Here is a 72,089-nt window from a genome sequence, read left to right on the forward strand (position 1 = left end):
AGGGAAAATGCTAAATGTCTGTGAAGAATCCTGCGCCAACAGATACCTTTTTTTAGCATTACCAACAACATTAATTGCTGTATAGCAAGAAGATGCGAGAGGAGTTATCTTGGAGAAACTAAGTGCTTTACTATTCACGCACAATCTACTAAGGAGAATTGAAAGTCACAGATACATTAACATCATCTGATACCCAAAACTAAAAATTCTATGGCAAATCCTAGTGCTGACAATCTGTAATAAAGCGCAGAGAAGATGCAAAATAAAAAATAAAAATTGACAAAAGGTTTTAAGTTCAATTACTCAAACCATTCAATTGAGTGGAAATTCATGTCAGGAAAAGAAAAACAAAAATCTGACAACTTTGAGGATTTTATTATCGCTCAACATTAACGGGAAACAAACACACCTGGATCTGTAGAAAAAGAGGAGCAAACCTGGATCTGAATGAATTTGGCGAAGGGGCTACAAAAGGCTCTGCTGAGAGAGAAGAGGAGGGAATCGATAGAGTCCAATGTAGACATCGTACCGTCTCTCTCTTCTCTATATCTACCTCCGTATGTCAAAATAAATAATGGCTCTAGATTTTAGGAGCAGCAGCAGCAGCTTCTGCTCTCTCGACCTGCCCTTGGTGACCTTGTACTCAGATCGCCATAGAAGGGCAAGAGCAAGAAGAGAGAGAAGACGGAAAGGAGAAGTGTGAGAGACCGCGTAATTTTATAATTCGAAGGCCCCAAAATTGATAATCCTCAGCAGCACTGCACCAGTGAAACTTCACAACAAAAAAAAAAAAAAAGTGGGAGAGACCGTTGGATTGGGATTTAGGGTTGTTATTTATAGGTTACACAGACCAGATGCAGACATTGTGAATTTTGATTTTGATTTTTGAATTTGGAGCCGTATGAGCTGCCGCCACGTGTGATGTGGGTCCTACCTCTGTGTGTTGGTAGTCATCAGCTCCCAAGTCCTACCTGGTGGTCCCAATCTGCCCTTTTTCTCTGTGGGTCCTACCTGGTGGTCCCAATCTTCCCTTCCTCTTTGTGGGGGGGCCTTATGACGTTCGTGTTAACCTAATTTGAGACTATTTTTAATTTTGAGGCACAAATCTTAATTTGTTGCCAATTTAATACCAAGAATGAATCAGTTTCAAATTTGAATATGTCTGTTTTTTTGACAAGGTCTTACCAAACAAATTTTATACGTGTACAATTGATAGAGGAGACTTGAGCTAGTTCCAGCGGGAAGAGAGGGGCTCCAATTCTCTCCCAAAACTTCTGTTAAATCATGAATTTTTTTTTAAATTACATATTAAAGTTTAGAAGTTAAGAATTAGTATTTAGAATTTAGGGTTTATTTTTTAATTTCGAGATTTTAGAGTATAGGATTTACAGTTTATAGTTTAGAATTTAATATTTACAATTTTTTTTCCTTCAAAATCTATTATATGATAACATTATGAACACCAAAATATTTAATCATACATTTTAATTCATGATTTAACATTGTTCTAATAGAGAATTGGAGACAAAAATCAGAGCAAGCATTGGAGCTCCCCTATCCCACAATTCAAGCAAGGAATACTCAAAGTGAGTCGTACTAACAATAATCATTCACACAGACAATCCTACCCACTGGACAATCCTCAATTACACCAAAATAAGATGTGCACTTTCAACTTTGGACCAAATGGTCTGCAGGTTTTGACAAGTAGTTGCTTTCAATTTCTTTACGATAAATGTTGGACTTAACCACATCCTGATCATAAAAGGGGGCCTAACCACGATGATGTTTAGAAAAGTTGGGTGTTCGGAATCTGACCACATGCACATCGCACATGGAGAACCCACCCAGCAACTTTTTCTCCCACATCGCTTGTCTCTCTCAAAATGGTTAACCACTTAATCCTAATTTTGTTTTTTTTTTTTTTTTTAAATCTAATTTTCCGAAAAACGTTCGCAGGTCGGTAGTTATTTTAGTTGTATGACTATTGACTAGTCATTAGCTTTCTTTTTATGATACACTGGATTGTTCTCCGTCTGTCTAGTTTGCTTTGCCATCCCACACAATGAATTCTACGCCTTCACAGGTTTTGTTGTTCCCATCGCTTCTCAATTAATGGTTAATTTTCGACAAAATGATATTTTTCATCCCTCAACTATTGGTTATGTTTCATTTTCGTCCCTAAGTTTTTTTTCTCCCCCAACTATGGAAAAGTATCCAGTTTGTCCCTCGAATAAATTCGGCGATTGAAAAATCCAACTTGGTATCCTATTGTCCGGCTTGCCATACAAGTATTTCCCGACCTCAATCTCACTTGAATAACGAAAATGGTACTTTACAATAGTTGAGGGATAAAAATGAGAGAGAAAAAAATTTGGATGAAAATGAAACTCACTCTATAATTAAGGGATGAAAAAGTATCTTTTTGTCGTTAATTTTCTCTCTCTCAAATACAGTATGAGCATACACTTCTTTGTGAAAATCCTATAATACCAATATGAAAAGGAGATGACCATCGATGATGACAATAATATTTGAAAAAACAAATGGCCACCCCACTTGTGTCCCCAACTACGAAAGTCCTCTACAAAGTTTGCAAAAGTAAACTACGTATCAGACTCGGTCTCCCCGTGTCCTACCAATCAATTTTAGGGTGGACTCGTCAAAATAGCATAAATATGTAATCTTCTTGGCATAAATATGTACACATAATCTATAAACCCAATAATAATTTCTCACCTGGTACATGTAAGATTTGATGCTAATTTTTTTAACTAAACTGCTCGAGATGCGAGATGCATGAAGAGGGGAAGTCCACAGAAAACATAACTACTAGTAGGTTGCGAAATCGCTAGAACTCCTATTTACTTTGAAAAACTAAAAAATGAAGCTAATATTTGAGAAACAAAGTCATTCCAAATTCTCTAATATTTCTTTTTCAATCGATAACAAAGATATTTCATTTAACCTTTCTTGTGATATAGTTGACCGCAATTAGTTTTTTTACAAATTTAAGTTTTGAAAAACTTCGTTCTACAGAAGCTACTATTACAGGTATCGTTAATAAAATTATATAAGTGATCCATGCATTCGGAAAAGAATCTAACTTTTTTATGAAATTTAATATTTTAATTGGAGTTTTTTTTTTCTTCCAAAATTTCTTTACATTTTTCATATCCAGATTCATATTTTCTTGTTGACATAATTAAAATAAAAAATTAACTAATACAAAAATAACAAATAATAGGGAAAATATAAATAAAAAAAATAATAGAATGGAACCAATAGAACCTAGTTGTTTTGAAGCACTCACAATGGTGACATTTTGCTTAGGCATTGATGTGTTTTGTTGGGCCATGAATGAATTACAAATTTTGTTGAGAATAATATAGGGGGCATGGACTTATGTCATATCCTGGTCTAATTTTACACTATTCATAGTATCTTATCGTGGTGGTTGAGGTGGAGTGAACCTCTGTGTTGGTGAATCGGTATTTGAAGAGAATAAAATTAAAGTGTGAATAAATATTTTAATAAATGGGGAATTTTAAAAGAAAATTTTTGGAGTAAAAATTACTTAAATCAGATTTAAATTTGATTTGTTATGAAATTTGAAGTAAATTGTAACAATTTAGTTGGGGGTGTTTTTGACAGGTGGGTGTTTTTGGTAAGTCAAAGTTGTTATAAAAGAAAACTTAAAATGAAAAAAAAAACCTTACGCAGTTTTTTTCTCTTTTTCCTTTTCTCTCCCGTATATCTATTTTTTACTATTCATTTGCTGAGTCCGACGACGGTGAGCGACACCACCGGTGCCAAAAGAAGCGTATTGACGAGACGAGTCTAACCCAACTAGAATCACGCTGATCGGAGTTGTCGTTTGGGAGATATCGGAGTTTGAAGTTCCGATTTACTCGGATTTCTTTTGGTCGATCCGGCCGATTCCGGCGACGGTTTGGTTTGTTTCAGGTACCTATGAGTTCATCTCATCGAGTTCTTTAATTTGATATAAGATTTGGCAGGTTTGGGTGGTCGGATCGCCGGCGATGGGGTTAAATGGGTTTCCGGCGAGTTGACTCGGCTGGGTACTATTTGACCCGATTTGACCCGGTCGGGTACTATTTGACCCGGTTCGGTACTATTTGACCCGGTTACTATTTGACTGTTGTCTTTGACTCGGTTACTATTTATACGTTGACTTTGACCAGTAATATTTGGCCGTTGACCATAGTTGACCGACCGTATTTTTACAGTATTTACATATATCGTGTTTTTCGGTGTAGACGGTGGTCACGGTTGAGATTCGGAGCGGGTTAACTTTTGGAGTTAGGGGTTGTATGGGACGCGTGCTTGGTTTTAGCACTCTGATTTCCAGGTAGGGGTTTCCATACTCTTGCATGTGACTTTAGAGTTCCGGTTTTACGGACTCTGGTGATATTATGGTTTTGTTGGTTTCCGGGGGTGGAAATACGACCTGTTTGTATGTTGATTTATATTCTCAGTTATATATATAACTGTTGGTATGTTTTCTGAGAGTGAGGTGATTGGAAGTGTTGGATGTGGATGTGGATGTGGATGTGGATGTGGATTGTGGGCCCATATAGGCGCCCAAATGATCAGATATGGATTTCTGATGGATGATATATATACATATACAGACCGGATATATACCGGTGGACCGTCTGAGATGGGGTGCATCACAGGGGACGCCCTCTGGTGTAGGCTATGCTATCGGGATACCCGATCCTCATCCAGTTTCGGTGTGGACCTGGACTGGGAGACACCCTACGGGGATTAGGGTGGGTCCAGGGGTGTGATGGATTATTGGAGATTGATGTCGTGGTTATAGTGTTGGATAGCCTTATCGGCTACCATTTCACTTGATTGGATTGGTGTATGGATTTCTGGAGACCAGTGTGGGTGATTCCAGTGTTGCTTAGCCTTATCGGCTATTGTGCTATTTGGTTGACTTACTGATGGATGTATATTTCCTGTATTGCATACTATGCATTTCATTTCTGGATTTATCATTATTATTTATGGATATTGGCGTTTCCTCTCTACGCCCTACTGAGCTTTGTGGCTCACCCCTCTTCTTTATCCCCCTTCAGGTGAGTTGGATGTAGGTGATGGCGGTCAGCAGCGGGATGCGTGAGCTGGTGTGTAGCATTGGGCTGACTCTTTAGTGGGTGTGGGAACTTTTGTATTGTATTTGTATATATACTATACAGTTTGGTATCGGGTAGATATGTTTTATTATTCCGCTATTGTATATGTATACAGGTGGATGTACCTTGTGGATAGTATGGTAGTTCTTATTATTATTATTATTATGTCTGTTGGGTTTAGTTGTAGATTTGGGATCTGGTTCGGGGGATGGGGTATCCCCTGCCGGTCACGTGCCTGTGGTATAGGTATACTTCGGTATATCTTAGGAGAGAGGGGCGTGACAGTTTGGTATCGGAGCTGTAGGTTTAGAAACTTACAGTGGTTAGGTTACCTAGGTTATTTTGTTGGCTACACATCATGCGTTTCCCGGCTGACCTGGTGAGTTTTTATTTTTGGTGTTTCCTGCTTTAGATTTATGTATACATGTGTTATATTTTCCAGATATGGTTGACACACGTAGTACTCGGGTGCGAGGATATGGACGGGGTAGAGGAGAACATGAGGCGGATGAGCCTCAGGGGGTAGATGAGGTGGGTATGCCTGAGGTGGCTCCATTAGAGCGGGGGCGAGGACGGAGAGGTAGGGGTGCGAGACGCGGTAGGAGCGGAAGACGTGGGAGAGGTGGGGGCAGGCGGCGAGTGTCTATAGACCCAGTAGATGATATTAGAGAGGATCAGGAGGGATATTTAGCACCACAGGGGGTAGAGGCTGTCGTTACTACTTTACGACAGGAGGTTCGGGATGTTACTGAGTTGGTACGAGCTCTTGGGCAAACTGTTACAGGACTTGTGACACAGATGACTGCTCCAGTTCCAGCTGCATTACAGGCTCCTGTTGAGGTTCCAGAGCAGGTCCTGACTTTGGGTGAGTTATAGGAGGGTACAGGACAGATTGTGGAGGCACAGGTAGCTCCTTTGGCGATTGATACGTCGATCAAAGAGCTAGCCGAGTTACGGAAGACGAATCCTCCGGTATATAGGGGAGTGATAGATCCAGTGGCAGCAGAGGAGTGGGTTCGCCAGTTACGCAGGAAGATGACTTCCTTACGGATTCCTGAGGAGAGGAGGGCTTTATTAGCTGCTGAGTTTCTGGAGGGGGAGGCTTTTACATGGTGGGAGGTGATGACAGTTAGTCGGGGCAGAGAGGGCATGCCCTGGGCAGAGTTTGAGACTGCTTTTCTGGCACAGTATGTACCACAGACAGTGCGTGTTGCTAAAGCTAAAGAGTTTCTTGAGTTGATTCAGTCTCCGGACATGACAGTGACACAGTATCAGGCTCGTTTTGAGGAGTTAGGGCGATATGGGGAGGAGTATATTTGTACAGAGGAAAAGAAGATATTGAGATTTAGGAGAGGGTTGTCACCAAAGATTTCACCTCATTTGGCGGCTCAGACTATCACCACCTATCGTGAGTGTATTGATAAGGCACTCGGAGTGGAGAGGACTTTAGTGGAGATTAAGGATTACTGGGAGATTCATAAAAGGAAGCTTGAGAGTTCTACATCTGCTACTGGCGAGAGTAGTCAGCACAGACAGAGGACTGATACTCGGGGGCAGCAGCAGAGTCAGGGACAGGGTTCTCAGAGTTGGAGGCAGGGTTACCGAGGACCCAGGCAGGAACAGCAGGGTTCTAGACAGGTTCAGCAGGGGCAGAGACAGGGTCAGCAGAGGCGGAGATTGGATCAGCATGGTCAGGCTCCGAGACGGGATCAGCAGCTCCAGCATTGTTATGCTTGTGGTCAGGTGGGCCATATGATTCGGGATTGTCCTAATCTGTTATGTTTCCAGTGTGGATTGCCAGGACATATGAGGAGAGATTGTCCACAGGGTAGAGGATTTGCACCGCCAGTACCTGGAGGTCAGAGAGCTCCAGCTCCAGCACCAGTTCCGATACAGAGGGGTCCTGCAGGACGGGGTAGGCCACTAGTTCAGCAGCAGCAGCGGCGGCGGCGGCAGGTTCAGAGAGGTGGAGTGTATGCACTTAGGCCTGATGTGGTTCCAGCAGAGCGAGATCACTTGGGAGGTAGGTTTCTCTTATTCAGTTCTTGGGCACGTGTTTTGTTTGACACTGGTGCTACTCATTCATTTATTTCTGCATCATTTGCTGAGACATTGGGTTTGGAGATTATGGGAGTGGCGAGAAGATTTATAGTTGATTCACCACTAGGACCAGGTACCGTGATTAGTGGTGTCTGTAGGGACTGTGTATTTAGTTTCTCAAACCATGAGTTTAGAGCAGATCTGTTTGTGATGCCATTTACTGATTTTGATGTTATTCTTGGATTGGATTGGTTGACTGAGTATGAGGCGGTTATAGAGTGTGCTGAGAGGAGGATTACACTGACCACACCTACGGGGAGGGTTAGATTTCGTGGAACGAGATTGCTTCCGTGTCCACATTTTCTAGATAATCCTCAGTACACCGATTGTGTTATAGCGGGTTTGATTACTTCAGCGTCTAGGGAGGATTCTTCGAACCCTATACCGGTTGTGGAGCATTATATGGATGTTTTTCCTGATGATTTACCGGGGTTGCCACCGCAGAGGGAGATTGATTTTGTCATTGAGTTGTACCCGGGTACAGATTCGATTTTTATACCACCGTATAGGATGGCACCAGCAGAGCTGAAGGAGTTGGACACTCAGTTGACAGATTTACAGAAGTTGGGATTTATCAGACCGAGCACTTCACCTTGGGGAGCACCTGTTTTGTTTGTGAAAAAGAAGGATGGTACGATGCGTATGTGTGTGGACTACCGGCAACTGAACAGGGTGACAGTAAAGAACAAATATCCATTGCCGAGGATTAATGATTTGTTTGATCAGTTGAGAGGTAGTCATTATTACTCCAAGATTGATCTCAGATCGGGGTACCATCAGTTGAGGATTAGAGAGGAGGATATTCCAAAGACAGCATTTCGCACACGGTTTGGCCATTATGTGTACTTGGTTATGCCATTTGGGTTAACCAATGCACCTGCAGCGTTTATGGATTTGATGCACAGGGTGTTTAGACCGTATCTGGATCAGTTTGTGATTGTGTTCATTGATGATATATTGGTTTATTCAGCCACTGAAGAGGATCACATTAGACACTTGGAGATTGTGTTGCAGACGCTCAGAGAGCATAGATTGTATGCCAAGCTGAGTAAATGTGAATTTTGGGTGACTCAGGTGAGATTTTTAGGGCATGTGATTTCTCAGGAGGGTATAACGGTGGATCCAGCGAAAGTAGAGGCAGTGGTGGCATGGAGGAGACCGAAGAATGTAGGAGAGATTCGCAGTTTCCTGGGATTAGCAGGTTACTATCGACGTTTTATTGAGGGATTCTCGCGGATTGCAGCACCGATGACACAGTTGACTCGAAAGGATACTCCATTTGTGTGGACAGATGTGTGTGAGCAGGCTTTCCAAGAGTTGAAGACTCGACTCACTTCACCTCCAGTGTTGGTGATACCCGACAGGGGTATTGGTTATCAGGTATATTGTGATGCTTCAGGAGTTGGTGGGTTGTGTGTTGATGCAGCAGGAGAGAGTGGTTGAGTATGCTTCACGTTTGTTGAAGCCGCACGAGAGGAATTATCCCGTGCATGATTTGGAGTTGGCTGTGGTAGTGTTCGCACTTAAGCAGTGGAGATATTATCTTTATGGAGAGAGGTTTGAGGTATTTTCGGATCATAGGAGTCTCCGGTACTTGTTTACACAGAGAGATTTAAACCAAAGACAGCGTAGATGGATGGAGTATCTTGAGGACTTTGATTTTACTTTACAGTATCATCCGGGCAAGGCCAATGTGGTGGCTGACGCCTTGAGTAGGAGATTGATTGCAGCTCGATTGGCTATTCAGGAGTTTGGGTTAGTGGATACACTTAGTCAGTATCGACTAGATGTGGATGAGCGTAGAGATATACTGAGTTTACGGAGTTTGATTGCTCGTCCAACCCTAGTACAGAGGGTGTTGGATGCACAGTTGGGGGATGCATTATTTGATGACATTGAGGATATGGAGGGATGGGTTAGAGGCACTGATGGTGGAGTCAGATTCAGGGGCAGATTAGTGTTCCAGAGGATACTGAGTTACGCGAGGAGATACTTCAGGAGGCACATTACTCACGATTTGCGATGCATCCTGGTGCTACTAAGATGTATCGAGATTTACGGAGGCAGTATTTGTGGAGTGGCATGAAGAGAGATGTGGCACAAACTGTGACTCGATGTCTTACCTGTCAGCAGGTAAAGGCAGAGCATCGACGACCTGCTGGATTATTGCAACCGCTTCCATTACCTGAATGGAAGTGGGAGCATATCACTATGGATTTTGTGATGGGTTTACCTATGACTCCGCGGAGACATGATGCGGTTTGGGTTGTTGTGGATCGGTTGACAAAGACAGCTCATTTTATGCCCATTTGTCAGACAGATTCGATTGAGTCGTTGACGAGATTATATGTACGAGAGATAGTCTGATTGCATGGGGTACCGTTGAGTATTGTATCTGATCGGGATCCCAGATTTACTTCACGGTTTTGGGGCAGTTTTCAGGATACTCTGGGGACGAAACTGAACTTCGGTACAGCTTTTCATCCGCAGACTGATGGACAGAGTGAGCGGACTATTCAGATTCTAGAGGATATGCTTCGGGCTTGTGCGATAGACTTTCGAGGAGATTGGGAGACTCATATTCCTTTAGTGGAGTTTGTGTACAATAATAGCTATCAGAGTAGTATTCAGATGGCACCGTTTGAGGCATTATATGGGAGACCTTGTAGATCACCGTTGTGTTGGTCAGAGGTTGGAGATAGACCATTATTGGGTCCAGAGATGGTGCAGCAGACTATTAAGGTGGTGACAATGATTCGACAGCGGCTTCTGACAGCTCAGTCACGTCAAAAGAGTTACGCGGATAGGAGACGTAGACCTCTAGAGTTTCAGGTGGGGGATCATGTTTTCCTGAGGGTTAGTCCTCGTAGGGGAGTACAGCGGTTTGGGAGAGCGGGGAAGTTAGCCCCTAGATTTATAGGGCCATTTGAGATTTTGGAAAGAGTGGGGACGGTAGCTTATCGATTAGCATTACTCCCACAATTGTCAGGAGTACATGGGGTATTTCATGTGTCTATGTTACGGAGGTACCATAGGGACCCTTCTCATATATTAGATTGGTCTACCTTGGAGATTGGTGAGGACGCTACTTTCGAGACACGTCCTATTAGGATTACGGATAGACAGGAGAGGCGACTACGGTCGAAGACCATACCCTTGGTTAAGGTGATATGGCAACATTATGGAGTGGAGGAGACGACTTGGGAGTTGGAGTCGGATATGCAGACGAGATTTCCGGATTTATTTACTACCTACGTATGATTTAATTTCGGGGACGAAATTTTCTTAAGGGGGGAAGGATGTCATATCCTGATCTAATTTTACACTATTCATAGTATCTTATCGTGGTGGTTGAGGTGGAGTGAACCTCTGTGTTGGTGAATCGGTATTTGAAGAGAATAAAATTAAAGTGTGAATAAATATTTTAATAAATGGGGAATTTTAAAAGAAAATTTTTGGAGTAAAAATTACTTAAATCAGATTTAAATTTGATTTGTTATGAAATTTGAAGTAAATTGTAACAATTTAGTTGGGGGTGTTTTTGACAGGTGGGTGTTTTTGGTAAGTCAAAGTTGTTATAAAAGAAAACTTAAAATGAAAAAAAAAACCTTACGCAGTTTTTCTCTCTTTTTCCTTTTCTCTCCCGTATATCTATTTTTTACTATTCATTTGCTGAGTCCGACGACGGTGAGCGACACCACCGGTGCCAAAAGAAGCGTATTGACGAGACGAGTCTAACCCAACTAGAATCACGCTGATCGGAGTTGTCGTTTGGGAGATATCGGAGTTTGAAGTTCCGATTTACTCGGATTTCTTTTGGTCGATCTGGCCGATTTCGGCGACGGTTTGGTTTGTTTCAGGTACCTATGAGTTCATCTCATCGAGTTCTTTAATTTGATATAAGATTTGGCAGATTTGGGTGGTCGGATCGCCGGCGATGGGGTTAAATGGGTTTCCGGCGAGTTGACTCGGCTGGGTACTATTTGACCCGATTTGACCCGGTCGGGTACTATTTGACCCGGTTACTATTTGACTGTTGGCTTTGACTCGGTTACTATTTATACGTTGACTTTGACCAGTAATATTTGGCCGTTGACCGACCATATTTTTACAGTATTTACATATATCGTGTTTTTCGGTGTAGACGGTGGTCACGGTTGAGATTCGGAGCGGGTTAACTTTTGGAGTTAGGGGTTGTATGGGACGCGTGCTTGGTTTTAGCACTCTGATTTCCAGGTAGGGGTTTCCATACTCTTGCATGTGACTTTAGAGTTCCGGTTTTACGGACTCTGGTGATATTATGGTTTTGTTGGTTTCCGGGGGTGGAAATACGACCTGTTTGTATGTTGATTTATATTCTCTGTTATATATATAACTGTTGGTATGTTTTCTGAGAGTGAGGTGATTGGAGGTGTTGGATGTGGATGTGGATTGTGGGCCCATATAGGCGCCCAAATGATCAGATATGGATTTCTGATGGATGATATATATACATATACAGACCGGATATATACCGGTGGACCGTCTGAGATGGGGTGCATCACAGGGGACGCCCTCTGGTGTAGGCTATGCTATCGGGATACCCGATCCTCATCCAGTTTCGGTGTGGACCTGGACTGGGAGACACCCTACGGGGATTAGGGTGGGTCCAGGGGTGTGATGGATTATTGGAGATTGATGTCGTGGTTATAGTGTTGGATAGCCTTATCGGCTACCATTTCACTTGATTGGATTGATGTATGGATTTCTGGAGACCAGTGTGGGTGGTTCCAGTGTTGCTTAGCCTTATCGGCTATTGTGCTATTTGGTTGACTTACTGATGGATGTATATTTCCTGTATTGCATACTATGCATTTCATTTCTGGATTTATCATTATTATTTATGGATATTGACGTTTCCTCTCTACGCCCTACTGAGCCTTGTGGCTCACCCCTCTTCTTTATCCCCCTTCAGGTGAGTTGGATGTAGGTGATGGCGGTCAGCAGCGGAATGCGTGAGCTGGTGTGTAGCATTGGGCTGACTCTTTAGTGGGTGTGGGAACTTTTGTATTGTATTTGTATATATACTATACGGTTTGGTATCGGGTAGATATGTTTTATTATTCCGCTATTGTATATGTATACAGGTGGATGTACCTTGTGGATAGTATGGTAGTTCTTATTATTATTATTATTATGTCTGTTGGGTTTAGTTGTAGATTTGGGATCTGGTTCGGGGGATGGGGTATCCCCTGCCGGTCACGTGCCTGTGGTATAGGTATACTTCGGTATATCTTAGGAGAGAGGGGCGTGACAACTTAGGCATGCCCCATGTTGGCTTTGCCTTCGTACTAAACAAGTCTACCCTCCTGAGAGCAACTGCAGTAGTGTTAATTTGCTAGCCCAGCAAAAATCTATATTGGGTCCCATTTCTATTACATAAAAAGTCAAGGTAAACACGTCTCTCAATACAACCACATCAACAAAACACATATTCCTATACATTTTCCTTCCCACCCAACATGGTGGCCAACAAATTCTCATGCCTTCCATGTTGTCCCCAATAAAACTACACCAAAACACAATCTTTCAATATAAAACACATCTTCCAATATAGCCACATCAACAAAACACAAAACCCAATACAACCACATCAGCAAAACACAAAACCCCATACATATTTGTTGGCCCAGACAAAATAACACTATTGCAAGTGCTCTGATAGCTTAGATCAAACATAAAACCTAAACTTAGATCAATGTCTCAGAACACAAAGAATATCAAATTAAAGGAAAATAAGACTTGCCTAAATTTCTTGATCTGTGATTATGAAAATCGGAGTCTCATAAATGGCTTGAACACTGTGAGAATGAAGATCGAAAAGGCGGTTTCGTGTTTCATTGAGGAGTTTTGTCTTTTGCGCGAGTTCCCTTTTTCTTCTTTCATGCTTTGAGAGAGAGAGAGAAAATACAATAAAATATTCATCCAGTTCGCTAGAGTAGAACTTGGTTTTTGTCATTCTACTGTAGCATAACCTAAGTTTTCAGTATCATATACCGTATCTGCTAAATGGTCTTTTTTAAACAAAAGTTGTACCAAATACGTTAAATGTACGATTGTGTATCAGTTTACTGTCACATATGCCGTTGCTCTTATAACATGAAAATGACTTCTCAATGATATGAATAATTCCATGTGAATACAGTTTTTTGTGCTAGTAGCTTTATGGTATGCCTAATGACAAAAATGTACTTTTTATCCCTCAATTATAGGTGTGGTTTCATTTTTATCATGAAACTTTTTTTTGTCTCATTTTTGTGTCCCAACTTTGGAAAAGTATCATTTTCGTCTTTCAAGTGAGATTGAGGTCGGAAAAATCTGCTGCGGCACGCTGGAGAAAATTCAATGTGGCAAACTATTCATAATTTGAATTATATGTCCCCAAAGAATTAGTTTGAAACTTTTAGTCTTTAAGCCCCAAATTAAACTCAAGAATCCTAATCTTCTCCAAATTGAACTCAACCCTATCTCCTTGTAATTCGATCGAAACAGTTCCGGGTTATGGTACAAATCTGATATCTCATCCTCACCATCCCCATCACCATCATTATCATCAACTTCTTCTTCCACAGTCTCTCTCACTTTCTTTTTAGAATTAGCAGCAACAACGGTAGCAGTTAGTCAGTTACAACAACACCAATAACCTAAAACATCCAGAAGGGAAAAAAAACATAAATTAAGGGGAAAATATTAAAGATTGAAGTTTGGGGATGTTGGATTTGGTACCTGTGGAGGGGAAAAGGAGAGGGAATGGAGTTTGGGGGAGTTAAGGGACCTAAGGGAGCCTTGGAGAGAGCTGAAGACGGATGTTGCAATGTGTGCTTTGGAGAAGACGAAGATGAAGCTATAGAAGGGACGAAAATGAAAAAAATTAAGGAATTAGGGTTATTTGTTACAACTCATATGTCATGTGAATTTTATATCCTAGGTGGACTCGTACACATCATAAACTTAATCCAACTCAAATGCAACGTATGATTTTTCCATCACCAGATCTTTTCGAGGGACAAACGAGACCCTTTTCAATAACTGGGACACGAAAATGGGACAAAAAAAAATTAAGGATAAAAATAAAACCACCCCCATAGTTAATGGATGAAAATTACATTTTTTTTATTTATCGAGGACTTGAAGAGAGTGAGACCATCCAAAAATCCATGATTTATATGGACCAAAAGTTCATCTTTCATAAAAAAATTTCATGTATGCTTGCTAGCACCCTTTAGAATATGATTGAGAGATGACGTATCGGCAACTGTTTTGTATGTGTACATATGTGAATTGAACAAGTAAATAAAGAAAAAAAATATATGTTTTCTTTTTCTTTTTTCTTTTCTTTATCCCTGAAAAACACGGGGCTCTTGCAGGAAGATAAAAGGAAAATGTTGGCAGGTTTTCAGTCAAAGTTTACTTCCTCACGGAGTTGGAATTTTCAAATATGCCAAAAGTCGTTCAACAAAGGCGCTTTCCTGGAATCTATCCTATAATGTTTGACTCCAATTTTTCTCAGCATGTTGGTGGTAGTAGTTCCTTTCAAAAGGAAGGACGAATTCAGTGGGTTTGCAGCAGGTCATAATATTTACAGATTTGGAATTAGGCATAGGTAGCTTCTATTCCTCTTCCTCAGGAATAACTTATTTTACCTTTTGAGTTTTGACCCATGAACTTTCAGTAGAAAAACTGCAACCATGTAAGCTGACCAACCTTATCAAGGGAAAATTTTATATTCTAAGTTTCTAGGTTGGCTGCTGGTGTTCACATTTCTGTGTGATTTTGCAGTTTATCAGCAACAAACAACACAATCTCATCTAAACAAAGGAGATGGAACACCAGTTGCTCTTGCTTGCACTTTTCTTCTTCTTGTTTCACCATTCTTACTCTCAACTCTATGATCAAGAGCATGCAATCCTCCTAAGACTGAAGCAGCAATGGCAAGATCCGCCATCCCTCGGTGACTGGAACCAATCAAGCTCCTCTCACTGCACCTGGCCAGAAATCGCCTGCACCGATAACTCCGTCAGTGGTCTCTTTCTTGTTAACACGAATATCACAGAGACAATTCCACCCTTCATTTGTGACCTCAAGAACCTCACAGTCATTGATTTGCACCTCAATTACATCCCAGGAACATTTCCAAAAGTTCTATACAATTGTTCCAAGCTTCAGTATTTGGACCTTTCTCAGAACTACTTTGTTGGTGCAGTACCCCATGATATTGATAATCTGGCTCGGCTTCAATTCCTCAGTCTCGGCGCTAATAACTTCTCTGGTGACATTCCAGCTGCCATTGGTCTGCTAACAGAGTTAACCAACCTTCAGCTTTATAAGAACCAATTCAACGGCTCTTTCCCGCCAGAAATAGGCAACTTGTCTAATCTTGAAGTACTGAATATGGCCACTAATGGATTTGTGCCGTCTAGATTTCCATCACAGTTTATTCAGTTGAAGAAACTGAAGATCTTGTGGTTGTACGAGTCAAATCTGATTGGCGAAATCCCAGATATGATCGGAGAAATGGTGGCGCTCGAGTCCTTCGACTTGTCAGGGAACAATCTGACTGGGAACCTTCCCACTGGCTTGTTTATGTTGAAGAATTTAAGCATACTGTACCTCTACAAAAACCAGTTGAGTGGGGAGATTCCTCAGGTTGTTGAAGCTTTGAACATGTCTGTGATTGATCTTTCACAGAATAATTTGAGCGGGATGATACCAGCGGATTTTGGGAAGCTTGAGAAACTATCTGAACTGAGTTTGTTTTCTAATCAATTATCTGGTGAAATCCCAGAAAGCATTTGGAAAATTCCCAGTCTCAGAATCTTGAGATTGTTTACCAACAAATTATCAGGAGCACTGCCCACGTATCTCGGCCAATACTCGATGCTGGAGGAATTCCAGGTTGCTGGCAATAACCTGACAGGAAAATTGCCCGACAAGTTGTGCCATAATCGTAAGTTGGTAGGGGTGGTAGCTTTTGATAACAATTTCAGTGGAGAGTTGCCTGAATCGGTGGGAAACTGCAGCAGCTTAGAAATTGTCATGATTTTCAATAACAACTTTTCAGGGAACATTCCTAGTGGTCTGTGGACATTATTCAATCTCTCAAGTTTGATGATGAGTAACAACTCCTTCACAGGGGAGCTTCCAGATAAATTGTCGCAGAATCTGACGAGACTCGAGATTAGTAGCAACAGATTTTCAGGCAAAATTCCAGCTGCAGTGAGTTCTTGGAGGAATCTGATGGTGTTTAGTGCCAGCGACAACCTCCTTAGCGGTATGATTCCTCGAGAATTAACAGCTCTTCCTCGTCTGATCACTCTTTCGTTGGATCAGAATCAACTCTCTAATTCCCTTCCCTCTGATATAATTTCTTGGACCTCACTAACAACTCTGAACCTTAGTAGGAATCAACTCTCGGGTCAGATTCCTGATGAAATTGGTACCTTACCTAGCCTCAGTGATTTGGACTTGTCAGAAAACCAGTTTTCCGGGCATATCCCACCCGAATTGGGACTATTGAGGCCTACTTCTCTCAATCTATCTTCAAACCGCCTCACTGGTAGTATACCAAGTGAGTTCGAAAATGCTGCGTATGTCAATAGCTTCCTAAACAATTCTGGTCTTTGTGCAAGTAATCCAATGCTAAGCCTCGGCGTCTGCAATTCTGACGCTCGAAAAGTAAGCAGAAAATCGTCCTTATCGCTTCCTTGGATACTGGGCACTGCGATAGCAGTGTCTGCATTGGCTTTGTTAGTTTCCTTATTTGTTATCAGAGTCCACCGGAAGAGAAAGCATGGAGTGAATTCAGCATGGAAGCTCACTTCATTCCAGAGGCTGAATTTTACAGAATCAAGCATACTTGCCGGGCTGACGGCGAGTAACGTGATTGGAAGTGGTGGATCGGGTGAGGTATACCGTGTTGATGTGAATCATTCCAGCAACGGCGTCGTTGCTGTGAAAAGAATTTGGACTAATACAGGATCAGATGAGAAACTTGAGAAAGAGTTTCTTGCAGAAATTCAGATACTGAGCACAATTAGGCATTCAAACATTGTGAGACTACTATGTTGTGTTTCCAGCAACAATATGAAGCTACTCGTCTACGAATACCTGGAGAATCGTAGCCTGGACCGATGGCTGCACAGGAGCAATGGATCACCAAATCTCTCACGTTCAGTCCATCATGCTATGTTAGATTGGCAAAAGAGGTTGCAGATTGCAGTTGGAGCTGCTCAGGGGCTTTGCTATATGCACCACGATTGCTCACCCCCGATCGTTCATCGAGACATCAAATCCAGCAATATCCTGTTGGATTCGCAGTTCAATGCAAAAATAGCTGATTTTGGTTTAGCAAGGATGTTAGTTAAGCAAGGAGAACCTGCTACAATGTCGGTCGTGGCCGGCTCATTCGGCTACTTAGCTCCAGGTAACTACTGCACATATATAATCTCACATTTTAAGCGTTCTTCAACTCTTGCTTGATTCCAATTCCAATTTCAGAGTATGCTCGCACGACATTATTGAACGAGAAGATTGATGTCTATAGCTTCGGAGTTATCCTATTAGAACTGACAACTGGAAAGGAAGCAAATTATGGAGGAGAAGAGAATTCATGCCTTGCTGTATGGGCATGGCGTCACGTTCAACAAGGAAAACCCATAGTCGATGCCTTGGATGAGGAGATCAAGGAAGCTAGTAACATTGATGATATGAGCACTATTTTCAGACTTGGAATCATGTGTGCTCACCAGCAGCCTTCCGCCAGGCCATCCATGAAAGAAGTCCTGGATATCTTAATCCGATGCAGTCGACGGTTTGAATTTGGAAACAGGCCTAGGAATGATCAAGGTGAATCCAATGCAGCTCCTCTCCTAAAGAATACCAAGCATGATGGTCACCTGGCATCCAATAATGTCTGAAGCCACCATAACTGAACGTCCATCAAGAACTCCAATGCTCTGGAAAAAGGAATCATACCTATCGGTATATATTTGTACTCTGCATCCTAAACAAATCTTCTCCTAGTTCATACAGCGAAACCCAATTGGATGAACACAAACAAATATTCAATTTTAGCATTGTATATGTAATGCATTCTGTTATCACAAAGTGCAGAATTCTTCAAACAAGACAATAATATCACAACAAACTAGACCAACAAAAATTGCAGGCATCACAAAGCTGATAGACTAATTGCGATGAAATTACGTTTTATTGTGCAAGAGATTTTGATGAAAAATGTTCCGCCAAATGTAACATCTCAAGGAACAGTTTCCATCCTTGTTTTATTCTCTAATCTGGTATACTGCACTCCCGACAGTACCTGCAGTCTGACTCCCACATTGCAGGAGCAGAATGATGAAGCTAGCACAAAAAACTTTCAGCATGCTATCTGATACATCACTCCACTGAGTTCTTTCTGCCCATAAATAAAGAATTTCCAGGCAAGCTGTCACAGTTGCACAAGCTGGGAGGCATGAGAAGCTCCATAATGATTTTCAAGTGAATAAGGGGAAAGCCAAGGTATACAAAAGTTGGAAAAGGCTTGCTTCTTGATCTACCCTGATGCATCTTCAGGACTCGTTGACATCAAGGTACTGGGAATGAGAAGCTGCCAGGAGGACTGCTCCAATGCCTGAGCCATCGTTGGAGTGCTCAATTACAATGCTATCAGAGACTTCCTCTCCCAGTAACTCTTTCAGAGTGCTCGCCATGCAGGAGCTGAATTTTGAGTAGTGCTCATGCAACCCACCATCCATTGCAATCGCAGGCTTCAGCTTTTCCCTGTCCCTGAATGTGTCTTCTTCAGGATGCCTAAGATCCCAGCAGCAGACAGACGGGCACCACGAGTGGCCACAATATCACATAGCTCAACAACTACTTTTCTTGTTTTTAGTGAGGTATTAGATATCTGTCATACACATTGAAATTAAACGATGAGAAGTTCTAGCATTCCAAACCACAGGACGATTTCCAACATAATATTAGCCTCAATCAAATGAATGGGTAACAAGATAAGACATTCCGATGTTAGAACTAAGATAAGAAAATGAGAATTGCATACAAGTTTTTAAACAAAAGAATTAAAAAAAAAAAACCAGAGAGAAAGAGTCTCTCTGTCATTCAGATATATAAGCAGAGAATGAAATACCTCTAAGATGTCCTTTAGCTTGCTTCCAACAACTTTCAAATCAGGGGATGTGTCGTGATGCATTGCAGACATATGAGGAGTTCTACATATTTTGCAATGGAGATGTAAACATTTAGCATACTCATTATAATTGTCACAAAGACAAGCATACTCTAGACAGAACCTAATCAGGTTTTATCAGTAAAGAAATATGCCTAAACTACACAAGAACCTCAACAGGTATCATATGAAGGGAAATGTGTCTAATCAGGTCTTGTCGATACTAGTGGCTTGCTAGGGGTTGCTAGTATCTGTGGTTTACTAGTGGGTCAACTGAGGCCTACCTTGGAGAGGTTCCACATCGTCAAAGGGAAGAAAAAAAAATGCATCATATATGCATAAAGCATCTATTCAGAGAGGATGACTGTCTAAGCAGTGGATAATCTATAATTGAATACCTTAAAACAAAGGGAATTTGTAGTTTGGGTGGAACATCACCGAAAAAGGCAGCTTCTTCAGCCATCTTGTGTAATACTCTTCGTACAATCTCTCCCAAATACATGCCAGAAATTATCTTCTCAAATATCTGCAGAACAAAGTCAAAAAGGTTATGCGATATAGACCAAAAGTGTAAGCATCATAAAAGTGGAACTGATTACTAAGGGTGAAGACAGACGCCTGCTCTCCCGCATTCAAAGTCTCAGCATCAAGTGCTTGATCATACTCTGTCAGAGGCAGATGTGATGATCGGAAGTTACCCCAACATGTGCAGTTGAATATAAGAAGACGAACAATAACCTTTGGACATTAACGGTCAACCAAAATATATTAAGCTATCACAGACCATTTCTCCAGATTTAGGTAGAAGTCCATGCCACTTGGGAATTGCATGAGCCCGTTCAACATAGGCTGCATTTGTTCCAGTACCCAAGATCACTGCAGCAATGACTTCATTATTGTAGTATCTACCTACAGCTAACTTTCCAATGGTATCATTAACCTACACAATAACACAAGCACCGCATGTTAATGGGTCTCTAAATGAATATAAGGGATACCCAAATGGGAAACTGAACTACACAAACATTTTATAATTATCACTGAAAGATAAATCATAACAAGGAAAATTTCATGCAGCGCTCCAGAAAATAAAAAGTCAAAACTAAAATTACCAAAGCTGTCACGCGCATGTCAAGGCCTTTTCTTTCCATGGCTCTTGTTAATTCTCCCACAACATCTTCACCAACCTACGAAAAACCAACACAGAAACCTAGAAGGTTAAAAAAACCCGCAAAAGAACACAAAAGGTCAAAAATGGAATAAAGTAGGCTAGAAAAAACTGTGAACTATTCTTTACTATAATTAAAAATGCATTGAGATCAGCAATGCAAGCCTTTCATCCACTGTGATTCTTAGACACGGCACATTTTTAAGGTTTGTGTCCAAGTTATTGACTGTCTAAAAGATCTTCAGGAATCATGCAATCCAAGTGGTAAAATCCTATGACAAGCTCCAGTATATAATGACTGGTCATTAATAAACACGGCAATCCATTGAACCAGAAGCCAAATGCAGGTGAAACCACCAATATTCTATAAAGTTAATGCCTATGGGGCTGGATTATCAGTTGTCAGGGACAGAATTAACAATTTAACTCCATACAGATGAAGACGAGAAAGAGATAACAGAGTCTAAGAAGCGTGATGCTCAACTATAAAACCTTCAGAACAAGTTATGGTAGCTATATTGATCAGTAGCCTCCAGGTTGAACCATACATGTTTTCCAATTTGAGGGACTAACGAACATGTCTTAGAGGTGGAAAGTATTAATAAGTTTGGCTGAAAGGAAAGCTCCAAGACGAGTAACAACAGCCAACAATTATGCCCATAATTTGGCTTATATATCCTGCTGATGTAACCCTTGTACATAAGAAATACGATTATGAGAGCAATGAACAACAAAAACCAACGTCAGCACTTGAGTAAAAGTTTTTAAAAATATGCAGAATACTCATCCTAACAATCTACTGGGCAATATGATCACTGCAAGAACTGGCATTTGAAGTCGGGAGTGGGAGGGGGAATAGTTGGGAGATATCATTAGCCATAGAGAAAGGGGCAAAAAAACATTGAAAAAAATAGGGAAAAAGAAGAATAGCAGTGAGACTCCAATATAACAATTTGTATTTGCGGTGCCCACTTAGTGGGCTACCTTTGAAGACAGTGAAGCAACCGGCTTGAAAAACAATGAAGTCGCCACCAATTGATTTTTAGGGATGCAATTGGACATCCATTCTGGTCTGCGAGAAAAATGGGCAAAGGGGGTCTATTGAGCATGGGGAAGGTGTTAGGCACCCCACAACTCCCGAAATCGGTTACCTTTAAATGTTTTCCTATTTGGCTCTAATTTGTTTTTGAAAATCCCATTTTGATGGGTCTTATTGGAATGTAAATGAAAAATCCACTTGGAGTGGTTTGGAGGACAAGGTGTACGGGATCATTGGGGCCATTCCCGGCTTGGCCAAGGATTGGAGAAAACACCACTTGGAGTGGGTTTGGATATTTGAAAAAAGGGGTTGCACGGGATCATTGGGGCCATTCCCGGCTTGACCAAAGATTGGAGAAAACACCACTTGGAGTGGGTTTGGATATTTGGGAAAAGGGGCTGCACGGGATCATTGGGGTCATTCCCGGCTTGGCCAAAGATTGGAGAAAACACCACTTGGAGTGGGTTTGGATATTTGGGAAAAGGGGCTGCACGGGATCATTGGGGTCATTCCCGGCTTGGCCAAAGATTGGATAAAGCACCACTTGGAGTGGGTTTGGATATTTTTGAAGAAGGATTTTTTGAGGACTTGGTTGATGTACCAAAAGGGCCCACAATCAAGAAATATTTAATTTAAGTCTTACTCACAATTATGTTCTTCATGAGAAAAGAAAGAATCCATTTATGGCTCATTGAATGGGTCAAATATCTTTAAACCCACCGTTGAGTCCGTAAATAAATTCTCCTAATCCCTAAAAACACATTTGCTTTCCGGATCCACGAAATCCAAATGTTTTCAATGAATGCCAATGGAACCCCAATATCTTGAAGGCTCTTTGGTATTTAAAGAAAACATAAGGATTCCATAATTTAATCTTGATGTGTTTTATTAATGTGAGACGGCTTGGATTAATCCAATGACTAACGCGTTGCATTTATTTTCATTGCATTCAAACAATCCTAACATACATCTAAGCATCATAGCATAGTGTGAGAAATCAAAGTTCTAAACATGCATTCTAATGCAATCATTATTCACAAAATCAATTCCTAATTTCTATATGCTTCTAGCATCCTAAAATATCATGTATGCATTTTCTATTTTACATCCACTATTTTTGCTACACTATTACAAGACTTACATTTTACAAGAATACATGACAAATAATAAAATTAAAAATGAAATTTATACAAATGTATAAAAACCCAATATTGCCCGCGAGGCCTATTGCTTCAATCCAGCCCAAACCTTCTAAGTATCCTTCGGCCCAAGTGAGCTCAAGCCCAGTCCAAGCCCCAACATCAAACACAAAATAATGGGGGGTCAAAATTGTGCTCAAATGTCATAAAAACTCAAATCAAATTCAGTCTATATATATTATAAACATGCCCACACAACACATATATACAAATATACAAACTGGAATATATACATATACAAGCACATATACAATATATATATATAATATATATGTATATATATACACTGACAAATGCATATATACACATACAACATATTCATTCACACACGGGCACCATATATATATATATATAATATGCACTAAGACAATATATGCACCACCCATACACGCAAAAGAGATCAAAACAAACTCAAACAACATCTCAGTTCATCATTAGTATAAACAGAATACAGGCATGTAAACATCTCTAAAAACCTGAACAATATACACATGTATATAAACAGGAGCGATCCATATAAACAGATTAATATAAACAAGAGCCCATATAAACAGATCCAAAAGAGCCAATATAATCAAACAAACATGTAAACAAGAACATATAGACAATATAAACATAGGCCATCTAAACGAACATCCGAGCCAGCAACTTGGACATATAGAACAAGTAACACATGAAACCTAAGAAATCATAGAAACCAAAGAAACCAAGTCGGAGAGATACAAAGTATGAATCAAAGATGGAATCAAAGAAAAATAAAGAGATACAAAGATGTGTGCTGAATATTACCTTCAAGAGTTAAAGGAGGAGACACTCTTTTCTCTTCTTCTCTTGTTCTCCGGTTTCTCTCTTGATTTCTTCCCTATTTTCTCTTCTTTCCTCCTCCTTCCCCTTCTTCTCTCCCGATCTCCCTCCCCTTTTCTCTCCTTTCTTCTCCTTCTTCTCTCTTTTTTTCTTTTTTATTTACCCAATTTCCCCCTACTTTTTCTCTCTTTCTCCCCTACCTTTTCTCTCCTTTCTTCTCCTTTTTCTTTTCCACTTTCGGCCACTTTTTCTTTTTTTCTTTTTTTGTTATTTTTTTGTTATTTTTTAATATATTTAATATATTTTTTATTTTTTTTATTTTTGTATTTTTTTTTTGGCCGGACGAAAACCGGTTACTACAGCTGCCCCCCTTTGTATGTCTTTTATGAAATAAAAGGCAGACAAAGGTGTAGTTAACCGAATTTCGTACGGAAAGGATAAGGAAAGATGCTCGGGATCACTGTAGCCATTCCCGGCTTGACTGAAAAAGTGCTCGGGATCATTGGGGCCATTCCCGGCTTGGCCGATGCTTGAATGAAATCCCACTTGGAGTGGGTTTTGTAAATTGAAAAAAACAGTGTGCACGGGATCATAGGGCCATCCCCGGCTTGGCCAATGCTTGAATGAAATCCCACTTGGAGTGAGTTTTGTAAATTGAAAAAGACAATGTGCACGGGATCATAGGGCCATCCCCGGCTTGGCCAATGCTTGAATGAAATCCCACTTGGAGTGGGTTTTGTAAATTGAAAAAGACAATGTGCACGGGATCATAGGGCCATCCCCGGCTTGGCCAATGCTTGAATGAAATCCCACTTGGAGTGGGTTTTGTAAATTGAAAAAACAGTGTGCTCGGGATCATTGGGGCCATTCCCGGCTTGGCCAATGCTTGAATGAAATCCCACTTGGAGTGGGTGTTGTAAATTGAAAAAGACAATGTGCACGGGATCATAGGGCCATCCCCGGCTTGGCCAATGCTTGAATGAAATCCCACTTGGAGTGGGTTTTGTAAATTGAAAAAACAGTGTGCACGGGATCATTGGGGCCATTCCCGGCTTGGCCAATGCTTGAATGAAATCCCACTTGGAGTGGGTTTTGTAAATTGAAAAAACAGTGTGCTCGGGATCATTGGGCCATCCCCGGCTTGGCCAATGCTTGAATGAAATCCCACTTGGAGTGGGTTTTGTAAATTGAAAAAACAGTGTGCTCGGGATCATTGGGGCCATTCCCGGCTTGGCCAATGCTTGAATGAAATCCCACTTGGAGTGGGTTTTGTAAATTGAAAAAACAGTGTGCACGGGATCATTGGGGCCATTCCCGGCTTGGCCAAAAATTTTCTTTTTGTTTGAGAAAAAGTGCTCGGGATCACTTTAGCCATTCCCGGCTTGGTTGAAAAAGGATCTTCTATTTTTGTTTTTTTTTGTTTTTTTGTTTTTTTTTTTTTTTTTGAGAAAAGGTATTTGGGAGTTTTTGTAATCTCACCTTGACAGAAAGATGTTTCGAGCAGATGATATGCTTTGATTTGAGGAGAATGACTACGTCCAAGCTGTACCTTCTGCATAAACCTGCCATAATACAAAGAGGACAAACCATATGCAAAAATGATGCATGTAATGACCTATTTTGCTCAAATATGAATGTCTCATTAATGAGTGAATGCATGCTCTCTCAAGGCTTTGCCGTCCTTAGTCACGCGTACAGTTGCGAATTGCTAGAACAAATCTGCTTCTTTGTAGGGTTTGACCTTCTGATTATGGATTTTCGATGCATCTTCTCTATACTGATTAGCAAAAGCCTTCGCTCATTCCCAAACCCAACTCTTCAGCTATCTCTTTTCTTCTCTGCATGTGTGCCCACTTTTGAGCTCAAGGCTGCCAATTCATCTGGATTTATTTTCATTTCGTTGTGCGCGTCACATGATTATGATCTTCCCTTTCCTGCTAATGCTTACCTCGGCTTCAAGTCTTTTATTCAAATCCTTTCCAGCTTAGGATGCCAAAATCCAATCAAATTCCTAGCAAGAGTAATGTCCTAATGCATATTCCACATTTCCTGTCAAAACTTTATCAGTGATAAATTCAATAGTATAGCCATGCATGTCAATTAATGAATGCAGGTGATAAACTTTTTGGAACATGGATTGAGAATGGAGTTGGGGTATGGAAAACAGATGCCACAAGTGACAAAACTACAGAAATGAATTTCTTCACCATTTTTATTGAAAGGACGAGTGCCGATTGACAAAGGTATGTACAAGAATGTAGAGAAGTCAAAGGAAGAAGGGACAAACCCAACTTCTCCAAGATGAAATATGTAATAATTCAAAGATTCCACCAAAACTGCCCCAGTTTTGGTGTGCACCCAATTAACAATGATCAAATCTGACTCGTCTGAGACTGTCTCTGAGTCCTCCATTTTTGCCAACAAACTTCTCATTCTGTTTAACGAACAAACAAATGATAGCCTAAAGAGCATCCCGAGAACTGCCCCAGTTTTGGGTGCTTGCCCAAATAACTGTCCTCCAATCTGGCAACTACGAGGTCGATTCTGTACTCCGCACCAATGTCAATGCAAGACAAGTTAACAACCAACAGACTCATGTCTCGACCTCCTTTCTTGCAGCCATAATTAGAGTACCCGTGAGGGTTTTCACTCCAATAAAAGTTCTTGTTGTCCCTAATTTTTGCCTAGAGCGCCTTTTCAGGCTTTCACTCTAGCGGGATTTTTCTTATTTTGTCCCTAATTTTTGCCTAGAGCGCCCTTTCGGGTTTTCACTCTAGCGGGTTTTTTTTTTTTTTTTTTTTTTTTTTTTTTTTTTTTTTTAAGCATAATACTGCCTGAGAACCTCAACATTTACTGGGTGAGGCAAATCATCTCCATCCATCCTTGTCAAAATTACTGCTCCACCAGAGAATGCTTTCTTCACCACATATGGTCCCTCGTAGGTAGGAGTCCATTTTCCACGGTGATCTTTTTGAGGTGGCTGAATCATCTTTAGCACTAAATCCCCTTCTCTGAAACAACGAGGGCGCACCCTCTTGTGATGTGCTCTTATCATTCGTCTTTGATAAAGTTGTCCTCTACAAAGTGCCCCTAATCTTCTCTCCTCAATAAAATTTAGATGTTCATAACGGGCTCGGACCCACTCCGTCTCCTCCAAGTTGGCCTCCATCGCTACTCTTAGCGAAAGGATTTCTACTTCAATGGGAAGGACCGCCTCTGTCCCATATACTAAAGCAAAAGGACTTTCACCAGTGGATGTACGCACCGAAGTTCGGTACCCATATAAAGCGAAAGGAAGCTTTTCATGCCAATCTTTGTAATTCTCTGTCATCTTCTGGATGATTTTCTTGATATTTTTGTTAGCCGCCTCAACAGCCCCGTTCATCTTGGGACGATAAGGAGATGAATTATGATGCTTGATCTTGAACTGCTCGCATAAATCATTTACTATCTTGCTGTTGAAATTCGTGCCATTGTCAGTAATGATCCTTTCGGGAACCCCATAGCGACATACAATATCTTTTCTCAAGAATCGGGCGATAACGTTACTTGTCACTTTAGCATAAGAATTTGCTTCCACCCACTTTGTAAAATAATCAATTGCAACCAGGATGAAACGATGTCCGTTGGAAGCTTTGGGCTCGATAGGACCAATAACATCAATACCCCACATCGAAAAAGGCCAAGGCGCTGCTAATACTCGTAGAGGGTTTACTGGCACATGAGTTTTATCAGCATAAATTTGGCACTTATGGCATCTGATCGCATAGTTAATACAATCTCCTTCCATGGTAAGCCAATAGTAGCCTGCTCGCAATATCTTCCTTGCCATTGAATACCCACCTGCATGAGTACCACATATTCCTTCATGAATATCTTCCATAATCTGTTTGGCTCCATCAGTATCCACGCATCGAAGAAGTACAAATCCCGAGCTTCTCTTATACAACACGTCTTTATCCAAGAAAAAGGAGCTTGAGAGCCTTCGGATGGTGCGTTTGTCATTATCTGAGGCCTCTGGAGGGTATTCTCTTTTCTCCAAATACTGCTTCACATCATAATACCAGGGTTTGCCATCAGGTTCTGCTACTATATTCAAACAGTGCGCCTGAATTTTACGCTTCTCAATCTTGATAACCTCTACTTCTCCTCGAGGGTCCAAATCAAACATTGCTGCCAGAGTGGCCAAAGCATCTGCCATCTGGTTTTCTTCTCTTGGAATATGATCAAATTTCACACAGTCGAAAAACTTTATCAACTCCTTGATATGCTGATAATACGGGACTAACTTGGCATCCCTGGTTTCCCATTCGTCACACAATTGCCTGATCACCAATTGAGAGTCACCATAAACCTGAAGCTTTTTAATCCCGACATCAATAGCAGCTTGAATTCCCATGGCACAGGCCTCATACTCGGACACATTATTGGTACAGTTGAAATAAAGCTTAGCAGTAAACGGGGTAACTTTTCCTTCTGGAGAAATAAGCACAGCCCCAATCCCATTACCAACGATATTAGAAGCGCCATCAAACAACATAACCCATCCGTCCATATCTTCCCGGCTCTCCATTTCTAAGGACAAGATTTCTCCATCTGGGAACCCTGGATTCATAGGCTGAGAGTCATCAATCGCCTGTTCTGCTAAGTAATCTGCTATTGCACTTCCCTTCACTGCCTTCTGAGCAACATACAAAATATCGTATTCTGACAACAACATCTGTCATTTTGCAATCCTCCCCGAAAGAGATGGTTTTTCAAAAATATACTTGATTGGGTCCATCCTCGAGATCAACCAAGTAGTGTGATACAACATATATTGCCTGAGCCTATGCGCAACCCATGCCAATGAACAACAAGTCTTCTCCAACATGGAGTAGTTTGTCTCACAACTAGTGAATTTCTTGCTCAAGTAGTAGATTGCATGCTCTATCCTCCCGGATGAATCATGTTGCCCTAACATACACCCCATCGAATTGTCCGACACAGTCAAGTAGAGAATAAGCGGGCTCCCAGCAATCGGAGGCATCAAGACCGGTGGATTTTGTAAATACTGTTTAATTCTCTCAAAGGCACTTTGACATTCATCATTCCATTCTGATGGGTTATTCTTCCGAAGTAACTTAAAAATTGGCTCACACGTAGTTGTCAACTGTGAAATGAACCTTGCAATGTAATTGAGTTTCCCTAGGAAACCTCTGACTTCTTTCTCGGTACGAGGGGCCGGCATCTCTATAATCGCCTTCACTTTATCCGGGTCTACTTCAATACCTCTCCTACTGACAATAAAACCCAACAACTTCCCTGAGGTTGCCCCAAATGTGCATTTCGAGGGATTCAACTTCAATTGGTGCCTTCTCAACCTCTTGAACAACTTCTCCAGGTTAATCACGTGATCTTCATCCTCCTTTGACTTAGCAATCATGTCATCCACATACACCTCAATCTCTTTATGCATCATATCATGAAACAGAGTAACCATGGCTCGCTGATAAGTAGCTCCCGCATTTTTGAGACCAAATGGCATGACTTTGTAACAAAAGGTACCCCATAAAGTGATGAAAGTAGTTTTCTCCTGATCTTCCGGTGCCATCTTGATCTGGTTATATCCTGAGAATCCATCCATGAAGGAGAACGCAAAATGTTTAGCAGTGTTGTCTACTAGTATATCAATTTGGGGTAAAGGAAAGTCATCTTTCGGGCTCGCCTGATTAAGATCCCTGTAATCCACGCACATCCGAACCTTACCGTCTTTCTTCGGGACTGGTACGATATTTGCAACCCAATCAGGGTATTTTGCTACAGCAAGGAATCCTGCATCAAATTGCTTTTTTACTTCATCTCTAATCTTCAAAAGCATTTCCGGCTTCAATCTTCTCAACTTTTGCTTCACCGGCAGACAATCTGGTTTTAATGGCAATTTATGGACCACTATGTTGGTATCAAGTCCTGGCATATCTTGATATGACCATGCAAAAACGTCCTGATATTCATGCAGCAAACCTATCAATCTTTTTCTATCTCCTCCTTCAAAAGCTGCACCAATCCTAACCTCCTTTTTCTGATCTTCAGTTCCCAAGTTAACAACCTCAGTTATTTCTTTATGCGGCTGAACTATCTTCTCCTCTTGGTTAACTTGCCTTAACATTTCTGGCGACATCTCAAATTCATCCTCAGTGTCGGAATCAGATTCAACATTGTTAATGGGTGCCCCAAAATCTGGTTCATTCGGTTCATCTTTTTTATTATCATCAATTTCAGTCCTGTTAAAATGGAATGTGTGAGATTTGGATTTTTTAGAAGTGATGCGTGAAATAAGGTGAATAGATGTGAGAATTTTGAGCAAAGATTTTTATTTATGATAAGCATAGCATAATCATCAGAAACATGAGAACATGCAAAGGCCATGCTATGCGAATTCATCAAAAGATAAAGTAAAGACATGCTCATTACAAAAACCCAATCAGTGGCCGTGAGCTAAACCACAGATCATAGTGCATATGGAGATTACTCTTGAAGGCTGTTGATCGAGACTGGCAACTCAAAACTGGTCCAGTTGTTGAGCTCAAAACCTGGAGGCCGAGGGATGACATAATAAGACTTAGCAGCAAAGTTCTGACCCTCTTCTATAAAAGCAACATGAAAACCTTCCAACTGCTCACACAGCTCTCCAAAATTTGCCCCAGTTCGACTCATTTCCACTTGATCAACAGGAAGATTAAGGATCAATTTCCCTGGAATTGCCCCTGCATTGAGAGGATTGACCTTTTCCAGGAAATCTCCAAACACGAAACTGTCATAAAGCCAGGGGATTGAATTTTTCGGAACATCCTGCTCTCGGCCCTCAAAACGAGCGATCCGTTTTGCCTGTTTCTCAGCCTGGATCTGTGTCTTATCAGCTCTACTTGGCTTATACCCAAGACCCCAGCGCTCAGCTTGTTTCAATGCAACTATTGGCTTCTTTATCCCCTGCTCCTCTTTGCCTAAACCTCCCCCTGGTCGGAATCCCATCTTTAACATAATTCTTCCAATAAACTTAGCCACTTTTGATAAACGGGGCTGCACCAGAAGCTGCTCCTCCTTCACAAAACTGGCAGTAGCAATTTCAAACGACTGGAAGGAGCTTTCAATCCCCTGCAGGGGCGCATCAATATGGAGTGAGTTTGAAACGCTAGCCACCATCCATTCCGACTGGCCCTTAACAATATAAACTCTTCCTCTGTGAGCAAATTTGAGATTTTGATGTAAAGACGATGGTACAGCACCAGCAGTATGGATCCACGGTCTACCTAATAGGCAACTGTAAGTCGGCGATATATCCATCACCATAAAGGGGACATTGAATGTAACATTTGCGATCTCCAAAGGGACCTCGATCTCCCCCATTATCTCCTTCTTGGTTCCATCGAAGGCTTTAGCCACCACTAGTACTTGCTTCAAATATGATCTGTCAATTGGCAGCCTATCAAAAGTCTCCTTTGGTAGGATATTCAACGACGATCCATTGTCGATCAAAATACTTGCCACTTCAAAACCCCTACATATGGCCGAAATATGCAACGCTTTGTTATGGCCCATCCCTTCATCTGGAATTTCCTCTTCAGTAAATGATAATAAGTGAGTTGCGAGCACATTTCCGACAATCCCGTCAAAAGATTCTGTCGGTATCTTTTCTGACACATAGGCCTGATTCAACATTCTCAACAACACTTTACGGTGTGGCTCCGAACTCATGATTAATTCTAAGATGGAAATCTTTGCCGGGGTCTTTTTCAACTGGTCTACAATCATATACTCGCTTTGACGGACAATCTTCAGAAACTCCTGAATTTCTACATCAGTCACTGCTTTCTTAATTTCCTCACATACAATATGATCTTTCTTCAAATCTTTCAAATTCTCTTCCGCTCCTACAACGTCCTTGCCCTTCCTTTTCCTTTCAGCTTCCGCTCCTGACATTGGGTCACCTGACTCCTCTCGAGAATAAACCCGTCCAGTTCGGGTTATCCTACTCACCCCTGAGATATTATCCACAGCAACCTCAAGATCATTTTTCTCGTATACCCACGGAACAGCCTTATCACTTACGTAAGAAGGCTTTGAAGGATGTGGACCTTTGACAAACGGTTGATCTTCTAAAAAGTACTGCAAAACAATTGGCTTCGTCCTCCCACCAGGCCTTGGTCCTTTATAGAATTCATCCCCAATAACATTGACTGCATTCAGGCACCCTGACTTCACACCAAATACTACTTTCTTGCTATCAATCAAATCCTGCACCTTTGCTTGAAATTGAAAACAATTCTCCAGAGAATGTCCCTCAACTCCTTTGTGAAATTCACAAGTCTTCAACTCATCATAACCATCGTATCTCAACGTCAAGTCCAACTCCTCTCTTTTAATAAGTCCTTCATTTTCCAAAGCACCCAGCACCAAACTCAGAGACATAGTTACCTCCGCAATTTTCCTCCTAAAGTCATCCGAATTCTCAACAGCATTGGTACCTCCATTGCCATGGTCTGGCAGAGGATTAGTGGTTACATCGGGCTTCCTGATCCCATCAAAATTCAACCATCCAGAATTGACCATATTTTGCACAATCCTCTTGAAGGCCAGACAATTTTCAATTGAATGTCCAGGCGACTCTCCGTGATAGGCACATGTCACCTCAGGGTTATACCAAGGGGGGTAAGGTGGATTCTGGGGTTTCCCTCCCGGGATAGGTGCAATAGCTGCATTTGACAATAACTTGTCATAACATTGGGCATAAGTCATCGGTATCGAAGCGAACTGCTCTATCTGCCTTTGGGGCTTGGGATTATTTTCAAAGTTTCGGTAATTTTGGCGGGGTGGTTGGTACGCTTGCTGAGGTGGTTGGTAATTTTGGTGAGGTGGCCGGTAAGCTTGTTGAGGTGATTGGTAAGTCTGTTGTGGTGGTTGGTAAGTCTGTTGTGGTGGTCGATAAGAATACTGAGGTGGCAGGTAGGAATTTGAGTTTGGGTAGTGGCTATATGGACTCGACAGCCTAGGAGCATTGCTTCGCGGCCTGTAATCAGAAGTGGGAGACCCATAAGTGGGATTGCTGCTATAATTAACGGTATGCACCTCGTTTTCCTTCTTCTTCATCTTCCCTCCCTTCTGATACTCTGGCTTCTCAAGCATCGGGACGCTAATGCTAATATTTCCTCTTTGCATGCATCTCTCAATACGTTCCCCTGCTCGGATCATTTCTCCTAAACCTGCATGCCCCCCTCCAGCAATTTTTGAAGTATAAGGCTCTCGAAGTGCGTCAATGAATGCATTAACCAGATCTTGTTCCGCCAATGGAGGGTGCATCTGGGATGCTAAGTCTCTCCATCTATGGGCCCAATCCCGAAAACTTTCTCCTTCCTTCATGACAGTACCCTGAAGATCATAGATGGTAGGGACCTTCTCCATGTTATGCTCATACTTCTTAAGGAATAAATTAGCCAGATCCTCCCAAGTCTCAACAGTAGATGGATCTAAGCTTGTAAACCACCGAGTTGCACTCCCCGTCAAACTTTCCTGGAAAAAGTGAATCAATATCTTTTCATCATGAACATATGGCTGCATCCTCCGACAATACATGGTCAGATGATCTAGAGGGATTCCAGTACCATCAAAGAGAGTAAAAGCCGGAAGTTTGAAATCAGGAGGAATGATCAAATCCTTCACCAGACATAACTTATAGGGACTTAAAGCGCCAACAGGCCCAAATCCTTCCATTGAATTCATCCATTTTTCCATCTTTTTGTATTGCTCCATAGTAAGACCTCTTCCTTGCTCCCCTTTAGCCTCTACGGGCATGACATATGTTTTCTGCTGGCAATCCAGTGATGGAAATCCACCATCCCGGGCTGGCCCAACTACCGGCGCACTTCCTGAGAAGTTCATTGCCGCGTTGTCATAAAGCTGAAGCATGGGCTCTCCTTTCTGTGCTGAACTTTCTGCAACGCTTTTCCTTTCATAAGCTGCGACATCTGAGTAATCAACATAGCCATTTGTTCTTTCAGATCTGTAATTTCCTGGCTATGTTTCTGGATAAGCTCTTTCTGCTGTTCGTTCTCCATTGTTCTAGCAATTCGCAACTGTAATCTGGTGCGATAAGGATGACGGTGATATGAATGAATTGGTGCTTTTTCTTTTTTATGTGCCACCTTCATGATGAAAGAAACATTTATTAGTTAATCAGATCTGTTAACTATGCATATGCATGATTGTGAGTTTATGTGCTTCCTAGATTTCTTTGTAATTGGACAAGAGAACAAGATTGTCTTCTTTTATTCATTTCATTCATTCAAAGCATACAAGAAGAAACATCAGATTCAGTCCACTTGAACAACCGGAATTTCAACCATAACAGCACCTCCTGCTTGGATTGCATTCAACCTCCTCTGAAGCTCCTGTAAGTCACTTTTCAAATTTTTCAAAAATGCCCATATCTGTGTCAACTCTGACATTTCCAAAATAGGATTGGAACTCAACTTCTGCAGACGTCGTTCATAAACCTCAGCCCATTCTGATAGGGTCATCAAGCGACTCATCATCAACCTTACTTTGAATTTGGTACTTGTCTGCTCCTGTTGGACCTCCTCCAGCATTGAATGAAAATAATCATTCTGTTCCCTTAAAGTTGTGATCCCTTCCATCTGTTGCTGGTTCTCTTCAAGCATCTTATTCATCTGGTCTGTCAATCTATTCTTCTCAGCTTCTATTCTTCTTTGCTCTTCTTTGTCTAAATACATCTGCAATTGCAGTTGATAAGCGTCCTCCTTCCGAGATGCAAGTTCTTCATTTAGCCTCTGAATATGCTCCTGCATTTCTTGAAGTTCTGCTTGTGTCCTACAATGTTTTGCTGCATCCTTCTCTTTTCTTTTCTTCATCTTCTTCTGTAGCTTCGAGAACTTTTCCTTCAGTGCATCAAACTGTCCTTTTTCTACTTCTCGGGCTTCCCTCTCCCCATGGACCTTCTTTTCCAGTTTTTTGCATTTGTTCTTATATCTGTTATACTTTTCTCTCCAGGAATTCTGAGCTGTTTCTACCTCTTCAGCAATCAAGGTGTCTACTGCTTCCTCAAGCTCATTTGATGGTATTTCCAGACCTGAATTTTCATTTCCACCAGGTATCGTCTCTTTCTTTTTCATGCTAACAAAGCTATGACACTGGGTGATAGTCTTCTTCCTTCCTTGGAGCCATTGCACGTATCGATACTTCCCTTCCGGGTCTGCAGTAAGCCTTCCGCGCTCCATTATGTGGGTCCTTTTCCATGCTTCTAACACTTGGTGAGACAGATATTTCGCCTTCTCATCTCCATGCGCGAATTCAAACTCCCACAAGCCATGTGTAATTGGCGTGCATAAATTGCCAGCCTCTTGACGCAAGAACATTGCAGGTGCTTGACTGGTACCTCCCCATGGTCCCACCAAAGGCACCCAGTTGTAGTTACCACATCTGTAAAGCAAACCTTTGGGCTTGTACCATGTTGCTCGATCAAATGTCTCCTTCGGTTCTAATTCCTCTAGGAATTGTCTCCACACGTCAACAGCTGGTACATTAGATTGCATCTCGGCCATCTTGAAATTCTGAATGGGATCTCTAAGCATCCGGGTATGATCTTCAAATACAATCATCGGAGCTCCAATTCTTTTTGGGTACTTTAAGTGACTCACCAACCAGAGTCCTAATAATTGCGAACACCCCCGAAAGCTGCCTTCTCCTTGAATGCGACAATGATTAAGGGACCGGATTGTCTCGCATAACATTGCAGGTATTGGATTGGTACCATACTTGACAAGGTGAACCAATTTAATCACGTTCTTTTCTACATATCCTCCTGCACAAGGAAATAACACTGCTCCATACACTGCAAGGGCAAAAGCCATCTGCCCTTCCGGAGTTGCAAACCTCCCCTGAGCGAAACCCACAAGCCTGTCAATTGGAAACACCCAAATATTACCTTTATCCTTTCCAGGAGTCCTGGTATGCTCTATCTGTAAAAGACGGTGAACAATCTTCCTTCCATCAGTAACTTCCTCCGGATTATAAACCTTGTTCACATGTGGATCATATCCCAACAACTGCCCATATTCTTCTAATAAAGGAGACAAATCTGTTGTATTGAAAGTAAAGCAGCGATATGCAGGGTCCCAGAAATGCATAGCAGCCTGAAGAAGAGTTACCGGTGTTTTGACAGTTAATAGATGCCCAATACGTCCATAAATTTTCCCAAAATTACTGCGTGCTTCATCACTTTGTGCCTCCCAAAACTGTGCTAACCCTGGTGGTGCCTGTTCTTGAAACTGTGTCTTCCGAACAATTCCCAATGGTAAATCGTCTTTTAAACTATCTCCGAGTTCTGCCCGCAATTTCTCCAACACATCTCTAGTTTCCCACGGGTTGTCTCGTCTTATGTCACTGGTTCCTATCACTGCTTCCGCAAACATCCTCTTGTCCAATTGCAAAGAATGTGCCTAGTGAATGCATGGGGGCATGAAAAGGATGAATATAAGATATGTATGAACATGTATGAGTGATTAACAAACATGCAAGCATATATGGACACGTATGGCAAGTATCATAACCTAGGCTAACATATTCATGGCAAGTGTATAAGACATGTACATGTATGGTTTGATGAATATATACATACAGGTATGTATCAAATACATATAAACATGTAAATGAGGAATAAAGGTACATGGTATTTAAATGTACAGGAAATAAATGGAGTTAAGGATAGGAGAATCCCCCATTGTTCCTAACAAAATCAGGTTCCTACCAATTTCTGAAGGTCTCGAACCGGATCTAGGGTTATGTAATGTGCATATGGGTGGCATTTCTAACTATAACGCGGCTACGCGAGAGGCCACTGGATCAGGTTAGTTCACACCCCATATCTGGAAGTGGAACCCATCCCCCAATATCTTGAAGGGACGTCAATCCAGGAGGATGTCTTTCCTTGCTTACGTGAGGACAAAATCCATCAAAAGCAAAGATCAACCCTCACTAATCACTAGTAGGACCCGGTATTTATGGGCCATTTGTGTGCATGTGAATAGTGATGTGTGTGCGGGAGAATCATACCATATCCTCAACAAACACTCAATTTTATGAAACACAAAAAAAACCTGTTATTTTATCTACAATCATGAACAAACACATTAGATTCCTCAAAATGTAAAAAAAACATGTACAACAAAAATAAACAAATCAACCAAATAGGAAAACACTAAGACAACAAGGCCCGACCCCTTTGGTACAACAAGCATTCCCCAGTGAAGTCGCCAGCTGAAGCAACCGGCTTGAAAAACAATGAAGTCGCCACCAATTGATTTTTAGGGATGCAATTGGACATCCATTCTGGTCTGCGAGAAAAATGGGCAAGGGGGTCTATTGAGCATGGGGAAGGTGTTAGGCACCCCACAACTCCCGAAATCGGTTACCTTTAAATGTTTTCCTATTTGGCTCTAATTTGTTTTTGAAAATCCCATTTTGATGGGTCTTATTGGAATGTAAATGAAAAATCCACTTGGAGTGGTTTGGAGGACAAGGTGTACGGGATCATTGGGGCCATTCCCGGCTTGGCCAAGGATTGGAGAAAACACCACTTGGAGTGGGTTTGGATATTTGAAAAAAGGGGTTGCACGGGATCATTGGGGCCATTCCCGGCTTGACCAAAGATTGGAGAAAACACCACTTGGAGTGGGTTTGGATATTTGGGAAAAGGGGCTGCACGGGATCATTGGGGTCATTCCCGGCTTGGCCAAAGATTGGAGAAAACACCACTTGGAGTGGGTTTGGATATTTGGGAAAAGGGGCTGCACGGGATCATTGGGGCCATTCCCGGCTTGGCCAAAGATTGGATAAAGCACCACTTGGAGTGGGTTTGGATATTTTTGAAGAAGGATTTTTTGAGGACTTGGTTGATGTACCAAAAGGGCCCACAATCAAGAAATATTTAATTTAAGTCTTACTCACAATTATGTTCTTCATGAGAAAAGAAAGAATCCATTTATGGCTCATTGAATGGGTCAAATATCTTTAAACCCACCGTTGAGTCCGTAAATAAATTCTCCTAATCCCTAAAAACACATTTGCTTTCCGGATCCACGAAATCCAAATGTTTTCAATGAATGCCAATGGAACCCCAATATCTTGAAGGCTCTTTGGTATTTAAAGAAAACATAAGGATTCCATAATTTAATCTTGATGTGTTTTATTAATGTGAGACGGCTTGGATTAATCCAATGACTAACGCGTTGCATTTATTTTCATTGCATTCAAACAATCCTAACATACATCTAAGCATCATAGCATAGTGTGAGAAATCAAAGTTCTAAACATGCATTCTAATGCAATCATTATTCACAAAATCAATTCCTAATTTCTATATGCTTCTAGCATCCTAAAATATCATGTATGCATTTTCTATTTTACATCCACTATTTTTGCTACACTATTACAAGACTTACATTTTACAAGAATACATGACAAATAATAAAATTAAAAATGAAATTTATACAAATGTATAAAAACCCAATATTGCCCGCGAGGCCTATTGCTTCAATCCAGCCCAAACCCTCTAAGTATCCTTCGGCCCAAGTGGGCTCAAGCCCAGTCCAAGCCCCAACATCAAACACAAAATAATGGGGGGTCAAAATTGTGCTCAAATGTCATAAAAACTCAAATCAAATTCAGTCTATATATATTATAAACATGCCCACACAACACATATATACAAATATACAAACTGGAATATATACATATACAAGCACATATACAATATATATATAATATATATGTATATATATACACTGACAAATGCATATATACACATACAACATATTCATTCACACACGGGCACCATATATATATATATATAATATGCACTAAGACAATATATGCACCACCCATACACGCAAAAGAGATCAAAACAAACTCAAACAACATCTCAGTTCATCATTAGTATAAACAGAATACAGGCATGTAAACATCTCTAAAAACCTGAACAATATACACATGTATATAAACAGGAGCGATCCATATAAACAGATTAATATAAACAAGAGCCCATATAAACAGATCCAAAAGAGCCAATATAATCAAACAAACATGTAAACAAGAACATATAGACAATATAAACATAGGCCATCTAAACGAACATCCGAGCCAGCAACTTGGACATATAGAACAAGTAACACATGAAACCTAAGAAATCATAGAAACCAAAGAAACCAAGTCGGAGAGATACAAAGTATGAATCAAAGATGGAATCAAAGAAAAATAAAGAGATACAAAGATGTGTGCTGAATATTACCTTCAAGAGTTAAAGGAGGAGACACTCTTTTCTCTTCTTCTCTTGTTCTCCGGTTTCTCTCTTGATTTCTTCCCTATTTTCTCTTCTTTCCTCCTCCTTCCCCTTCTTCTCTCCCGATCTCCCTCCCCTTTTCTCTCCTTTCTTCTCCTTCTTCTCTCTTTTTTTCTTTTTTATTTACCCAATTTCCCCCTACTTTTTCTCTCTTTCTCCCCTACCTTTTCTCTCCTTTCTTCTCCTTTTTCTTTTCCACTTTCGGCCACTTTTTCTTTTTTTATTTTTTTGTTATTTTTTTGTTATTTTTAAATATATTTTATATATTTTATATATTTTTTATTTTTGTATTTTTTTTTTGGCCGGACGAAAACCGGTTACTACAGACAGAAAGAATGGTATTTATGTCAGACAGCAGAAAAATATAGCAGGCAGAAAAAAAGAGTCAAGGTAGTTGGTTTAACTGCATCTTCAATGGAAAATCCCTTCATCCATTTCATAAGATTCCCAGATGCTATTGACGTTTGCCTAACTGGAAATGAGAAGGTAAAACCTAGTTCCCTTTGTCTACCAGGTGGAAGATGAAAATCTTCACTTTCTGTAGCAACAAACTTTGCAAGCGCTTCAGCGATATAATCAAATAATTCCTGAAATCACCATCATTGCCAAAAGAAGAAAAAAGGTTCAGATTATGTACTTCCATGAGCAGGGTCAGAGATTGTAGGTCTAGTCTAAATGATACTCACATCGGAAGTTCCAGTCATCAAATGTGGAGGAATTGAAACTTCCTCAAATTCCTGTTTGACGACACGTCCTTCTTTCCCACCCAACTGTACACACAGGACACGAAAGTTTATGCCACCAAGGTCCAGTGCATAAAACAGTCCTTCCTCATCCCTGGAACAGACAATGCGTAATAATCATAGGCATGTTACTCCCGCTATTTCTTTTATTGGCACAAAAGATCACGATTCACGAACATCAAAATTAATCTGATTATCCCACAGAAAAATAATTTAACTTCCTATTACTAACAGTTTCTGCTTTTTCTCTCTCAAAATTACTAATTAATTTCATTATCCTTTCACTTTAACTTGATAAATATCATTCAGAAATATCAATATGGATTATTCACAAGGCCCCACGAGCGAAGTATCTAGCTGCTAAGCTTCTAAAGTACTTAACTTTCAAAAATTGTTTCTTGACCATTGAACCAACCACAAATCAGTCAAACACAATGACAGCGTGTATAAAAACATCTCGACGGACTCTCGTCTCAGTCTACTTGATCATTGTTATCGTCTTCTCAAAGACAATCTGGTATCAGTATTTCACAGGAAACTACTGAAAAAATAAAATTATCCATTCAATATATTATACGAAATAAATTCAATAATATGTACGATTGAAATGATCTCCTGACCCAATCTTTGCTTCGAAAAAAGAGTATTTGCATGAAATTAAATACTCATTTTAAGATATAAACTATACCCGTGATAGAGGAAATCATAACCACAAATATTCCCATAGCAAGGGTCTAGTGATGCGACAATATGGGGCTTTCAAGGCTAAGAGTGCCTTGTGCTTTAAATGACACTGATTTCAACTTGAAAATGCAGAAATTGAGACAAACATGGAAATAGAAATTGAGACAAACAGAAATTGTCATTTCTTTTGTCCTTGCAAGGGGCTGAAATGTTATTGACCAACAAGGCCAAAAGCAAAACATTTGTATATTTTTTTACAAAGAATGTTCAAGGCCATCAAGAACCCCTTAATCAACCTGCATAAATTATGAAATTGACGATAAAATACTCATTTTTAAAAGAAAAGGCTCACAAGTCACAAATAGCCAAACAATATATAATTTCTTAGTTATTAAATAACAAAAAAAACTCAACTGCCACTGCCACAGATACCCAGTACCCCCAACCTCCTACCCAGAGTAAGTGAAATTGAGAACTCGTTAGCCTGAGAAAGATTAGCTCAGAAAACGTGGATTGTAAATCAAGAATCCATCTTTTGATAAGAAATTCACAATAACCCCAATCCAAAAGATCAAATCAAACGACAGTAAAAAGATTATCAACATAGGATATCAGCATCTTGAGCTTACTGCACTTGAAAGGAATATTCAAGAGAAGATAATTTCGTATCTTTTTTTTTTTTTGATTGATTATCCTACAATCACTCTTATACAATTATACAAATCATTGACTTTGAATCAGTGATTGATTATCCTACAATCACTCTTATACAATTGATTACCCTTCAATTACTCCTATACAAATTATACAAATCATTGACTTTGAATCAGTGATTGATTATCCTACAATCACTCTTATACAATTGATTACCCTACAATTACTCCTATACAAATTATACAAATCATTGACTTTGTAACACTTCCCCTCAAGTTGGTGCATAGATGTCATGCATTCCCAACTTGCCCAAAAATCTTGAGAACACCTGATTTGAAACAGCCTTTGTGAGAATATCAGCCAGCTGATCTTCGGATCGTATCTCAGGTACCTCTGTAATTTTCTCATCTAACTTCTCCTTGATAAAGAATCTGTCTATCTCCACGTGCTTGGTACGATCATGTTGAACCGGATTATGAGCAATATCACGTGCGGCTTTATTGTCGCACTATAACTGAATTGGTTTGCTAGGTGGATATCCCAAATCACTCAGGAGAAATCGTAACCATAATGCTTCACATATTCCGAGCGCCATTCCTCTATATTCGGCTTCCGCACTTGAGCGTGCAACAACATTCTGTTTCTTACTTCTCCATGTAACAAGATTACCCCCAACAAAGGTGAAGTAACCTGAAGTGGACCGCCTGTCATCTACTCCTCCAGCCCAATCAGCGTCAGTATATACATTTATGCTTCGATGGTCTTCATTTTTAGTGAATAAAATACCCTTTCCTGGAGCAGCCTTTAAGTACCTCAACACACACATCACTGCATTCATATGTTGCTCTCCAGGGTTATGCATAAATTGACTGATAATGCTTCATGCATATGCAAGATCTGGTCTTGTATGTGCTAAGTACATCAATCTTCCTACAAGTCTTTGATATCTCATTTTGTCAACAGGTACATGATTAGGCTCAATGCACAACTTTAATCCTTCTTCCACCGGTGTATCGGCCAGCTGGCATGCTGACATACCAGTTTCCTGTAGTAGATCTAAGGCATATTTTCTTTGTGACAGAAAAATTCCGTTGTTAGATCGAGACACTTCAATCCCCAGAAAATATTTCAAGGGACCAAGGTCTTTCATTTCAAACTCCTTGGACAAGTAACATTGCAGAGCCTTTCTTTCCTCAGGATCATTTCCTGTAACTACCATATCATCCACATATACGATCAGTGCAGTAATCTTACCTTGTCGTCTCTTTAAGAATAGAGTGTGATCTGAATTGCTCTGTCAATACCCAAACTTCCTCATAGACTTAGTGAATCTTCCAAACCATGCTCTTGGAGATTGCTTCAACCCATACAATGATTTCTTTAATTGGCACACCTTTTTACTATGTTCTTCTGGCATCATGTATCCTGGTGGGAAGTCCATATAGACTTCTTCAGTCAACTCTCCATGTAGAAAGGCGTTCTTCACATCAAACTGTTGTAATGGCCAATCCAAATTTGCAGCGAGAGATAATAGGACTCTGACTGTATTGATTTTGGCTACTGGTGCAAATGTTTCAGTATAATCAATCCCATAGGTTTGGGTATATCCTTTTGCCACTAATCTTGCCTTAAAACGTTCAATAGTACCATCTGCTTTATACTTCACAGTATAAATCCATCGGCATCCAACCAATTTTTTTTTCTTGGGGACGATCAACAAGTTCCCAAGTTTTATTTTTCTGTAATGATTTCATCTCCTCATTCATCGCGAATTTCCACCTTGGATCGGCTAAGGCTTCCTGCACACTGTTAGGAATAGATACAGTAGATAATTGATTTACAAATGACTTATTTGATTCTGACATACGATGAATAGACACATAATGACTCATGGGATATTTAACTCGACTAGAAAGTTCAGGTTCATATGTGGGTTTAGGAATACCTCTTGTGTGACGGAGTGGTAGTTGTTTTTTTGGTTGTTCAGACAAGTTCTTAGGAATACCTGAAGCAAGAGATTGGTCTGGTGATTTGAGGGAGTCCATATCATGGCTTTGGTCCAAAAGTGTATCACCACTTCCACTAATATCCAAGTCACCCGTAGTACTACTAATATCCATGTCACCCATATCACCACTTTCACTTGTACCACTAGTGCCACTAATATCCAAGTCACCCATATCACCACTTTCAATTGTCCCACTAATATTCATGTCACCCGTAGTAGACTTATCACTTGTATCAGTAGCTGCATCCACACTAACATCCAAATTCTTATTACTCTTATCTGTAGCTGTATCCTTGCTATCATCTAAACTCAAGCCACCCTTTTGGTTATCAATGACAGAAGATTCCTCCTCATTTCGCATGCGAATATCATAGTTTAACGTCTGGACTTCTTCTTTGTAATTCCCATGAAGGTCAGACTCAGATGAGAAATACATAGAGTCTTCATGGAATCGAACATCCAGTGTAATAAACATTTGCTGAGTTGGAGGGTGATAACATCGGTACCCCTTTTGTTGTGATGCGTAACCAAGAAATACACATCGTAAAGCACGAGGTGTCAACTTGCTACGCTGATGTTGTTGTAGGTGGACGAAAACAATACAGCCAAAAACATGTGGAGGTAAGTTGATCATAGTTGGTGCCTCAACGGCTTCAAAAAGAGTCTCTGATGGAGTTCGAAATTCAAGAGTGCTTGAGGGTACTCTATTAATCAAATAAGCTGCCGAGGTGAGAGCTTCTCCCCAATAAGACAAAGGCATATGGGCTTCAATTAATGAGGCACGGACAATCTCCAACAAGTGACGGTTCTTCCGTTCAGCTACCCCATTTTGTTGGGGTGTATGGGGACATGTACGCTGATGAACGATGCTGTGAGTTGCTAAATATTGTTGAAGTTCAGAACTCATGTATTCGCCGCCATTATCACTACGGAGAACCTTGACCTGTGTATTATACTGTGTATGAATCATTTTATGAAACTTTTGGAATAGCAAATTCACTTCACCTTTGGTTTTCATCAAGCACACCCACGTCATCCGAGTGCAATCATCAATGAATGTAACAAACCAACGGGATCCACCCAAGGTAGTAACTTTGGAAGGACCCCAAACATCAGAGTGTATGATCATAAACGGAACTGAACTTTTATTGAAACTAGATGGATAATAGGCACGATGGCTCTTTGCAAGTTCACAAACATCACAACGAAAACTAGATATATCAAGTTTTGAAAACAAACTAGGAAATAATTTCTTTAGGTAACCAAAGGAAGCATGCCCAAGACGACGATGCCATAACCATACGTCAGAGTTCTTTCTCTGGTCCTCAGAGCTATCCACTATCAAAGAGTGACGCAACTTATCTGAACTTGTTGACACCAAATCCAAGTAATATAGCTTCCCTCGCCTAACACCACAACCAATCGTTTGCTTCGTTTGGATATCCTTAAAAACACAAAAGTTAGGCCAAAAAATCACAACACAAAATAGAGCAGCGGTTATTTGTGCAACTGACAATAGATTGTAATCCAAAGACGGCACTATTAGAACAGAATCTAAATTCATGGAATCAGTAAGAGACAAAGATCCTTCCCCGATAACAGGGGCAGGAGTACCATTGGCAGTGGATACAAACTTTTGGGAGGATGGTTTGAAAGGTGAGATTTGTTCAGAATCAAATGTCATATGATCTGTAGCACCAGAATCAATTATCCATGTACTATTAGAAACAGATGCAGAAATATTTAAAACCTTACCATCATTACCTGCTGCTGCTATTAGTGCTGAGGCCTTTGTATCAACATTCTTGTCATCATCTGGTTGTGTTTCAACTAGTGCAGCGGTTGAAGTTCTTTTAGGATTCACCTTCCTTGAGTCACGTGTGTGATCCCACCATTATGGATATCCCACAATTTCATAGCAACGGCTTTTGGTGTGACCTGATGCTCCGCAATGAGTGCACTTGTAGCTAGACTTGTCGGCACCATTGATGCCCTTTGGATGGTTGGACCGGGATCGATCTGGTCGGCTTTGATGAGGTCGATTTTGTGCCACCATGGCAGAGGCTTCGGAATTTTCGGGTTCTCCATTCATAGTTGCATGGCGATGTGATTCACGACGAACCAGAGCATAACATTCTTCTAATTCTGGAATAGGATCCTTCCTCAAAATTTCACCACGGATTTGGTCATATTCACCATCTAATCCGGCAAGAAAGATGTGTACCCTTTGTCGCTGAACAGATTTCCTATAAGATTCAATGTCCTTCTCACTTTCCATAATCACCTTATCACGATGATCCAACTCACCAAAGATTTCAGTTAAGTCTCCATAATACAACGAAAGTGCTCTACCATTTTGTTTGGCAGAGAAAGCCTTTTGGTGTAAGGAGAAAACTTGTAACTCGTCAGTTCCATCAAAAAAAGCTTTAGACAAAGCTTTCCAAATTTCTCGAGCAGTAGGCAAACGAATGTTGCGTTTCATGATTTCAGGAGACATGGACATCAATAGCCATCTCTTAACCTTCTGATTATCTGCATGCCATCGCTCGTACCCATCATCAGATTCATTCGGGGCTGTGGTTTTTTCACGGATATAGGAGAGTTTCTCCCTTTTGGCAATATGCATCTCTATCAATTGAGACCATACATCATAATTTGATTCAGTGAGGGTAATTCCAATGTTGAAATTACCATCGGATTGGACAATCACTTGAGGGGATTTGAATCCAGCTAATTCAAGGGATTTTGATCCAGATGATTCAATCTTCTCGGCCATTATTCGGTAGTGGTGGTGAACGGATTTAATGGTGGTTTTGGTGTTCTTTTCGAGTGGCTCCGATACCAACTTGAAAGGAATATTCAAGAGAAGATAATTTCGTATCTTTTTTTTTTTGATTGATTATCCTACAATCACTCTTATACAATTATACAAATCATTGACTTTGAATCAGTGATTGATTATCCTACAATCACTCTTATACAATTGATTACCCTTCAATTACTCCTATACAAATTATACAAATCATTGACTTTGAATCAGTGATTGATTATCCTACAATCACTCTTATACAATTGATTACCCTACAATTACTCCTATACAAATTATACAAATCATTGACTTTGTAACAACTGCCACCCTCCGATGCAAGACCGACATGCATCTCGACAGCCATGGCGTCGGCCACCTTCCGCAGCTTCGAGATGGGGGTCTCACACTTCTCCTCGAACTCTTTTAGAATCGCCATAGTCGTCGCCCATTTCCCCGAGCTCCTCATCCTGTGCCGCACATATAGCGTCGCCACTGCACACGCCACGGCAGCACAAACCACTGCCGCCTTCCCCATCACCACCACCACCACCACCAATAAGAAACTCAATGACAAACTGAAATGAAGAAATCGCTCCTTCACGCTTCTCTTGAATCCAAGAAACACAGATATTAGTAGTTTGCTTATCTTAATTTGACTTCCAAATTGAGAAAGTTTCACAAATTTATTTCCAATTACGGTCTTGCTTGCTGGATACATACATACAGAATTTCCAAAAATAAAAAATCAATCGAAACAAAGCTAGTGTTTTTCAGAGAAACGAAATGAGGGAGTGTAAAATACAGCTTCAGCATCAAATATTTATTTTGGCTTTCAGGGGGAAAAAGATCTTATCAATTTTTTTAAAAATGAAATCTTTTTGTGGGGTCCGAGAATAAACGAGGATGACACAGATACGAACATCGGATATCTCAATTATCTCATTTATGTACAACACAAGATTTTATGTGTTGATAACATGTAGAGATCTCGAATTTATTTGGATCATATGTGTTCAACTCAGACATTAGGTGGGAGTTTATGAATTCACTTAGATAATGTGCATTTAACTCAACAAATGAGATAATTCGGATAGAGAATATTGAATTCTTTATGCATGTCTTGTCACTGACAAGCATCATTATACTTCAAACTTGGCAGACACGTGGTTTTGTTCTTTCCAGAAAACACGCGTGCGGCTTCTGCTGATTAACGTGGCACCTATAAAACCAGCAACACACAACCTGCTTCACACAAACAACACATAATACATGAATTAATATACTATTGTTGATTTTAGTTAGAAATCAAAATCAAGACAAAAGGGTTTGATTATCTACGATAATTAGTTTTTATGAAAGAATCTATTTATTGAAACAACTACTTGTCAAGATTTTGACTGATCAAACTTGTTTTGAATTGAAAGTATTTTTTTCATCCAAATATCCAATCTTATCAAAATTTTGACTCAGGTTTATTTGGGTATCTTGTGTTACGACTGTTGGATATTCATGTCTTTCACCATTAATTTAATTGAGATCCAATTAATGGATAAGTTGAAATTAAACATGAATATATAGAGTTTCATGTGGAGAATAATTATGTGTATACATTTGTTCAAAGCCATGAATAGATGAACGAAATATTGCTTCAAAGTGAGTTATTTGGACATGACCAAGCTTGAGGTTTGTTTCACAACAACGACTTGTTTGTCTTACATCGCTTGGTTAAGCCCAATTGATGTAAGTTTATAAGAGAAAGCACATCCCATCTCACTTTTATGAGATTTTTTTTAGAGTTCAAGTATCATCAAGTGAGATGGTTCAAAGAGAAATAAAGTCATGCGGATATGATGTATGCACGGAAATCAATAAATTTAAAGCGGACAATATCCTGTGCCTTTAAACATGCGAGCCATTTTACAAAATTTTGACTAATAACACGGCACGCATAGAGCCAAGAAGGTGGGGTGGGGGTTGGTCATGTGATTAGGCAACTAAGGCCAGCCAAATTGGGTGGTTGTATATGTATGTTGTCTCGGAGCTCCAGCCTCGTACACCCTAACACTATTTTTTGCGTTCTGATGTATGATCTGATCTTTTAGGGGTTCGTTCATGGATGGTTAAATTAATTTTGAATCAATCATTTCATTGGTGTGCTACGAATGCATAATTTCTAACAAGTCGTTAGTCAAACTGAAAATTTATTAATCAAAGGCCTTTGTACCAAGAGTTTTCTCAGTGTGCACTTGTATTTTAGCTTCCATGGGCAATAATTATGGCTCAAATGAACATTGCATAGCGATTGTGTACTCTTATAGTCACGTAAAGGGAGGGTTGCTATACGGCTAGGTGTACAGGTCAAAATTCGTCTTAACCCAATCAATAGGGTATGAATAAAACAAAACAAGATAAATCAACTAACAGGCCCACGACCTTAAAGTTTGCATGTACAAGTCAACCGTTGACAAGCCTTAGGAATGAACGTTCCATAGCGATTAGGTGCTCCTATAGTCACGTCAAGGGAGGGTTACTATACGGCTCGGTATACGGGTCAAAATTCGTCTAAACCCAATCAACAAGGTATTACTAAAACCCAATAAGATAAATCGACTAACAAGCCTATGACCTTAAAATTTACATGTACAAGTCAATCATTGGCAAGCCTTAGGCCTTACGCCTGACCTACTAAGCAACCTGGGTTTGTCCCGAGTCGATCTCGTAACTTGTGCCCATCTTTCTTATGACAATAACCCGTCAGACATTCCTTTTGTTAATCAATCATCAACTAGCCTTTTAGCCACATCTATGTTCTGCACCTCAAGTCTATCTCAAGGTTTGAAGTTGTCACGTCTATGATAACGAGCCACAATTACAAACTTATACTTTACCAACTAATCATTTTCAAGCTTTCCACTTGACACATGCCTTCTACAAATCCTTTTTCTACCTCGTAACTCGTGTTCTCAATCTCATGGTTCAAGTCATCCTCTAAAGATCCTTTGCTTAACTATAAATACCCCACATTCTTTCTAAAGAACGTAAATCCATTACTCTGACAAACATCCAAAAATCTTGCTATCGCAACCCCACACTAAAATAACCTTGATCGACGTCATCCACACTAAATCTTCGATCCCCAAACACTATCCTTCACCGACTCCTCCACCACGGTCAACCCTTAACACGTGCATTCTTAGCACTCCTCTGGGTTTTCCTTTTACTAACTTGACCATCGAAACTTCTTTGGCCTGCACCTCAACCTAATTTCAAGAGTTTTTCAATTGTCTCTATCAGTCAATAGGGTCGGTCCACCACTCTTTGGTCCTTTGTCTTTCCTTGGACGGATCGATTTTCAGTTTCAAAAAAGATGGAATCCTGGAGGTGGCCTTCAACAGCTTCTTTTGATATATATATATAAAAAGCACAACATAAGTGGAAGTCACACATGTTGTTGGATATATTAATATGTGTAATTTAACAAAGTTGAAATGAATGTGTTGATAAGTACCCAAAGTAGCAATAGTAATTTTGTCCAAGGAAAATCCAAATCAACACTTTAGCATATAATATATATACATGTACTTTGTGATTGAAAAACCAATGTCACTATATATCTTTGTGCATATACTTTATATTTGGAAATTAAAGTCAATAAATATTAATGATATAACAAAGTTAATATTACAGTATATGTAAACATGTTTTACTTTTTTAGAAACAAACCTTTTATCTGTTCATATACTGCACCAATTAATCACAAATAAGATAAAACAATTGTTTCATACAAAATGATCAAATCAAACATTTATATGTATGCAGGACAAACTAACCAGTTGAAGAACTAAGTCGATGAACTGATTGGAGTCGAACAAGTAAGTGAGGAAGGTGCAACACCCGAACATGTAGGATTAGTAGCCAAACAACAAAATGATTGGAAATAGGAAGATGAGACTGGAAACAGGAAGATGAGTGAGGTACGGTGTACACCGAATCTCCTTAAAGTGAATTTGCCCTGCCTTACTATGTCCAGCAACTCCAGGCAATCACCTCCCAAGATACAACGCTCCTTCAGCAGGTGAGTGACACTCCAACACCGGTTGCTACAATCGAACCAATATAACGAACCCGCACTCTCAAACTTGAATATTGATTTTACGACCACTGAAAAAATTTGGTAGAGTAACAAATATAAAGGAGGAGAAGAAAAGTCTGAAAACTTTGAGAGAAGAAAGGAAGGAAGCTTTTGTAGCCTTTTTTTGTGTGTATCTTCTAAATGAGTATTGGGACCTCTATTTATAGTAGAGGGCCTCCACCCACTTCCCCAAAAATCAGCAACCATGCTAATTTTTTGGGTTTACTTAGTCCAAAATCATCCCATGATTTTGAGCCATAACCATCCCACTAAATGTGGGGTTGACTCAACCAATACAAGACTCATTCAAACACACATGTTCCAATAATCCCCTACATTGAATGAGAATTGACGACAAACTGACACGGAAGATCGTTTGAGAGTATAGTAGGAAAAATACTGCATCAGGATAAGTAGCTTTTGACTTTGAATCTTCCCTAGTGAAAGCCTATCGGATCCACTTAACTAGTCAGTGGACTATAGCCTTGAACTGCCAGTTGTTTATGTAAGCCCAGTCAATAGACCTCACACAGCACCAATCCAATTCAAAATTGGTTCTCGGTTGTGTTCATTATTTCGGCCCTGAACATCTTGGGTTCAGTGAATGCTTTAGAAAATCCCGCCTTTAAAAGATTTTCATAGAGTCGACGTTACTCTTCACTCACATAGGTGATATTCTATCAAGAGTATCCTCTAATACTCCACTTGTATTTACAAGATATAGGTATCATTAAAAGCATTGCTTAACCTTGATACTCGCTTAGCATTTAGTGCATCCAAGGAATGAGTTTGAATAAATCCAAAGTGCTCACTTGAGTCATACAAACTTGTGTTGTCCTATTGAACCTAGTCCACGGGATCTCCACTTGCTAGGTTAGGTTTCCATCTAAACAACTCATCGTTTTAAGGTTTTCAAGCCCATCCCCCTCGATACGTAGTAAATTTGCTCTCTACTCAACCCCTTAGTAAACGAATCAACTAAATTGTTTTTAGACTTCACAAAGTCCATGAAAATTATTCCATTTGAGAGCAACTGCTTAATGGTATTATGTCTACGACGAATATGGTTAGACTTATCATTATATATTATATTATGTGCCCTTGCAATTGCAGCTTGATTATTACAGTGAATGCAAATTGTAGGCACAGGTTTCGGCCATACTGGAATATCCTCTAAAAAGTGACGAAGCCACTCTACTTCTTCACCAGCTTTATGCAAAGCGATGAACTCTGATTCCATCGTTGATCGTGTTATGCACGTCTATTTTGAGGATTTCTAAGATATTGTTGCACCCCCTAGGGTGAATACATAGCCGCTAGTTGATTTCGACTACTCAAAATCCGAAATCCAATTAACATCACTATACCTTTCAAGAATAGCCGGGTATTTACTATAATGCAAAGCATTTTCCTTGGTTTTGTTCAAATACCCTAATACTCTCAATAGAGCTTTCCAATGATCATGTCCAGGATTCCTTGTGTACCTGCTCAGTTTATTGACAGAGTATGCAATGTCTGGCCTCGTGCAGTTCATGATATACATGAGATTGCCTATAACCCGAGAGTATTCCAACTATTCAATACTGTTACCTGTATTTTTATGTAAGACTAGATGAGGGAGAAAATGATTATTAGCATTTTTGATGCCATGTCCTTTAAACCTTTCAATCACTTCCTCAATATAGTGTGATTGAGATAAAACTAGGCTTTCCAAATTTCTAGAAATTTTAATGCCTAGTATCACATCGGCTTCACCCAAGTTTTTCATATCAAAATTCTTTGACAGCATTTTCTTGGTACTATTGATTATCTCAATATTACGTCCAAGAATTAGCATATCATCGACGTATAGACAAATGATTACACATTTGTCGTTAACGACTTTGGTGTAAACACATTTGTCACACTCATTGATTTGGAATCCGTTCCGAATCATCACTTGGTCAAATTTCTCATGCCATTGTTTAGGAGCTTGTTTAAGTCCATATAATGACTTGACAAGCCTACACGCTTTGTGTTCTTGTCCTTTGACCTTAAATCCTTCAGGTTGTTCCATATAGATCTCCTCATCGAGTTCACCGTTCAAGAATGCAGTTCTTACATCCATTTGATGTATTTGCAATTCATATAGCGAGGCTATGGCGATTAGCATCCAAATGGATGTAATCCTCGTGATCAGTGAATAAGTATCAAGGTAGTCTAGACCCTCTTTTTGTCTAAACCCCTTGGCTACAAGCCTTGCTTTGTACTTATCTATGGAACCATAAACTTTAAGCTTATTTTTGAAAATCCATTTACATCCAATTGGTTTATTCCCCGGAGGGAGATCAACCAATTTCCAAGTATGATTACTTAGAATGAATTTTATTTCGTTGTTTATAGCTTCTTTCTAGAATGGAGCTTCTGGAGTTGACATCGCCTCATTGAATGTCTGAGGCTCACTATCTACCATGTATGTTAGATAGTTTGAACCAAAGAATTTATATTTTTTTGATCTCTTGCTCATTCTTGGTTCTATTTCATCAACCTCTTGATCTTCATTCTCAGAATTTGGTTCTCTAACCCTTTTCTGAGAGGTTTCAGTATTCTTATAAGGAAATGTTTCCTCAGAAAATTCAACATATCTCGTTTCTATGATTGTATTAACATGGATGTCATCAATTTCGGATTTGTGTACCAAAAATCTAAATGCATTACTATTCTGTGCATACCCTATAAATATGCAGTCAACCATCTTAGGTCCATGTTTGACTTACTTTGGTGGAGGTACTCCCACTTTAGCAAGACACCCCCACACTTTCAAGTATTTGAAAGAAGGTGTTCTTCCTTTTCACATTTCATATGGAATATTACTTGTCTTTTTATGGGGCATTCTGTTAAGAATATAATTAGCAGTTAAAACTGCTTCCCCCCACAAGTTTTGAGGTAAACAAGAACTTATTAACATGGCATTAACCATCTCCTTTAATGTTTTGTTTTTTCTTTCAGCAATCCCCATTTTGCTAAGGAGTATATGGTGCAGTAGTTTGGTGGATTATTCCAAAACTTGCACATGACTTATCAAATGAGGTAGAATCATATTCTCCACCTCTATCAGACCTAAGAGATTTGATCTTTTTATCAAGTTGAGTCTCTACCTCATTTTTATACTTGATAAAAGCGTCCATAGCTTCATTTTTGCTAGCTAATAAATAGACACAGCAAAATCGAGTACAATCATCTATGAAAGTGATGAAGTATTTCTTTCCACCTTTACTTTGAATAAATTTCAAATCGCATAAACCACTGTGGATTAATGTTAGAGGCTGAGTGCTTCTCTCAATAGAGGGAAAGAGTTTTTTAGCAAACTTTGCTTCAACACACACATGTCTCACATTTATGGTTGTCATCCAACTTAAATTTGGGAAATATCCCCAATTTGCTAGTTTTTTCATTGTACCATAGTTTACATGTCCTAATCTATCATGCCATAGACAAGGAGAAACAACAAAGTAAACTGAAGACTCTGCTTTATTATCATTGGCTATAACAGCCTTCGGGTACATAAATTTGGATTTTTCATCCATTCAACAACACATGCCTTAAAAAGACCATCACTAGCATAACCCCTTCCCACATATATCTCACCCTTCCTAATAGTAAATTTGTCGGATTCAAACACCGTCTTGAATCCCTTCTTGATCAGGATAGGGACTGAGATTAGATTCTTGCGAACCTCCGGAACATGAAGCACGTTCATTAGGGTTAACTATTTCCTGGATGTGAACTTCAGGATCACCTTACCCATTCCCTCTACAGTGGCGGTATCAGAATTAGCCATGTAGATCTTCTCTCCATCATTCTTGTTTTCATAGGAGGCGAAGAGATTCTTGTTGGTGCAAATGTGAGCAGTTGCACCTGTGTCCACATTCCAATCTTTAGTATTTGCCACCAAATTCACCTGGGAGACCACAACAACCAGTATCTCATCATCTTCTTCACCTTCTTGCTCGGTCAAATGAGCTTGCTTGGCAAGTTTTCCCTTGCCCTTGTCCTTGTCCTTGTCCTTGTCGGGGCGCTTTCTATAGTCTTTAGCTTTATGTCCGGGCATGTTGCAAACATAGCAGTTGCCCTAAAACTTTTGTGACTGCTTGCCTTGGCTTGGTGGTCTCGTTTCCTTTTCCCATCAAACTTGGGCTTGGAAGTTTCTACCACATTTGCCTTGGGCACCCTTGGAAGTTTACCACTTTTATTCACATTGTCCTCTTCAATCCTCATATGAAGGCTCAAATCCTCCATATTCATCTCCTTGCGCTTGTTCTTCAAGCGATTCTTGCAGTCACTCCACCCAGGAGGTAATTTCTCTATCGCCGTTGCTACTTGGAAAGCCACACTTATATTCATTCCTTCTGCTTCAATCTCATGTAGGAGAAGTTGGAACTCTTCCACTTGTGCAATGACAGGCCTTGAGTCTACCATCTTGAAGTCAAGAAACCGACTCACCACAAATTTCTTGGTGCCAGCATCCTCAATCTTGTACTTCTTGTGAAGAGCTTTCCACAATTTCTTAGCGATGGGTATTTTGCAATACTCACCATAGAGTGAGTTCACCATTCCATTGAGGACATGGTTTTTGCATATATAGTCTCCAAACGTCCGTGCTTGCACAGCAACAACAGTCGAAGGATCCGACTCATCTGCACTTATGGCATGACACTCTTCTGTGAGGTATTTGGCAAACCCACAAGTGGTCAAATAGAACTGCATCTTTTGTTGTCACCTCTTGAAATTAGTACCACTGAATTTCTCTTGTTTTTCTCCCAAAACCACAGAAGTCACACGACTAGTCATGGGATCGGTTGTCCCAACAATGGGAGCCACCGGAGTGGTCACACCAATGCCACTAGGGCAAACCATACCAGTCATGTTGGAGGAAGAGCAGTGCTACCTTGAGTAGTCAACTTAGTCTCGCCATCTTGGACAATAGGACCAACTGGGGTCAGACCACTAGTGGTATTCTCATCATCTCTAGGAAGGATGGTGGGTATCTCAGTGACATTTGTCATTTTCACTACAAGTCAAATAACACTTATCACAAATAATGCACAAATATATTTAATAAAATTTGTGGCATTGTATTAATAGTGATCAGGTCGTTCCCAAGTAAGAGGGGGCCTTCCGCCAAAACGACACGCAACTATACAACCTCTTTCTTTAGACAGAACTTCCTAGACATCACTTATAATACTAATCACAAAAATTATTAAACTTGCACCTTCAATATTGTGCACAATTATCACCAAGATTAAAGCATACACAAATCATATATCAAATACTTGTGTATTCTAAGTCTAACAATCAATTGATAATATCAAACATGCAAATTCACTTTAAGATTGTTGGATATATTAATATGTGTAATTTAACAAAGTTGAAATAAATATATGTTGATAAGTACCCAAAGTAGCAGTAGTAATTTTGTCAAAGGAAAATCCAAGTCAACACTTTAGCATATAATATATATACATGGTACTTTACAATTGAAAAACCAATGTCACTATATATCTTGTACATTTACATTATATTTGGAAATTAAAGTCAATAGATATTAATGATATAACAAAGTTAATATTACAGTATATGTAAACACTTTTACTTTTTGAGAAACAAACCTTTTATCTGTTCTTATACTGCACCAATTAATCACAAATAAGATAAAACAATTGTGTCATACAAAATGATCAAATCAAACATTTATATATATGCAGGAAAAACTAACCATATGAAGAACTAAGTCGATGAACTGATTGGAGTCGAACAGATAAGTGAGGAAGGTGCAGCACCAGAATAGGTAAGAACAGTAGCCAAATAGCAAAATGACTGGAAATAGGAAGATGAGAGAGCTACAGTGTACAATGAATCTCCTTAAAATGAATTTGCCCCCGCCTCACAGTGTCCAACAACTTTGGGCAATTACCTCCCAAGATACAATGCTCCTTCAAGAGGTGAGTGACACTCCAACACCGGCTGCTACAATCGAACCAATATAACGAACCCGTACTCTCAAACTTGAATATTGATTTTACGACCATCGAAAAATTTTGGTAGAGTAACAAATATAAAGGAGGAGAAGAAAAGCTTGAAAACTTTGAGAGAAGAGAGGAATGAAGCTTTTGTCGCCCTTTTGTTTTGTGTGTATCTTCTAAATGGGTATTGGGACCTCTATTTATAGTAGAGGCCCTCCACCCACTTCCCCAAAAATCAACAACCATGCTGATTTTTTTGGGTTTAGTTAGTTCAAAATCATCCCATGATTTGAGTCATAATCACCCCACTAAATGCGGGGTTGACTCAACCAATACAAGACTCATTCAACACACATTTTCCAACGTATTTATTATGGGACCCATCACATCAATAGTTGAAAAACAAGTCAACAGAGTTGGTCTACATTTTTGGTCTAAGAGAAAATTTCTGATATATAAAAAAAAAGAAACTCATCCCTTGCGATACATCACGCAGGGCTAAAGTATAATAATTAGTGTTATCTTGTTAAAGAGAATGAGATGCTGGAACATAGTCTAATTGAATCAATTTGAATTCTTAAAACAATATTCCATTTTTTTTCATCTCTAACAAAATTAGATGCCAATCTAATTTCTTTATATTGCCATATGCATGCATTGTCCAAAATGAGCATACCTGGCTCATTACGAGCATGTTGTATACATGTCCTACATATATCTAAAAACTGCAATCCGGCCAACTTCCTGTTATGCATGAGAAATGACAACAAGTTCATGCCCTTCTTCATCTTGGACTTGTTACCATAATCAATATACTTACTGCTGTAGTTGCTCTGCTCTTTCTTTATCCTAAACTCGCTGTTAACCACAACTTTCACTGAACAGATTTCATTCACAGAGGAAACCATATTCATACCCAATCCTCGCTAATGCATGCATTCCAGACACCATGAGAAAACCATATGAACAGTCTCACGAGAAACTCCGCAAAGTTTAATCAAATTAATACGATGATGACCCTATTTGTTCAATCAACATTCCAGAAATCATACCTCACGAGTCACAACAAATTAATCCACGTCTCATTAGAAAAATGAAATTAAAACAAAAAAGACAGAGACAGAAAGATCACGAGATTCCATACCGGAGAGACGGTGCCTGCTCGATCTTTCTCCTTTTCGGTTGCTTGGATGCCATGTTCGCCCCTCTGCTTCTCTGCAACGTTTCCGTTGGTGATAGAGCATTAGAGCCCCAGCTTGAAGTGAAGGGAGGGCTAACATTTTGGCGCCTAAATCCTAAGATGGGCCAAATATCTCTTGCAGTGTTATTAATGGTACCAAGCCCTATACGTATTGCTTGGGCCCATGAACACTGGGGCTTTATCTTATGTAGACTAGCCCAATAACTTTCAGTAAATACTAAATACTCCACAATCCACATAGATTAGAGGTGATCAAACATCAGGCTGGGCCGATTTGGGCCGGCCCACTTCATTGTGCTAGGCTTTTTGACTTGAGCCTATTTCTCTGCCCAAGCCTAACGGCCCTAACTCATGCGTAAATACTAAATACATTAAAATTTAAAACGCGAAATTAAAAAAGGCAGGTGATCGCATCTAATTCCAAACAACAATAGAAGTGATAGGGATCCTAGACATCCCAGTAGTGGATGTGTCACTCTCTAATTCAATCAACAGATTTTGTGAGCTCCTACACTTACATCAATCAAGAAACAAGATCCCCGATTGAGATTACTGAGATCCCTAACTTTTTAAAGCAACAATGATCGAATCCAAATACTAAAAGCAAAAGTCAAAGAAATGTGATGATGAAAACATCTTCCAATCAATGAGAAAACATATATTCCATTAAAACACGGGATCGAGAGACTGTGTATAAATAATCTATGTACACAAAAAAAGGTGGCATGTTTGCATGTTGTGTTTTATTAGGCAATGGCAGCTCCATCCTACGCTCCCTAAGGCCTAAACCATATAGATTGGACCCATATGTCAACTTTATAGGGAGTATAAAATGATGGTGAGCTAATGAACCCCCTAAAGTATAAGTCTGTAACACATAATATAAAAATCGATTTGAGAGCTCCGCAATTCGTCTAAAATATAGAGTTTACAATTTTGAAAGGTATGTCATATTACACAACATCTTTGTTTTTCCATTTTTAAAATATGTTTGACTTTTTCTCAACCATTAGATTGAAATTGTAGACTAAGAAATTACAAGGCCCCAAATCCTATAAAAACTAGAATATATAGAGGACATTTACAAAAGATGTTGAAGAGTGTTGAGATTTACAGCCAAATACATTGAGGATGTTGTGCAACTTGGGGCATGGGCCTGTACGAATTCGTTCTTCATGACTCGTCGCCATTGGTACTCAGACCCATAAAATGTCTTTTGCAATATGAGAGGAATTAAGTTTTGCTTATAAATCATTCGATTATTTTATACCAGATAGATATGAGATTTTTAATCTTGACAAAGATAACATGTCACATCCATTATATTGGAGCAATAAAGAAATAGTTAGTTGCATAAATCATTGAAGTAAAACCCTTTTCAGGCAAAGCTTGCTTAATATATATATATGTATGTATATATATAACATGTAGCCCTACAATGTCCATAGGATCGAGTAGGGGGTTACAACTACATATATAGGGACAAGCATGCATGATATGGAGTTGTTTAGTATGTATAATGGCTTTGTTGGGGGACATGAAAATAGCGAAGAGTGGAAACACATGTTTGCTTTAGTGGAGAGATTGTAGAGTTGGTTTATTAATTATTTGGATAAGAAAGGAAAACCATGCATGTGAGAGGATCATATATATATAATGCTCTGGAAATTAATTATGTTGTCTTCAATCCCTCCTACACACACATATATGACTTCTATTATATGGCGCAGAGGAATGGCAGCCATGACACTTCAGTGAGAAGCCTGTGGGGTACGTACTGATCAGTGCCTGGTTAGATCCAATCTATCTTGCCTTGTTTGAGTACTTGATCTACTACCAAAGACACACACACATATAATATATATGACTATAAAGAGCTAGCTAGCTAGCTAGCTAATAAGATTATTGTTTGAGTACTCGAGGTGAGCTGCTTTGCTTGTAATCATGTCCTATATTCTGTGGAGCCTGCATGGATGTGCAATTTGAATCATATCGGTACTATGTCCACTTGATCGTGAATATATATATAATAATAAAAATAATAATAGTAATTCTTGACCGTAGGCACAACTTAGAATTTCAAACAGATTGAAGATTAAGTCTTATCACACGCCAAACTAACAAACATTATAGCAATGTCATGATCGGATACAAAAAGTAGTGCATGCATGTGTGTTTTTTAGGTAACTAAGTTTGGGGAGGGAAGGAGTCTAAATCTTGACCTAAAAGTCTACGTGGCCTAAAAAGTCAGCGTGATGAGATGGGAACCACAAGACCAATAGTTGTTAAGAATAAAGAGGATAGGAGAAAAAAAAATGAAGAGTTTATTACACAAATGATGGTGTTTAACATATGTAGATGAATCCGGTCGGTTCCCTATCATCAACAACGTGTTTTTTTGGAGGACATCAACCACATCTCCTAATGACGTCTTATTGTTATATTTGAAAATAGAATGCGACTTACAACTATCTTGTTATTGATTAAATAACTTTTCCAATTAATCTCTCAATTTTATGCGCTAAGGTTTCGATGTCCAAAGTTAGAGGCTTGTTTAGCCCGAAACAAAATAGAAGATTTGCTCGATTCTTTTTCGAAAGTATAGAGGTGATTCAGTAATTATCCATATGTATATATATAAAACAAATGCTTTAAATGTAATCGTGACTAGAAGACCAAACTCAAATAGTGCATTATTGCGCAATTTATGGTAAGGTTGGCCTATTTTGGTAGCCTATTTACCTACTTCAATTCCTTTCTACCTAGGTTCACATGCATGGCATGTGGTTTTAATTTCAAATTCAAACGTCCCAAAACTCAAATACCATTATTGATTTTGGACCAAAACTGCTTGATGCTCAATATGCAACAAGACCTCCTAACATTTGTCAAGTCATTAATGGGGCATTGGGTTCATAATGGACTGAGTGTGAGTGTAAGCTAAACGTGACAACGAGTATGAGGAGAACACAATCATTTTCGATAGGAAATAAAGATAGAGGGGCGTGAAATGAGTTTGCGATTTCACCCTTTCAAATCCAACTAAATAAGGGAATGAGTGATTCTCACTCTCGTCCACTATCATTTCACCCTCTAAATGCTAATATGCGCGCCTCACAACCACATAAAATGTGGGTCCAATCTCTCCTAAAGCAGACAAATTAAATTGAGTTAGCAAATGCAGAGATTACACCTAAAAAGGGGGGATATGAATTGGTCCTGCAACATGAGACCAAAAATGTCTTCCGCACACAGATAAAGCTAGCCGTAGAAGTAGGGTACATTACAATTTACAAAACAACAAGGAATTGATGACTTGACTGATATGAAATATTGGCTCATACGCCAAGTGCTTTCTGCGTAAATGACCTATACCTGCCATGCACCCATTGACAGACACCCCCGGCCCCCTTCTTTTGTTTTTCTCTTCACAATCACAGAGCTAGGTTGCCATGGATTGGTCAGATCCCTTCATTGCATTTCATTCATACTAGCTTGTTTGTTTCACTTCATTGCTTTCCTTTTATCCATATAATGGGGTATACCCAAATTGGACCACCTCATGAATTCTGTCTTCTTCTTTTAGCTGCTACACTAATTAACCAAGTTTAATTTCTAGAACTCAGTCCTCAGATATATAGCCAACTTAATCGTAAAATTTTCATTTGTTTTAGGTTATGTGCTGGCATCAACCTTAGCAAATTTAACCACTTGATGATAGTCTAATTGATTATTTCGCCGAACTTAGAGTTTACGATACTAAGGGTCAAGAGTTTGAACCAATCAGTTGAGATATTCTCTCATGGAATCTTGATTTCACAGGCTTGTCCCACTTCCAGACCCCTACCCCGCATGGATTTCGACTCAATTTTATCTGTCGTTAGTATGGTGCGGACTATTCTGGTGTCCTAAAATTTACATCCCCTCAATTGATTGAAAAACATGTTGAACTGGGTGATTGGTCAGTTAAATCTTGCTAACCCGCACAATCCGCCTCCCAAAGCGTAACATGTTGAACTGGGTCGTCACGTGTAATTTTTGGTGAGAAGAGAAGTGGATATTTCTGACAGCCAGGCTTTTATATGTCCGTGTAACAAGCATCAAACGTGCATGTCTGAATCTTTGAGACAGTGCCCCCACCAACCGATGCAGACAAACAGTACAGTCTAGTGGGACGGGGGTTGCTTTTATTACCTTTACTATTATTTTTTTTTACTGTTGCATTAAACGAAAATGTCGAAATTTTGACTAAAAACCCTTCAACACAAGTAAGTAAGAGTTGTCAAACTTGAATACCACCCAATTCAAATATATATGCTTTAATTATTTTGGCCCAATTCAAATATATATGTCTTAATGATGCAGGCGGGCCCCACCCCACAGAGGTCCTCCCTCTCGAGGGCGTGGGCTGTCAACCCCGAGCCCGTCGAAACCCACGCATGGGCCACGAGCCTCAGGGCCTAGCCCACCCGCAACAGGCCTGCAGGCCGCACACTCCAACCCATCACGAGCCTTGCGGCCACGCAGGTTGTTGATGCTGGGATTCGAACCCCAGCATCCTTTAACACTAAGGCGCTAGGCCTTAGCATCAACCATCAAGCTGCAGCTTGATGGTTGGCATTCTGGCCTGCGGCCTTAATGTTAAAGGATGTCGTGGGTTCGAATCCCGGCATCAACAACCTATGCGTGCAAGAGCGCGCATGATGGGTTGGGGTGTATGGTCTGCAGGCCTGATGTGGTTGGGCTAGGCCCTTAGGCCCGTGGCCCATGGAGGGGTTTCGACGGGCTCGGGGTTGACAGCCCACGCCCTCGAGAGGGAGGACCTCTGTGGGGTGGGGCCCACCTGCATCATAAAAGTGCAGCTTGATGGTTGATGCTAAGGCCTAGCGCCTTAGTGTTAAAGGATGCTGGGGTTCGAATCCCAGCATCAACAACCTGCGTGGCCGCAAGGCTCGTGATGGGTTGGAGTGTGCGGCCTGCAGGCCTGTTGCGGGTGGGCTAGGCCCTGAGGCTCGTGGCCCATGCGTGGGTTTCGACGGGCTCGGGGTTGACAGCCCACGCCCTCGAGAGGGAGGACCTCTGTGGGGTGGGGCCCGCCTGCATCACTTAACCATCTCGACTTGCATAGTTATTGACAAGAAACTGGCTCAAAACACGCAAAATCGTCACGTATACTACACACCACAATGACTGTACAATGCCAGGGAGGTGCATTCCTGTCCAGCTGGGCGGGGGTAGTTAAGTATATATATAATCAATATTCTCTTTTATTTTATTTCTAATGAAGCAAAAAAAAATCCCTAAAATATAAAATTAAAATTTACATTAGCTGGAATTGACTGCAATAGAACTGAGTGGTTGCATCTCTTCACCATTGACATTAGTATTATCTCCAGATTCTCCACGACCGGTACTGGATGTTAGGACTCGAGCTCGCTTTGCTTGGAGATTCCAGTCAGTGGTCCCCACCACGTACAGCATTAGCCCAGCACAACATGTCTGGGCCGCCAACAGCCCAACCCAGAGTCCACAGAATCCAATTCCTATCCAGAACCCAAGCCCAACTGCTACCGGCATTCCCACCAGATAGAATGCGCCCAGGTTGACGTTAGCAGCCGTTGAGGGGCGCGCACAGCCTCTCAGGACCCCACAGCCCACCGTTTGAGGACTATTACCCAGCTCGCACAACCCTAGGATTGGAAGCGCCACGGATGTCAGCCGTAGGATCTCCGCGTCTTTCGTAAACATCCGGCCCCACGTATTCCTCATCCCCGTTGCGAACATCGAAGCTGATAGGCCAATCATGGACGCAATTACAACCGCGACAACAGCCGATAATCTCGCTCTGGAAGGACGATTCGCACCGAGTTCGTTCCCCACGCGAGTGGACACGGCGAACCCTACTGACGACGGGAACACGTATATCAACGACGTCGTTTGAATCAGAATCCCCATTGATGCTACGGTTGATTTGGGGTCCACTAATAGACCACACAACACGATCATGATCTCGTACCACCACCACTCTAAACAAACCGATACGCAGCTCGGCGCCGCAAGCCGAAGCAATGGCTTCCACCCGGTCAAACAATCCAAGCTCGGCTTACTCCAAGTCGCCTCGTGCAAACCATAACCCCACACGTATAAAACCAACGCCAACAGCGCAAAGAAATTAGACGCAGCCGCCGCAGCTGCTACGCCGACTACTCCGAGGCGAAAGTGCGTGACCAGTAGCAGATTGAAAGGTAAGTGAAGGATTGTGCCTGTGAGAGTTGCTAAAGTTAACGGGCGGGTGATCCCCTGCGTGCGAAGGTAAATGCGGATTGGGTGTATAAAAGAGTTGGTCAAAAGGTCAGGGAGAGTGAACGTTAAATATGTGTGAGCGATTCTTGTTATATCTGGGTCTTGGTGAAGGAATAAAAGGATTTTGTTCATATTGAGCCAGAGAAGAAGAATGGGGACTGAACATACCAGTAGAAAGATCACAGACCGATGAAGGGTTAGAGAGAGTAGTTTAGGTCGTTGAGCACCAAAGGCCTGTGAACAGAGAGGTTCCATTCCTAAAGCCAGACCAGAGAGGACCGAATACCCAGTAATGTTCGCGAAAGCAATCGCGAGTGAACCCGCGGCGAGTTCGAGTTCGCCGAGATGACCCAGAAAAAGAGTAGAGATTATTGAGCGAGCATAGAGAATGAGAGCGGTTAAGGCGATTGGGAAGGCGAGATTGAAGAGCGACTTAACCTCCCCGACGATCTCAAACACGATTGGGTTTATAACTTCTGTGATTGTTGTTTTGGAATTCTCTGGATCGATTATGGTGTTTGGAAGTACTGATGATAAGATGTCGAAATAGAGGTGGGTTTTGGAAGTATGTACTTGCTTCTTCTTCGCAGGTGTAGGTGGGGTAGTATTAGCAGTGGTGGTGTTGAGATTACACATGATGATGCTCGGTAGTGACGATAAGGACGACGATGACAATGAAAGCAAATCTTATTATGCTGCGTTTTTTTTTCTACTGCAGAGATTGCAACACTGCACATACATGAAAGAACACTCTGGTTTCTCTGTTAAATAAATTTAACTGAGCCCTCTCTCTGACTCTGTCACCCACCCTGTACAAGTATACATACAACTACATATACAATGTCTGTATGTATAACGCATGTATGGGACGGTTTGCACTCAGCCGTAGATCAGGCAGAAAGGGTAGTATTAGACGAGTGAGATCAACATATATATATATATATATAAGGAAATAAATTAAGGTAGCATAATTTACGTGATATATATTACAATGAATTGATTTAGACAGATACAAATTAACAAAAGGAGAGCAAATCAAGGAATCTGTGTGTACATACATAAGATATATTTTAGGGTAATTTTTAATATTTGGGATTATATGATTTAAAGAAAGAAAAGAAAGAGAGGGTACGTCAGGTAATGTCAGAACTGAGAAGGGTTGTGATAGGTTCAATTTCCGATAAGTGAAAAGCCCATTTTTATAAAAGACGAGGAGATTGTTTGTTTGTTCTGGCGCTGATCATCAGTTTGCCTGTGCCTAGGGGGGCCGCCTCCTCAAAATGAATGGACTAATTTGACTCACAACTTGGACTTGTAAGGGCAATCCAGGGTTCTAAATTTTCTAATAATTTTTTTCTGAACGGGACAGGGATTCGAACCCTGTTCATTAAAATAATACTCATTATTCTTATCACTCTAATCAGTGATTCGGTGTATAAATTTTCTAATAATTATTGTACAAAATTCATTGTATTATTTGCAAGAGACATTATTAGAATCTAGTCTCATCTGTGGTCAGTGGTCACTGTACGTACAAACTGTCCTGGACTTCCTTTGGTATTTGCGAATGAGATGCTCAAAAACCATTCATGTAGTTGGATTTTTTTTAAAAAATTTGTTTTCTATTTGGTCCGAGTACATCTCCCAAACACTCGATAAGTAATGCAAGAAATTAAGTAATTTTTTCCTTTTTGAAGGTACCAATAATTAAGTACTCTGTATGCACGCTAACACGCAACAAAACACACTCTATATAGGTACTACAGTCAACGATTCATATAAACATGGAAAAAAAATATTAATTGACCAGTGAATTGATTATATAAATATAGATAGGAAAAAGATTAAAAAATATATATATATATATAGATGAATTTTTACGTAAGGGTTTAATGTAAGGGTCTATGTTTACACCATTGATTTGAAACATGTGAGATTCAAAATAGTGGACCCCACTTGTCATCTCATTCATCTACACCATTAAAATATAACCCTTATTTTACACCCTTACATTAGACCCGTTATGTGAGAAATTCTCTCTCTCTATATATATATAGAAGAATTCTCATATGCGGATTTAAAGTAATGACTTAAAATGCAACTACTTTTTGAGGATGTGAATAAGTGATATGACAATTGAGGCCCATTACTTTGGGTCCCACATATTCCATATCAACGGTTAGAACATCGTCTTGGGAGGAGATTTTGGAGTTCAATAGGCGATGGAGGTGGGAACTCAATATGCATTTTGCGAGGTTATTATGTGATAGAATGTAAATCATAGGATTCATCCAACGGTTATTAAATGATATCGTAATTTGAAACCGTAATTTGATATCGTATAAAAACTTTTTGTGTATATATAGAGAGAGGAATTCTCCTATATTTTTTTAAAAAAAATTAGAAAAAATATATTTATATTTTGATCGATTTTACGAACCCAACGATATGTTTTTGTTTGAAACAAAAATCAAATTCAACATAAAAAGTGCATGATAATTCTGAATTGTTAGATATAAAACAAAAAAAAATTTCATACACTTTTCTAGTTGCATATGATTTTTGCTTTGAACAAAAAAATATCGTTGGGTTCCTAAAATTGATTAAAATACAAATATATTTTTTTTAATTTTTAAAATTTAGTTTGAACCCTAAAAATGAAACCTAAAAATTAAGACATTATTTTAAGACTTTATAAGAGAATTCATATATATATAGAGAGGTATATATATTGGCAAAATAAGAATGGACTATATGAGGAAATATGCAAAATGATCCCATTTTGGAGAGAGTATTTTGACTAAGTTTAATAAAAAAAATTCCTCAATACTCTTCAAATCCCTACTCTTAATTTTTTTTTCTAAACTATACAAACAAGATAATTAAAAGGAAACTCCCTTTCTCTTCTCTTCCCTTCCCCATATCCCTCAATCCAAACACACTTTTTAATGTTGGAAATCACATTTTAAGTACATCTACTGAAAAACTCTCTAGATTAAACTTGTCATTTTAAAGTTCACATGAGATGTAGTAGGAGGAGGTTTATGTTTTTTGATATTGAATTGTATGTATGGGTCCGTCTTGTTGTATTATTAATTTGAGATAAAATATTATACAATAGATAATATTTTAAAAAATTGGACCAGATGGATTATATATTGAATTTTGTTTCAGGAAAACATGGTTTAGGGTTCCAAGTATTTAATGCAGCATGCATGCATGTATCATTGTTGTGGACACGTGTCCATAGCCCAGTTGCCTCGTCATATTGTTTCTTTTCAAATTTATATCAGTAAGTCTCTAAAATTTCAATTTGTGCTCTCTTCAAATATTTTTTAAAGTTTGCTCTAAATAGCTTATTAATCTTAGGAGATCTAAATTAATCTCGAATATTATTTTTTTCTTTGACGAAAACTCAACCTCGACATTGTCACAAAGGACCCGTCATACGTTTTAAGTTTCGGACACGTTAGTCTCTCATCCTATACGCACCAAACAATTATAGAATTTTTAGTTGATGGGTGACTTCAAAAGAATTTATTGACGTGAGAGTTGAAATTAGGATGTAGGCAAGATTTAACCGCGGACTATTAGACACACATACATATACATATACATACATATATATATATATATCATCATGTTGTGCACGTGATGTATGGGAGGGTGTTTAGAAAGACAGCTACTTGTCTCGCAAGCAGCTCATCGCCACCTCCACAACTCCAACACGAACAGAACCTAATTAAGCCTGTAATATATATATATATATATATATATATATATATATATATATATATATATATATATATGCCCAACACAAAGACACATAAAAGAGTTTGTGTGTAGCCTTTGATCTCTCCCTACTTTCATAAAATGGTCGTCAAAGGAAACAATAAGTTGTAAAGAGTTCCACAAGGCATGCATGCCACATCCCACGTGGGGAGCATTTCTGCACATGGTTTTGCGTCCAAATCCATCTACCTCTCTCGATACATATATATATATATATATATATATATATATATATATATATATATGACCTTCATTAATTTGTTCTTTGATTCCGAGAGTGCAAATCCAATTCAGCCAGTCAATATTCGAGCCTGTCTTCCACATACCATTTTTAATTTAATTTGCTTAAAAAAGGTCAATGATAAGATATATTAATTGCTTCAAAATTGTGGTTTGAATCTTGGTTGGGACCCTCCACATCTCCTCTCCAACTGTAACGTTTGACCCAATATTCCCAATTATAGCATTATATTTTTATATTATGTATTATCTCTTGTTTTTCTTTATTACATTACTTTATTTAATTTTGAGAAAGGCCAAAACTCAAAAGGTTTTTCTTTTCTTGTTGGATTGAAAATTATTGCTAGAAAATGATGGAAGAAGATTGATGTGTATCTCTATTTCTAAAAATAATATATCTATATATATATATATATATATAACACAATTGATGTAGAAATCAATCTAGTAATTTACAAAATCATTAATTTTTCTTTCATTACTTGCGGACATGATGGGTTTGATCACTACCACCTCCACGAAGACCAGAACCATTAAAGTTAAATGGGGTACTTTTTTATTAGTTATTTGCTTTTGTGATTGCTTCCTGTATTTTTAAGGTTCTTATGGTTTAGTTTATATTCAGAACATAAAATTTAGAAGAGTAAGAGGATTCAAGTATCCGAGATTTATATGAAACAAAGACTCATGATTTCTCGCGATAAAAACTCGTGAATCTCAATTACTAATGCTTTTATATATATAACCGTAAGTGGTGTTGGGAATAATGGTAGGGAAATGCAACATTAGTCAACCAAAATAATATAATTAATCTTCTGGTATTAAGATAAAGAAATGATGATTTCAATGATAATAAATAATTATTTTTGGGTTTGGCTCATTAGTCATACCAAGGATCACGGATGCAATTTGTTTAGTCAAAATAATGTAGGGGTTATGGAGGAATAATGATTGAAAGGTCGTCTTAAAATGTGGGTTTTGAGAATGTTTTGCTTTATTTTAATTAATTTTAATGGAGCACACTAATCTAATAGTGGAGTCGGCACTTATTTCTGATTTATTTGTGCGAAGAATCCTCTTATTTATCACCTATCTATGTTGTGTGTTGAGAGACACAATTATACCTATACACATGCTTAACTCTTCTTTCTTCTTGTTTTTTTTTTTGAAAAGTAATACACTTGATTGTATTAAGTTACTCAATAAATTAGGTAATTGAGATCCGTAAGTACTCGTGTCACCATAAAGATTGAGTACAACCCAGATAACTTAAAACAAAAAAAAAAACAGAAAAACACAAGGACGACCATATTACACCCGAACAATATAAATATCGTAGTATACCCTGACATTACCGGACAATTGCCGAACGATTCTGTTTCCGTACTTATACACATGCTAACTCAGATACTAATTAATATGTTTAATATAACCGATGTGATTATGATTTTCTATGCTTAATATATGATGGGCTATGGTATATAAGATAAAGGCTTCCTTGTGACAAGCCTAACGGATCTCCTCTTCAATCCATCCTCAATAGTTCATTTCCAAGTTTTGAGAAGCCCATGGGCCCTCCATTGCAAAACACATGCAGCTTAAGTTTTTTAGTTGACCCAGATGTCCATAAGTTTTTTTAATTGACCTAAATGTTCAAAAGTTACGTCATGGGTGTCGACCTGGAATTTACCCTAACAGAAGTAGCAAAAAGGGCTCGCTCAGTAAATTATGCAATTCTCTCTTTAGCTGCTTTAATGTCCTTAAGCTATGCTTGGAAAGACAGAATGGGTCCAAGAACTTGTTTTACTCATTCTCTCTCTTTAACAGAGTTTGGATTGTCATTCTCATCTCTTTAGCTGCTTTATTGTCCTTAAGCTATGCTTGTATCCTGAACTGGTATTAATCAATGGCTTCAACTTTGATTTCTAATTTTATTCTCGCTCTTTCTGCTTCTCTTTTACTACCTGAAGCATTATCTCCAATGACTTTTTTGATTGTGGTGGCCATGAGAATGTCTCCTGGTGCAATCAAATTGTAAGCAATCCATACATCATCTGAATCAACTGGTGGTACTGATGACGTGCAAATCTAGCTCGACTTGCAAACGTATCAAGTCGGTGCAAATCAAGCTCTTTGCCTGTTGTTAAAACGACGACGAGCTGGCTTTCTACAAAATTAGCAAATGTAAGCTAAGAGGCCCCGAGGTGAAATAACATATAAATGTATAATAATAAGCCACATTTTAAATGCAATTTACTTTTTTTAAAATAGTTTTATTTATTTTTATTTAATATTAATAGTAATGGAATGGATAATATCAAGGCTACTATTATATTGTTATGTATTGTTTCTTATTATTAGGTTAAATATATTTTTTTACCATAAAAGCTAAGTATATATATTATTTTTTAAAAAATTAAGGCTACGCTCTTGGGTGTGTTTCTTGGTAAAGACGCTTTGATACGTAAGTCAAAACATGAGGAAGCATGAGATGAGAACTTAAGTTAAAAAGTGAGAAAGCAAGGGATGAGAATTTCGTAAGTCGGAGCTCTCAACTAGTAGAAGAATTTCAGTGTTTTGCGATGGAAAATTCCGTTAAAAAAAATTGTTTTCTTGTGGTGAAGAGTATTGAAAGTTGTGTTGATTATACTTGATAGAGGTGCACTTTTATGATGGTTGAATAAGTGCTAATTTGTCGTGGAGGGTGCTCATTGTTTTGAGGAAGTTCTAACTGGGCTAAAAGACAACTTATCTTGTTTTTGTATTTTGAATATATACTGGGCCCAATCCGAGAACACATATGGGAGACCAAGGTAAGGGATCTGAGATCTGAATTTTTGCGAATGTGTGTCATGTGTGGTGTATCCATGTCACAGTTTATCCCGAGGTAGCTTTGTGATGAGTTCATTGAGGTATCTTTTAAATGTTAGCTGAGTTGCTACGAGTTCATGGCTGAGTGGAGGGTGATTTTGGCAATTATCATGTACCATCTATGCACTTCCAATATTTTTCATGGTTACAATTGAATATTTGTCTACCAAATTGAAGCAAATCAAGTACTCATACATATATATCATGTAAGATAGTTATTTCTCATTCGGAATAGGAAATATGCTCTTATATACATGTGTTCATTTAAAATAATATTGGTTTCGTCGGACACCCGTTGAAAACCCTAAATCTTTTACAATGCACAACAGTTGACACATATGGAAAAATATCAAAATATTCGTCCAGATGCGGATCTACATGATTTCACTGGGGGCATTGGTTCCCAGTGAAATCATATGAGATCCATTATATATATGAGTCAAAAATATTATGCCCCACTAAATATACAATAGATCCCCCTATAAAAGATATATAGACTCCCAATGTAGCAACTAAATAAAATTAATTTGAACAATCTTACTTCGAACCCTTTCGAAAAGAAGTAAGATTTTGAAACTATATATTACTAGTGATTATGTTTGTGCTATATAAATAACATCTAAAAAAATTTCGAGGGTGCTGCCTCCGGACCTCCACTGTTTAGTTATGCCTCCAGCAAGGGATGTAATCAATCTACAAGCCCAACAATGATTACTCAAATACAGAGATTAAATTCGGGCCTATTAGGCATGCTTGATATGGTCTGTAAGCCTATTGTGTATGCCCAAAGATACACATATATCGGGCCTATTTATTATAATGCAATTTGCAAGTAACACCCTAATTTATTTATTAATTTCATTCTGAATAAGATAAATATTTATCAATATTAATGATGAAGAGTATTTGCATCCCTCACTTAACTGAGAACACATCATTCTAAACAAATTTCAATAAAAAATATAACAATTATGAGTATATCCCTTTTTGTATTTTTTTTTCCTAAAAATGACAATCTACACCCCTTGAACCCTAATTCCCAATTCTTCTCTAGATATCCCCATCTTTGAGAGTTGAAGGACAGGAAGTTCATGTGGGAATCAAAACCAGCGAGAGAGGAAAAAAAAACTCGATAGTATGGAGACATTAACAGAGTATGAGAATATGGATTTAGAGAATTTCGTCTTTGAGAAAGTTACTGAAGAAATTGAAGCAAGAAAAAAGGCAAATGAGGGAGTTCTGGACAATAATGCTTTCTTTGCTTAAAGTTGTGATCAGAAAGATATAAAGCAAATACCTTCAATCAAAGGTATAGGGATCATCTGCATATGGTTTTAGCGAACCTTCTGAAAACAAATTGCCAATATTTGAAGGAGTTAACCTGTATTAGGTATTCAGTGGGTTTGAGGAATATGGGATGGGCTAGAGTTTGACACCTCATGGAAGAAGAAGGAGAGAAAGGATTTGGGTTTTTAGGGTTTGATGGAAGGAGTGATGCTTTGTCTTCGTAAGGGAAGAAGGAGAGAAACAAAATGGTAGGGGTCAAGTGGGGCATTGT

The 72,089-nt window shown here is 39.5% G+C and overlaps 5 protein-coding genes and 1 pseudogene across 8 annotated transcripts in view; 1 reads left to right on the forward strand and 5 right to left on the reverse strand.

Annotated features, from left to right (window-relative positions):
* Window positions 1–805, reverse strand: part of LOC119992617 — an 8,010-nt gene extending 7,205 nt beyond the window's left edge. The window contains exon 1 of one of the 3 annotated variants that reach the window (XM_038839405.1): window positions 438–802. In XM_038839405.1, the coding sequence (XP_038695333.1) occupies window positions 438–524 (87 nt within the window). In that variant the 5' untranslated portion in view covers window positions 525–802. Of the gene's footprint in view, window positions 1–437 lie in introns of all 3 variants that reach the window. The other 2 variants (XM_038839404.1, XM_038839406.1) reach the window with 2 other exon arrangements.
* Window positions 806–14,884: 14,079 nt separating this feature from the next.
* On the forward strand, window positions 14,885–18,376 carry LOC119993141 (receptor-like protein kinase HSL1). The gene is made up of 2 exons (XM_038840088.1): window positions 14,885–17,727; window positions 17,802–18,376. Exons 1-2 carry the CDS (start codon window positions 15,126–15,128, stop codon window positions 18,218–18,220), a joined length of 3,021 nt encoding a protein of 1,006 aa, XP_038696016.1. The 5' UTR covers window positions 14,885–15,125; the 3' UTR covers window positions 18,221–18,376.
* A 118-nt stretch (window positions 18,377–18,494) lies between these two features.
* LOC119992789 lies at window positions 18,495–40,238 on the reverse strand (annotated as a pseudogene).
* Window positions 39,795–46,779, reverse strand: LOC119993142 (hexokinase-1-like). 2 transcript variants are annotated; one of them, XR_005466512.1, is made up of 3 exons: window positions 46,308–46,779; window positions 40,931–41,144; window positions 39,795–39,926 (listed from the first exon to the last, which is right to left on the reverse strand). XR_005466512.1 is itself a non-coding variant. In XM_038840090.1 (2 exons), the coding sequence occupies exons 1-2, from the start codon at window positions 46,703–46,705 to the stop codon at window positions 41,093–41,095; spliced, it is 450 nt and encodes a 149-aa protein (XP_038696018.1). In that variant the 5' UTR covers window positions 46,706–46,779; the 3' UTR covers window positions 40,870–41,092. The 2 variants fall into 2 exon arrangements, 1 of the variants encoding a protein (XP_038696018.1); XM_038840090.1 differs by lacking the exon at window positions 39,795–39,926 and having other exon boundaries at window positions 40,870–41,144.
* A 7,088-nt stretch (window positions 46,780–53,867) lies between these two features.
* On the reverse strand, window positions 53,868–55,024 carry LOC119992790. The gene is made up of 3 exons (XM_038839581.1): window positions 54,895–55,024; window positions 54,238–54,819; window positions 53,868–54,193 (listed from the first exon to the last, which is right to left on the reverse strand). Exons 1-3 carry the CDS (start codon window positions 55,022–55,024, stop codon window positions 53,868–53,870), a joined length of 1,038 nt encoding a protein of 345 aa, XP_038695509.1.
* Window positions 55,025–62,531: 7,507 nt separating this feature from the next.
* On the reverse strand, window positions 62,532–64,527 carry LOC119993048 (protein DETOXIFICATION 51-like). The gene has a single exon (XM_038839956.1). The coding sequence runs from the start codon at window positions 64,262–64,264 to the stop codon at window positions 62,651–62,653; it is 1,614 nt and encodes a 537-aa protein (XP_038695884.1). The 5' UTR covers window positions 64,265–64,527; the 3' UTR covers window positions 62,532–62,650.
* Between the last annotated feature and the right edge of the window lie 7,562 nt (window positions 64,528–72,089).

This window comes from Tripterygium wilfordii, chromosome 23 (assembly GCF_013401445.1).
Source record: "Tripterygium wilfordii isolate XIE 37 chromosome 23, ASM1340144v1, whole genome shotgun sequence".
NCBI lineage: Eukaryota > Viridiplantae > Streptophyta > Magnoliopsida > Celastrales > Celastraceae > Tripterygium > Tripterygium wilfordii.

Coding starts and splice junctions, on each gene's coding strand:
- LOC119993141 (XM_038840088.1), top strand. CDS start 15,126: ATGGAACACCAGTTGCTCTTGCTTGCACTTTTCTTCTTCTTGTTTCAC. Junction 17,728..17,801: donor ATTCGGCTACTTAGCTCCAG/GTAACTACTGCA, acceptor TTCCAATTTCAG/AGTATGCTCGCACGACATTA.
- LOC119992790 (XM_038839581.1), bottom strand. CDS start 55,024: ATGACTGGTATGGTTTGCCCTAGTGGCATTGGTGTGACCACTCCGGTG. Junction 54,820..54,894: donor AAAACAAGAGAAATTCAGTG/GTACTAATTTCA, acceptor AATACCTCACAG/AAGAGTGTCATGCCATAAGT. Junction 54,194..54,237: donor CAAGGCAAGCAGTCACAAAA/GTTTTAGGGCAA, acceptor CCGGACATAAAG/CTAAAGACTATAGAAAGCGC.
- LOC119993048 (XM_038839956.1), bottom strand. CDS start 64,264: ATGTGTAATCTCAACACCACCACTGCTAATACTACCCCACCTACACCT.
- LOC119993142 (XM_038840090.1), bottom strand. CDS start 46,705: ATGTATCCAGCAAGCAAGACCGTAATTGGAAATAAATTTGTGAAACTT. Junction 41,145..46,307: donor CTTGCATCGGAGGGTGGCAG/TTGTTACAAAGT, acceptor TTTCAAGTGCAG/TAAGCTCAAGATGCTGATAT.